Source organism: Mixophyes fleayi, chromosome 9, assembly GCF_038048845.1.
Source record: "Mixophyes fleayi isolate aMixFle1 chromosome 9, aMixFle1.hap1, whole genome shotgun sequence".
NCBI classification, from domain to species: domain Eukaryota; kingdom Metazoa; phylum Chordata; class Amphibia; order Anura; family Limnodynastidae; genus Mixophyes; species Mixophyes fleayi.
In genome coordinates, this window is record NC_134410.1 from 111,952,989 (window position 1) to 112,025,077 (window position 72,089).

The window sequence follows — 72,089 nt, forward strand, 5'->3', positions numbered from 1 at the left end:
AAAATTGTTGGGTCTTATTACTAACCAACAACCAGGATGGTCTTCATCGCAGCGTCATTCCAACCAGGGCCTGATTATCCAATAGGCTGACTAGGCTGCAGCCTAGGGCGCCAGGCTTTTGGCGGGGTGCAAAATTGTAACAGGGAGAGGTATAAGGGTTCTTAGAATACTGTTGATATATTTAATTTCATGTTTCCATTATTTGGCATATAACAACATTAATAATACAGTGGGCCTGATTCATTATGGAACGTAAGTCCCGCTGCGTTCCGTATTCTTGCGTAAAGTTGTTCTGCGCATGCGCACAAGCTGATTATACACCAGTGAACGCCAGTGCATACAATTCAATTTTGATAGCAAAGAACGTTTCCGACAGCCTATTATTTGAAGGGCGGAACTTGGAGGGGAAGCGGCGTATGCACGTAGTCAATGTACAGTAAGGGCGTGCCAAGGTTGAGCACACGCACATTCGTTCGATTCAAGCTCTGGGCATCACTCAGGTACACAATTTTTTTCCGTAGCGCTTGCACCAGCTACAGGGCAGGAGTAAGTGCCAATTGTACAAAACGAGAAATATGGTCGCACACAAACTTAGGACCAATCATCTACACAGAATAGATGGGGTACACTCTAGTTTGTACTTGGTCATAATCAAAAGGAGGATGAGAAAAATAGTAAATAGAGGCACTCCGGTCCCTAAAGAAAATAATACCAATTAAAACTAAATTTTATTGAAATCTTATTAAAACATCAAACGAAGCAGCGAAATATGGATAAAAGTGTAAGTTGTATATGTGGTGTATTTAAAATACAAGCATCCAGCAGTGGTAGATATTAGATATCACAAAGGCCAATTATGTTAAGTTGTATTGTATACATATAGGAACGTATCACAATCCAATTTAAGGTTCCACAATCCATTCTTAACATCAAGATAGTATCCAAAAACATTTGGATCTACCTACAGCCTATTATTTTTTTTTTTACTATAGGTCAATCCCTATGCAGTCCAACTATGAGAGGGGGAATGATATCTTACCCCTAAATACGTGTGAACATCTATGTATAGACATATAGTTCAAAGTGGGAATATTGGGGAATAAGAGACAAAAATTGTGTCACCATAATGTATAGATTATCGTGGGTAACACTTATTGTGCATTATCTATGAACGCTTATATATATAGTTTATTATGTTGATTCTTTTCTTGCTATACTGTCATAGTGTTCTGAAATGTGGTGTATCAAGGCTAAACAACAAAAAACATACGTTGTTTATAGCCACTTGGAAGGTGGATAGGTCGTGTGCTTGATGCACATGTATACCATTAAGGAGATACTATGAGATATCCTTCTCACCTATTGCATGTATCCCCACTCTAAAGTCTAATAAAATTGTGCAGTAGCGTCCTTTCCCACTATGACCCACTTCAATCACACATATTTTCTCATGTCAATAATATTAATCACTGCATCCAGAGTATGCCCATAATAATATGAGGGTAAATGAAATACCTCTAGCGCATATTTCAGGATATGCGGGACTGCTAGCCGCGGCATGCAATGCCGGGACCAGACACCACTGTCGGGTGCTCGTGACGTCACAAATGACATCACTAAGCCTCGACGTACGTTTCGCACTTTGCTTTCTTTTGTAAGTGCCAATTGATAGTGATGACAGTCGGGTATGCCTGCCAGAACATGTATTTGCAATTAAAAGCAACTATAAAAATGGCCATTGTTTACAGTAGGCATTTACAACATCCTGATAAATGTATTTCATATAAAAATAAAATGAAAAAAAACCAACTTTTAAACTTTTTTTCCAATGTAGTTTTATTAATGATTATATTATTAACAGGTGTTAATGTATTTAAATATTTTTTTTTGTACGTACTGATGGGACTATATTGCACATATGTATTGTGTGTATCCTGCCGTGTTGTGTCTGTCTACATACGGCAAGTATCGAATAGGCAGAGTGTACTTATACCCGTATCAGGAGCAAACGCAGGATTTGTAGAGGGGGGGTTTCCACACCACACCGCCAGTGGGCGTGACCGGCATGCATGGGGGCGTAGCTATAATTTTAGAAGTGCTTGGCTGCTCTCCAACTCTTCCTATCCCTTTAATATACATGGGCAATGCTGTGTGCACTACTGTTAGGTGCATGCAGCTCTCTCTTTTCAAGTAGAGCCGTGTAAAGCGGGAGCAGGGTCTAGCCACCTCAATTATACAGTGCCCCAGGCTTGGAGGGGGGTTTCAGGCTATAGGAAACTCCCCCTCGGTTTGCCTAAGCATATTCAACTGGAAACGTTTCTTTAGATCCACTTGTACTTGAACAAGTATAAGTGGATAAAGCTGGATGCCCGCCAAGGGTTAATAATTCCTTGACTTGGTTGTCCATATTAATTAACCAATGAGAAGAGATTTGGGGGACGGCCTGGGTTAGGGAGGTTTTATAAGCTTAGGCATTGGCTGGTTACGTTCTCTTTAACTGGAAATTTCCCCTGCCACCCAGTCTCTCATTGTGTTTGTCCCTGCTTTTGCTTGATATTTTAATCAATGGTTTTATTTACAGGTTGACCGTTGTGTGACGGAAAAACAGGCCAATCAGCGGCCACCAATGACACATTCGGGTGGCAGTAGAAAACCGCTATAAAAGGAAGGTTCATGTTACTAACACCCACCCCTAGGGGAGGGGGGCTCCACTGCCACGAGTGTCAGAGTATGTTTTTTGTTTGGTTGCCATAAATTCGCGCAGTAACGGCTGGTAGCCGATTGGTCAAGATTTTTATTGGCCACCGCTTTAATTGATTGATTTATTTTCAACAAATTTTGTGACTTTTCTTCGCCAAAACAAAACAAGTATCACGTGTCGTAATTTATTTGTTAGGTCAGAGAACACTCGCTAAAAAGCGATGGGGCAGGAAAAAGTAAAATATGGAATCGTCCGATAGGAGACTTAAATAATTTATAGGCATTCTTAATTTATAGCAAAAATCCAAAGCAATTAAAAATTAAATGAAAACACCTTTATTGTTCAGAAGCATGAATTCCAAAGTAGATTCCCAGAATGTGGGTTCCGGACTGAAACAGGTTAAGGTTTCCCCAGGTTGAGTTTAAACTGATAAAAGGAATGACCTTTAGCAGGTCAGGGCTGATATGACAATATTTAAACATTGACACTTCATAGGAAAGGACTGGCAAATTTTAGCAAAGGGGAAAGGGAGGGGGGAGCGGAACCCCACTCAGCAGTCTATTAGGAACATTTTAAAGAAAAAAAAGCAGGTGACCCAGACCAAGGTAGCCCACTATGGGGACCGACCCAGGCTGCACCCCTCCCCCCCCCCCCCCCCCCCAAGCTCCTGGTGCATCACCTGCCACATATGGCAGCAGATTGTTCAAAATATAGTGCTGATAACAATTCATCAGCTTTGAGGAAGACAGAATAGGGATAAGGAACTGATGGAATTTTAGGAATGCCTCATCACTCAAAAAGACAACCTTGTATTTAGGTGATTATATACAGCATCGAGCAACTTGTAGCTGTAACTCACTGGTCTTGTAAAGTTACTTGGCTTCAATGCCTGGACCTCTACAAGCTAATGTAGCTTAGAAACAAAACTACTACTTAACAATAAGAAAAAAAACGTCATGTCCCGCCATTGACAAGATTCCCCAAGTTTCACCAGCGATAGCTTCCCATGGAAAACATCATCATCATCATCATTTATTTATATAGCGCCACTAATTCCGCAGCGCTGTACAGAGAACTCACTCACATCAGTCCCTGCCCCCATTGGGGCTTACAGTCTAAATTCCCTAACATCATTGACTCAGGACCGCAATAACAAATGAAAATGAATGAAATAATACTTTACTCTTTCAATTCCCCAACGGTCAATATTTTTTAAAATACTTTTACTTTGTAATTTAAGGTGTAAAAATATAAAAAATTCATAGCAGTCACTTACTGCCATTTGTATGCCCTCCTTCGACTTTTACCAAATATTTTTGATGAATTAAATGAATTAAAGTTATCTGAACGCGGAGATCAATTTCTTCGAATCAATGCAGAATCCTTCAAAATATGAGTTGTGCCAGGTGATTTAAGGAGCGGCTTATATTGTCCTGTGATGGAAGCAACCTGCAAAATGTACCTATGTTTATACCCACAGGTAGAGAATAAAGAAGATTTGTTATTGACAAGGTATAAGATACATAAATATTGCCGAGTCTACTGCCATGGATGTGATCCTGTTCAATCCATGGGGAAATGAGCAGTAAAAGAATGAAAAAGTACAAATGCTCTAAGGGACCAGATCAGAGGTCATTTAGGTGCCCAGGGCAGGTGGCCCTGTATTTACACTTATGTGCCTATATCATACTTTCCAACTCTGGCAATTTCTTTCTGGGTGGTCTGGGGGGACAGATGGGCGGGGTTCAGAGAATAGTGTCATTGACCCCGCCCCTAAACTGACATCACATTTTTTGCATATGACACCAGGGGGTGGGGCCACGATTACGCGTGAATCACATCACTAAGCCCCATCCCCACCGTTTAACTTGCCTAACTTAGAGAGATCTTGAAGGTTGCCCTGCTCTCCCGGAAGTCCAGGAGGACTCCCAGAAATTCGGGAGTCTCCCGGACATTCTGGGAGAGTAGTCAACTATGGCCTATATGGACTGCCCAGCACACAGCAAGGGGCACACTTACTTACTGGTCTTTGGAGAAGTTTCTTCAAACTACATGTTCACTTAGGGGTGCGGACAGGTGGAAAAATCTTATTGTACAAAAAGTGTAAACTTCACGTGAAGGTTCAACCACCTTCTGTTTTTAGTAAAACCTCTTTCATTAAATAAATGACTTTACAGATTTTGTCCATGGTTGCCTTAACCTCATTAATGTCTTACATCCATCAGGAGAGTGAGGGGGTACCAGGACTGACCATATTATATGTCCCATGTTTGCGTCTTCTAAGGTTTTATTCACATGGGCAAAGTGTAGATAGAAATGACTCCTCTAAGTGCAACTAAACGGTGCAAATTACTATCCATTGTAAGTATAGAACAAGACCTGGGGGTCTATTTACTAAACTGCGGGTTTGGAAAAGTGGAGATGTTGCCTATAGCAACCAATCAGATTTTAGTTATCGTTTATTTAGTGCATTGTACAAAATGACAGCTAGAATCTGATTGGTTGCTATAGGCAACATCTCCACTTTTTCAAACCCGCAGTTTAGTAAATCTAGCCCCTGGAGTGAAATATATCAAGCGCTGAGTTTCAGGTGGGCTTGAAAAGTGGAGATGTTGCCTATAGCAACCACGAATGCAAAAAGAAAAAAAGAAAATATGTACAACTTGAGGCACTCGTAGACCAATAATTCAGTTCTATGAAATCTGCATTACTGCTTTATTAGTGTTCAATAAAATATTCTTATTAATATCTAATATGCTAGCAAAGTATTAACAAAGGAAATGAAATGTAACGACTATAAGTAAATAGTAACTGTTAAAAAAATCCGTTATTAATTTCTAACCATGCCACTGCTACCTTATATCATCTACTTAATTATAGATCCTCTAATGATGTTCATTCTAATTGTCAATTCCAATGCTACCACTCATATAGAACCATGGTTCTAGAGCATTAAACAGGGTATTACAGCTTGGATATGTTCTTTATTTATTACCCAATATCCAAGAATTGTAACGGCTATTGGGTATCAATGGGTTGAATCCACTTATACAACTTATTAATATCGTATAATGAAGATTATAAATTTTCAATAATAGATTATTAAGAGGAATGTCACCAGATGTACAGAATGTCACAATTTCAAATGATACCCTAGGAGAAAATATAGCTACTCTTAATGCTGTTCCTTTAACTGGTATTGCTACATCTTGATACACAGTAGCTAATAAAACACAACTATTTGTGTAGTAATAAAGTAATCTCCTTATTATTCTATATGTAGGATTACACAGCGATTGCTTAAGTATTAGGACACCTTGAAACTAGTAAAATAATTGTATTCACTGCTTAGTCTAGTTCAAGGTTCAATCTTTGAAGTAGTTGTGTATAATTAGCTACTGTGTATCAAGACGTAGCAACACCAATTAAAGGAACAGTATTATAATTAGCTATATTTTCTCCTAGGGTATCGTTAGAAATTGTGACATTCTCTAAATCTGGTGACATTCCTCTTAATAATCAATTATTGAAAATTTATAATCTTCATTATACGATATTAATAAATTGTATAAATGGATTCAACCCATTGATATCTAATAACTGTTAAAATTCTTGGATATTGGGTAATAAATAAAGATCATATACAAGCTGTAATATCCTGTTTAATGCTCCAGCACCATGATTCTATATGAGTGGTAGCATTGGAATTAATAATTAGAATGAGCATCATTAGAGGATCTATAATTAAGTACATGATATAAGGTAGCAGTGGCGTGGTTAGCAGTTAATAACTGATTTTTAACAATTTCTATTTACTTATGGTCGTTACATTTCATTTCCTTTTTTAATATTTCGCTAGCATGTTAGATATTAATAGGAATATTTTATTGAACACTAATCAAGCAGTAATGCAGATTTAATATAACTGAATTATTGATCTAGTGCCTCAAGTTGTACACATTTTATTTTTTATTTTTGCATTCGCAGTAAATTTTCTATATATGTTTCCCCCCCCCCATAATATTAATCATAGTGATTTCAATTTTTAAAACTGATAAGAAATTAAGGGTTTTTTTTCTTACTGAACCGTGTGGTATACAATCTTTGGCCTATAGCAACCAATCAGATTATAGCTATAATTTATTTAGTGCATTCTACAAAATAATAGCTAGAATCTGATTGGTTGCCCTACACAACTTCTCCACTTTTCAAACCCGCCGGAAACTCGCGGCTTGATACATTAACTTCCTAATCTCCTCTCTTCTTTTGCAGAGTGGAAATGACCCTGAATCCCCAATCCAGTAAGAAACACCTCTAGGAATGTGTCCTGTCCACCACTTATTTCATTTCAATAATCTCGATCACAAAACAAAATCTAATTTTGCATAAACTGCATCTGAGCCGTTTTACACGTCATAAAGAGATCCTTTTTATATTTTAAAGACTATGTAGCCTGTTTTATTTATTAATAATACCTTTCATATGACAATGCCTCCATAGACTTCTTCTTTCCCGGGCACATTGAACCGAATGACAGCGCAGAACTGTGTATAATTATCAGAGTCCTACATAGTCATTGCAGTATATTCTAATTACAATAATAATTCTAATTACAGAGCTGCTGGAGAGTCATTAAACTGAAGCAGTTTCATATTTATTTATTTTTACCAGTCTACTACAATCATTGCCGAAAAAAGTGGGTTATGTTTATTGCTTTTGTTTTCGGCAATAATTATAATAATTATTTACTGCCCAAAAAAAGACTTTGCCACCTGTTAATAATTGAGCACTTTCTCTGCTGTTCAGATATATTCAGAAGGGCCAGGAAATAATGCTGAGCAACTGTATTCGTGAGTAAAAGTTCTAAATAAATTCACGGAATGTTGGCACACTGGTTAGCATTGCTGCCTCAAAGCGCTGGGGCCATGGGTCTAATTTCAACCAGGGAGCCATCTGTGTGGAATTTGTATGATCTCTCCATCGGTATTCTCCGGGTACCCCGGTCCCCTCCCACAGTCCCAAAACGTACCAGTAGGCTAATTGGCTGCTGACAAAATTACCCGTGCATGTGTTGGTGTGGTAGAAAATATAGATTGTAAGCTCCCCTGGGCTAGGGACTGATTAAATGTTTTCTGTAGAGTGCTGAGTAATATATAGGAGCTAGCGTAATAGTAATAATAATAGGTAATTAAAGAATTGCCCCCGTGAGGGAGACATTCGCCAAATCTCCCCCAAACAATTGATGTAATAGTTCATCCACATAATGCACCAGTCTCTAGATGTGTTATTACACATCATCATCATTTATTTATATAGCGCCACTAATTCAGCAGCGCTGTACAGAGAACTCACTCACATCAGTCCCTGCCCCATAGGAGCTTACAGTCTAAATTCCCTAACATACACACACACACACACACACACACACAGACTAGAGTCAATTAGTTAGCAGCCAATAACCTACCAGCCAATAACCTACCAGTATGTTTTTGGAGTGTGGGAGAAAACCGGAGCACCTGGAGTAAACCCACGCAAACACGGGGAGAACATACAAACTCCTTATAGATAAGGCCATGGTCGGGAATTGAACTCATGACCCAGTGCTGTAAGGCAGAAGTGCTAACCACTGCGCCACCGTGCTGCCCATGACATACATGCACATACACATAAAAATATAATAACATTTCAGGGTCTATTTATTAAACGGTGTCAGTGACAATATAATACTGCTGCTATTTACTATGCCGGGGTTACCCAGAACACCCTGCTGCACAAAGTGCTTTAAGTGTCCAATGGCACACATGCGTAATGGATTCGAACCGGAAGGGATTCATACCACGCCATTCCGGCTTCAGTGGACCCCATAGAGACAGGTAAGGTATCCTGAGATGCCATTAGTTTGCACTGAAAAGCAATGCTCTGGGTACTGTGGTAAACCACTTAGCTTAATGCAAGAGAAATCAATGACTTCTCCTGCGTTAACCCCTTCACACATCGTGCGATGGTCATTCTCCAGAGAAAACAGCTGTATGTGGCCTAATAGGAACATTTAAGATCAGTATCAAAAGATGAACCTTCTCCTCGCCTCCTATAAATGTTTGTGGTAACCAACAGCAACCAATCAAATTCTGTCATTCTTCTAGTGCAGTTTAGAACATCAAGCTCCTGATTGGTTGGCGTGGGTTACCTCATTTTTTCCTCTGTGCACACGTTTTAAGAAAACTCCCCTTATGTCCTAGAACTCACAATCCTATACAGAGTAGATATTGAAGATAAAAAGGGGGAGGGTGTAAAAAAATGTTTAGGTTAAGCGTTTAAAAATAAGGCTGCCCCAAGACGTTGTAGCCACACCCAATGTTCCGGCTCACCTTTTGCTTGCCAGGCCTAGAGGACGGACTTTTTACCCCCTGTCTCGTTGGTCTTGTGCATTTCTCTGAGATAATCTTAAGATGGTATTAATATGAATATGTCATCGCTGACAATGTTAGTAATTAAGGTGCACTTTACTGGCACAAAATTAAAAAGGTGTGAACTATGAGGGACCAATGAAGTCTTTCTATCACTAATTAAGGGACATACATTTGGTACTTGCAACAAAAACAGTTGTACCCCTGCCTATAATAGAGGCGTACGATAGAACCCCAGTTGTCAAAAGAAGGAGAATAGCATTAGGACGCAGATCTTCATTCACAAACAAATTCCAAAAGGCACAAACAAACCTTATTACGTAACGGTGGATTAGGATAGGAAAACAGCCCGCCACTCACAAAAAACAAAGTGAAATATGGAAAACAGTTTTATTTATTTTTCTGCACTATAACACAGTCCTCGGGATATTTTTCATTGTAGAAAAAAAAAAACCATTCGGAAGAACACAGAAAGGCAGAGGATTTTTTTTTTGGCAGGTGTGATGATAAAAGCCACATGTCACTGAGACCCAAAGTCGTATACATGTATTATATTTTGAGTGGGGAGGGAGGAGGAGGTAAAAGCAATTCGAACATTGAGGGCTCTGCTGTCTGCAAGGAAATTACATCCTTAAACCTCACACACAAAACCCTGCAGCGAGCAGACCAAGAGGACTCAGTCACACTAAGGGGGGCAGCAGTGTGAGTGCCTCTTTACACAGAAGAATTAGAAGGCAAGAAGAAAGGGGGTTGAGGAAACTCCTCTGTAAGGAACAGTCACTTTGGAACTTAAAAAAAAAAAGTCACCTTTAAATTGTCCAGCTGAAAAGAAATCTTTATTGGAAACCACAGAAAAGCACAAGGTAAAGCAGAAACTTATTCTCTGTAGGTTAAAACTTGTTAAGGAATGTGCTTTGTGTCCTGACACATGATAATGTTGTGAGGTCCTTAGATGCACAATGTTTTTTTTTAAATGGAATTTAACAGAAGGTTATGAAAAATGGGCATTGTCTCTATTGTTTAAAAGTCCAATTCTCATTCTATGTGAAATTAAGTTCAATTCTGCTGTACTTCATATTTCTTTCATCATTTCGTGTTTCTAAGTGGCTGTTAGAATATATTTAATATTGTGAAGTTGGAAATTTATTACAAACATTTTTGGAGAAAAGTCTATAATGAATCTAGTTCAAGGAGTTTGATGCAGGGTATTTTTTGAGTTTGCATCATGGGCAGTATTACTGAATGGGCAGCAGAGCTAGTGGCAGAAACTTGTGGAGTGTATGAATGGGACAGCTGTAGAGAGGAGGACCAGCTAGTATAGATTCCGGTGACCGCTGGCAGAGAAGCCACAGGATTCCAGCGAGACGTGGACACAGCTTTCTGTTTGGAGGACAGATGCTGTAGAAATACCCGCATGATTCCATGCCAGTTGGTCTGAGACGGATAAGGTTAAGGAGATCATAATGCCAGGCAGGTTATATCGTCAGCAAATCTGATGCCGCTTTAGGCTTTGCTTAGCTAGCATTTGCCAAGTCATTGTGCAGACGAGGAAATGTTTCCTTTCCTTTGTTAGAGGTGGTGTTTATGGAGACCCGTTATACATTGTTCCTAAGATTGCTTTATAAAGCCACCCTCTGTCTTATAACTTTCTGATTCTTTTCTAAGTCATGTGATCTTTGATATCCTTATAATCTACAGTAAGGGGTACATTATAATACAACTGTCTTACCAACCAGCACTTCATCTACGAAGACAATATTACTATGACTATAGCTTAAAGTAAGTCTAAGCAGGGTTAGGTAAGATGTGGCTTTCCAGCTATAGATTGGCAGGGCATGCTGAAACCTGTAGTTCAAGCTGCCTAAGGCTGGTCTTAAGCGCAGAACAAAAACTGTAATAGTATGACACAATATATAATAGCATGATGTGCATCACACTAGGTCCCATATTTAATGTTGTATACAATGTTATATAAAGCAAATCTCTGGTAGAACTTCTTCGAAAGCTGGTCATCCAACACAACGCTACTATTGGATGGGTGTTGTGGCGTTAACGGCAAAGTTGAAGACAAACCACAAGCGTTTTGTAGACAGAAAACTGCTCAAACACCAAAATGTATAGTCCATAGCGTAGATCTCTGCCAAAAATATCTAAAATGTGTATCTGATGAGGTGGGGGGGGGGGGGGGGTAGCTATTTCCAAGCCAAATGATTTGTAATGTATTAAGAAGGTTTAAAAGGTTATTGATTAGGAATTATAATCTATTGGCATCATTACACAAGACCCGATTGGGGTCATTTCCAACAGCATGCCTCAAACTGGGAGGTCTGTGTTATCGGAGCCACCTCCCCCCGTTAGTAAGACCCTAACACCGTACATTGTTCATTTTAGCCCTATAACCACAGCCCAAAAAAACTGCCTGAAAACCACTAACAAAGAGAGCCAAAAATGTCAGTGGTGGACTGTCTGAGAAATCTTTAACTCAATATACATTTGGACTAGTAATAGGAGGATTTGATTCTTTAGCCAACAAGATGCTGCCTGAGACTCCAGCATTGACAGTAAGCCATAAAATATATAAGTAAAAGAGGCAGCAAGAAAAATGTAGTTTATGGTGAGGGCACCAGAGCTAAAGATAAGCAGTCTGTGGCTCGCTGCGGGACTACAACTCCCAGCATGCCTTGTCAAACAGAAAGCATCATTTACAAAGCTGTAAAGTTTGGGCAAACTGCACAAATGCTAGTTTGTGATGTTATGTGCTTACTTTTCCTAGTTCTGGGGTGCAAAAGTTTGCTCCTTCTAAAGGTAGTAGCTGGCTGGATAGGGGATTGCCTTCCAGCAAGCGGGCTTGACATTGGAATAAAGCTTGTGTTGCACCCACATGCAAAAATTTGATTTTATTCAGCTGATATGACTTTGAAGTGCCGTCTTTGCACTTTCCAGTATGTACACTTATACCTGGGCATCCAAAGCCTACATATGGTCACTTACACAGGAACTCTTAGTTATATGGTGAAAAATTGCACAAAACAACATGTACTCTTTGTTACCATATTTCATTGCCATTAAATAACCCATAGAGATAGACCAGTTATAGCCATACTTGCCGACTTTTCAAAGAAGCTGTCCAGGAGGGGGTCCGTTGAGGGTGTGTGGCTACGTGAATGGCATCATTAGGCCCCACCCCCTGTCAATTGTTGACAATTGCGTCCAATCGCAGACGGGGGCGTGCCCACGATGACCCGTTTAGTGCCGCCCCCACCCACTTCACCAACGAGGATAGCTAGATCCGGGAGGTTTGCCTGCTTTCTCGGGAGTCCGGGAGAACTCCCAAAAATTCGGGAGTCTCCCAGACATTCCGGGAGAGTAGGCAGCTATAGTTATAGCACGGTGATACAACATCCCTACAACTACTGCGACCTAGATACACAGAACCCATCAGAGGCAGGCAGCATTTGACCCTCCAGCGGTTGTGAAACTACAAGTCCCAGCATGTCAAGCCAGCCAGAGACACCCAGCTTTTCCTGCCAGCCAGGACATCCTACCTATACTCTATAGTATAGTATTACACACAATTATAGTTGGTAATGGATGGTGTATAGAGCATTCCACATGTCTCATCCTCCTGGGGAAGAGTAGATAGATGCCAGACAGGCATTTATGATGAGTACGGATGTCACGGTTGAGCAAACAGACGTATGGAATATCTTTTCCAGTCATACATCATCTGCTAAGGTTAAATGTAGGGCACATGTGAGTCTTCTCCGTGATGTGTTCAGATAATTAATGAGCTAATTTTGTCTTTATGGGACAAAAACTGATAAACGTATGAAGCCTACTAATCGTTGTACCTCCCTTCATGGTCATCACCAACATTTATTTATATAGAGCCACCAAATTCCGTAGCGCTTTACAATTGGCAACAAACACATGAACAAAACAATGCTGGGTAATACAGATAGACAGAGTAGTAAAGGTCCCCGATCACAAGTATACAGCAGGGATGGGACCATGATTATGTGAAGCTGGATCCGGAAGGGTGGTCTACTCAGAGAGGACTCCCCAAAATGCGGGCAAGTATGGTATGAGGATTGGCAAATTCTGATAATTATACCTCCCAATATTTTTCTCAAGGGGGAGACAAAACAATGTTCCCTGGGGAACACGACCAACACTCCCGAAACTCTGACTCCCAATATCCCAACTGTCTATGCGTTTTATGTCTATAAGTATCGTGCATGTGGTACCCACAAAGCTGCTCATGGTGAGCGGGCACATACATCCCGATGTTCGAGTGGGGACAAACTTGATAACCTGGAGGGCAGTCGGAGAGTCCATTCAAAATGGGACTGTCCTGGCTAAACTGGGACAGTTGGGAGGTAAAGTTGTCAAAGCCTGGAAAAAAGTAAGTTAAGAAAAGTAAGGAAGATCTACACAGCTTTATACAGCCAGAAGGGCCTGAGACGCTCAGCAGTATTATACCCATACTTGACTTGCCTCATAGTTGTGTCCACCATTCATATCATGCCTCCTAGAAGTACACCCCCAATTCACATTGTGCCACATAGTAGTATACCCAATTCATAGCATGCCACACAGTTGTGTCCCCAATTCAGATTATGACTTATAGTTGTACCCGCAAATCATATCATGCCCCATAGTGGAGCTCCAGTTAATATTATGTCAAATATTTGTGCCCACAATTCATAACATACCACATAATAGAGCCATCAGTTCATATTATTCCATAGTAATGCCCCAGTACATCTTATGCCACACATAAGTGCCACAATTCCTATTATGATACACATAAGTGTCCCCAATTCACATTATGCCTCACATAAGTACCCTCAATTCACATTATGCCATCCATAATTGTCCCCAATTAATATAATGCCTCATTAGGCAGCTGTGTGTGCGACTCACCTCATGAGTCAATGGTGCCCGGGAGAAACTGCTACGCATGCCCAGCTGTTCAGTTTCAGCCGGCCCTGCGTGCCAGACTACAGAGCGTGGCACCCATGCTGGGGGTTGCCTACCCTTGATATAAATACATACCCTTATATAGAGAGAATTCTTTTAAAAAATATTGTGTTATTATGAGGAGACATCTGTGGTAACCCTTAGCAACCAGTCAGATATTTGCTTTTGTTTACTGAACTGCAAATGACAGAATCTGACTAGTTGTACGTAGGGCTATGTGTCATTGTCAATCAATCAATCAATCTCTTTACCAGCCAAACAGAGCAGCATGAAATAATTAGGCAATTCAATAAATATGATGTCGATCCTTAAACATGACGACATAGAAGGATGAGAGGTGCTAATTTCTGGGAGCAGCCCTTGTTTGACAGAGCTGTCTCTGGATGCATCCTTTGTACATACCACACAGAGCTGTCTGTGGTGTCACAGATGAACATTGGTGGTAGCTGTCATCTTGCTGGGGATGGGTAATTGAGGTAGGGTCAACCTCTACAAAAACAGAGAGGACCAACAAGCAAAAGACAGACACAAGGAAAGAGACACCATAGAAGTATACACAAGTGGAAGAGGTGCGACCAGACCAGAAAACAAGAGGAGAGGGGGCGCTGTTAGTGAGAACTTACAATCTAATGGGAAGCTAATGGCTTAAAAAATATTATTGTTCTTGTTAATTTAAACCTTTAAATATACATTGTATTCAATATCTACAAAGAATGGTTGGAGACTACAAGAATCCGGCAGATATTTTAAAAGGTGGAGTGAAGTTGTAGACTAAACAAAGGATCATGTGGAATGTACAGTATGGTCCCATTTATGTAACTATAGAAGCAGAAATACGGCCAGAATTGGTTGTACATGAAAGGAGTTGCAGAGACCTTATACAATGACTTTCAAACCTGCAGTTTTATCATTTCAAATCTAGGATCATCTATTATTTTCTGCTGCACCAGAATACACCGTATTTATAGGTAGCATTTAGGATATGCTATGGCGTGGCAGATATATTGATTTGAAATATCTAACGTGTCATTCTATAGATAAGGTTTTACTTTAAGCTTTAACCCTATTGGTCTGCTGTGCTGCGGTCACGTACTTGCTGTTGTGTGGTACCCCACTCGCTGCCGCCCCCTCCTCTTCTGGTTCGTCTATGACGTGGGTGTGGCATTGGCGACCAGGGGGTCACCTGAATTCTCTGGAGTTTAAACACAGATACAATGGAGTGAACTCTAGTGGCGGTTCAGTGCACACTTTATATTGGGCGCCATGCAGGGGCAGGCTGGGGGGCAGGGGGTATCTGCCTTGGGTTGGTTCACTGGGCCACCTGCATTTTTTCCTTTAAAATGTTCCTAAGAGGCTGCTGAGTTGAGTTTTGCACACAGATTTTGCACCTCGTCTACTTGACCAGAGACTCTCTTCCGTGCCCACCATCCTTTACATCAGGGATACTCTTCCCCAATCGCCACACTGCTGCCTTCAGCACTCCCCTCTCTATAGGGCTTTCTCCATACAGATATATAATGTCCCAATATCCAGGGACTGCCATTCTCATACATCCCATATTCCAGGGACCGTTATAGTGACCATACTGGGACTGGTCACTCTCTCCTGCTGTACAAAGTTATCAAACTGCTTCTACTATATCCATCCCAGTATCCAGGGATTCTCATACTACAATCTAACATCAGCTTCTCTCCTTGTGCTACCACCAATGTAACCCGTAAAACATGTCCCACATGCCGAGAGCATCCATTCAGCAACTTGTCCAATTTTATTTAGGTGACTTTTACTGGTTGGAGACTCTAGTTATCGGGGCTCTCTCCCTCCCGCTTTTGCCAGACAATGTTCTCCCTTGGCTACCAGCAAACACTCACACCTTTCTGGTGCTTCTTATTTGGGATCCTTTCCCTTGAACAATTCCCTGGCTCCTAACGGACTTTTCTGGGGTACCCCTAATAGTGGGGATTTCCCTGCTGTGGGGCCTCTCTCCTGTGGGTCCTGTAACTTTGGGACCTCTAGTCCCCCTTAGCAGGGTCATAACTGGTACCCTCGCAACTTCCGCCACGCACCCTCCTCTCTCTGTAATGTGGCTTATCCTGGGTATTTCTTTTATAATGTGGTGTAGCCCTTGTGGCTACTGCACAGCACCGGTCCCCAGAACGCTGGGGACCCCCGGAGCCTCCTCTCCTGTCTGGGTGCCTGGCAAGATGGCGCTGTTCACTAAGTGGGGGAACCAGAGTCTTTATAGACTCTGTTCCCTCAGGTGAACCGTACATAGCGGCTGATGCTTCAGGGACCTATCGGGAGAAAGGCATCTCGTCTGTAACATGACATTCATGATTCTGGCATTGATGTTTAGTTTTCAAGTGATGTATTACCCTAATGGTGACATCTGGGCTAATGGGACTTTAACATAGTTGTCAAATTGTCTACATCCTGATCTGCAGAAAGGGGAAGTCCCCTATATAGGAAAATAAATATTTAATCACCTAATTATATAGGTGTTGATTTGTTATAAATGACCAGAAGAAAGTCCTCATTGCATAATTAGGATTAAATGGACCTGACACTTACACATACCAGAGATCAGGTACAAAGCATAAGGTTTTGGAAGCGTAGTGAGAAATCAGCTTTGCTCCAACCATGCACCTTGCAAATAGTGCGTCTGCATTTGCACCAGAGCGTTAGTTTGCGGATGGTGACGTTCTGGAGGAGCTGGTTTGCACAGGTCGTCGGGAGGATGTTCTTTGCAAAGTTTGGTGCTATGCAAAAAAAGAGATTTCATTTTGCAGAGCAAGATTATCCAAACCAGATAAGAGGGTTCATTGTTAGTGTCTTTCCTTGCTGTGCAGAGGGGCGAATGGGCATTTTCACTATGCAATAAAGACTTGAATTTTGCTCCAGCTCTGGCAGTATTCACCTATCCTTTTTTTATTATTTTGCACTTCTGCGGAGAAGTGCTGACACAAGTAATGGATACAGTCCTACTGTCCCTTCTCTCTCATGGTTACTTTAAGCCAGGCCTGTCCAACCTGCGGCCCTCCAGGTGTTGTGAAACTACAAGCCCCAGCATGCTTTGCCGGTAGACAACCAGTTGATAGCTGGAAGGGCATGCTGGGACTTGTAGTTTCACAACACCTGGAGGGCCCCAGGTTGGACAGGCCTGCTTTAAGCCATAGCTGCCTACTCTCCCAGAATGTCCGGGAGACTCACGAATTTTTGGGAGTTCTCCTGAACTCCCAGGAGAGCAGGGCAACCTCCCGCAGCCTGTCCTCTTCATTGGTGGAGTGGGTGGGGGTGGAGCTAAATGTGTTATCCCGGCCCCACCCCCTGCTGCGATAGGCCGAAATTGGCAATGTTTTACAGGGGCGAGGCAATCCGCCGTGTTCCCACGCCGCCATGACAGAGTGCTAAAGTTGGCAAGTATGCTTTACAAAAACCAAAAAGTTTAATTTAATCTAAATTGGGTGGAGGTTGGACACGGATGTGAGGTTTGCACATTTGCGCAGTGCGTCTCTGGTGATTTTTGTACAGATGGCGTACTTCCAGGTTGCAGAGTCATCTTTCAAGACATTTTAAAACCCCTGCGGCGCCCCCCCACAAACACACAGAGCGCCATCCGTTGATATGAATTATATATGAAGCCGCTGACTTCTGCACCTTCATGTCAATGTTACACGGGGAATGTGGCGCTGGGTGTGATGTCACAGCTAAACGTCTCGCTTACAGTCCCAGGAGAAGAGAATGTCACCCCCACCTTTCGCCTAGGAAGTTAAAACAGTGTGGGTGGGGTCACAACACGAGGGAAGGTGGGGGGGAGGCAGATAACCCATACTTGCCAAATTCTTCTTCCGGGAGGTCCAGGGGGCAGGTGGGCGTGTGGGGTGGGGTTCTGAGGTTCGGATCATTTGGCCCCACCCCTAAGCTGTCATTATCAGTTTAGCCTATACCAGCAGGGGGCGGGGCCACAATGATGCGTGAATCATGTCACTAAGCCCCGCCCCTTCCATTAAATTTAATGAACTGCCAAGGATCCGGGAGGTTGCCCTGCTTTCCTGGGAGTCCAAGAGGACTCCCAGAAATTAGGGAGTCTCCCGAATATTCTGGGAGAGTAGGCAACTATGAGAAAACACTGTTGAATAAAACCTTTTCAGAAAAAAATGGCTAATTGGATAAAAGGTTTGCGCCCAAAACTAAATATTATTATTAACATTATTATTCAAACTCTCTGCTGGAACGTAAGTTTGATAAGAGGACAGAAGTTAGTAAGATAAACACTGGGTTATGGAGACTGCCAGTTAAACACATAAAAAGAACAGATATACGCTGTAGGGGATACATATTTCCTACCATACAGTACATTGCACTGAATGCTAATTACATGACATATTTATGTTCTCCCAGTAGTGATAAGTCTGCCAAAAACATGGTCAAAACTACCCAGGAAATGATAATTGCTATGAAATACTTGCAAGGTAAAAACTTCTTGCAATGTGTTGGAATGTGTCAAACTGTAAATACCAATATCATCACATACATTCAGTCTGTCTGGCTCCAAATGTCCTTTTATGGCTGTAATGTAAAACTGAGCGTGACTCCCAAACCTGAGCGCAGATAAGAGGTATTTGGTTGTTATAAAATAAACAAAAAAGAAAAAGAATATTTGTTCTTCTGGTATTTAAACATTTTTTTTTTTTTGCATTTGTGGGAACACAAAATTCTTTAAAAACTACCAACATCGAAAAATGTTGCTTGTTTCTGGCTCTTAAGTGTTCCTTATGGATGTGTCAGCTATCAGCAGGATAATGATTGATCGATCTGGAAACAGACTCCCGCTTCCCCGCATATGACTCATGGCAGAAGAATGCAGAAACTAGTGTGCTTCAAGACGTAAAGGTTTACCATACTGCTTAACAGCAGCCTTGGAGCTGGAATTAAAACTATGTTCATCCGTTGGGATGAGCAAGGGGGGGGGGCAAATTTTGCCTCTTTACAAATTGATGGACTACACCATTCCTGATCCTGTGGACAGTATGGGGGCAGCATTGTGGCTCAGTGGTTAGCACTTCTGCCTTACAGCACTGGGGTCATGAGTCTAATTCCAGACCATGGCCTTATCTGTGTGGAGTTTGTATGTTCTTCCTGTGTTTGTGTGAGTTTCCTCCAGGTGCTCCGGTTTCCTCCCACACTCCAAAAAAAAAACATACTAGTAGGTTAATTGGCTGCTATCAAGTTGACCCTAGTCTGTCTGTGTGTGTGTGTGTATGTGTTAGGGAATTTAGACTGTAAGCTCCAATGGGGCTGGGACTTATGTGAGTGAGTTCTCTGTACAGCGCTGCGGAATCAGTGGCGCTATATAAATAAATAAATGATGATGAAGATGACGAACAAGGAACTGAGTTTAGGGAGAAGGAGAGCTATTTATGAAATGTGAATACTAATTATTTCATGTATCAGTTGTTTGTAAGGAAATAAGTTGATTTATTAAATGTGAATGCTATTAGTTTAAAGTCAGGACAGATTGGGGGGAAATATGACTATTAAAAGTAAGTTGCTTAGCACTGATAGTGTGTGGGGCAGCAAGGCGGCACAGAGGTTAGCAATGCTGCCTCACAGAGGTTAGCAATGCTGCCTCACAGCTCGATTCCTAGCCATGGCTTTATCTGTGGGGAGTTTGTATGTTCTCCCTGTGTCCCTGATAGCAGCCAAATAACCTACTCAATCAATAGCCCCCAAACAATCTGAGCATTCAGTTTATAGTCCCATCACCACAGCTTAAATTAATAGACTCCACCATAAGTAAATAGTCCAACCATCAAATAGATAGTCCCTACCTTTATCCCACCAATAAATTAATAGCTCCCACCCACTATTAAATGGTCAGCCCCCCCCTCTCACCCCTCCAATAAATGAATAGCTCATGTCCAAACCTACATAATAAAAGTCACCCACCTCCCCCCATAGTTAAATTTAAAAACTCCTTGCCCCACACTTACATTAAAAGCCCCCTTTTCCACCAAACCCTTCCCCACTTACCTTCTCCCACTCGGCACTGTATCTTGCTGCCGGAGCTGGTTGTTGTCTTGTGCTGCCTGCACAGATGGGACCATACTTGCCACCTTTGACAGCTAGATCTCTGGGAGGGGAGGTCTCGCTACTGCATACTTGGGGTGTGGCCACGCGACTCACGTCTTTTGGCCCTGCCCCTTTACTAATTTTGGCATATTGCAGCAGGGGCGGGATCAGGAAGCAGTGATCAGCCCCGCCCCCTATCCCCCCCACCCCCACTTTACTAACAAAGTTGGTAGAATGCAGGATGTTTTCCTGCTCTCCCAGGAGTCCGGGAGAACTCCCAAAAATTTTGGAGTCTCCCAGACATTCCGGAACAGTAGGCAACTATGCATGAGGCATTTTGTTAGCGAGTGGCGGGCACACTCTGGGGCACAGAAGGGCAGACACACACTGTGGTGGAACTGAGGGGCGGGCTCACACAGGGGGGAAAGAGGTGAAAAAGAGATTTGGGCCATCCGCACCTGCGTGCTGTAAAGTGGCTGGTTCCGGGGAGAGCCCAGAAATCAGAAAACATAACGTGACCGGTCTGTGTCCTGGACCACCCAGACTGGACTACTGTCTCCGTGTACCTTGGAGAACTACAATCCCCAACATGCCATGTTTTCTGTGAGATTAACATATGTTTTCGCATTTTAAGTACTCCTTTTCAATAAATATTAGGAATTGTATTATGCAGTTTGTCATTGCTGAAAAACAGGGACATTTCCAGGAACAAATATTTTAAATTTGGCACTGTCCTTGGAAATAAGGGAACTATACCGACAATGTTTCTGCTTTCTGCCATTTACAGTGAAGTCCTTAGCAGCCAATAGAATTTGATTAAATCCGAAAGGAAGTCTGATTGGGAGTGCATTGGGAATAATAAGGAAAATTAGACCTGTAATAGGTAGCAGTGTCTGTGATTCCATACAGAGGGAAATCGTACTTGACAATTTTTAAGACCTGACCTCCGGTAGATCCCCGGAGGACGGGTCATGTGACAAGTGTAGTGGGGAGGGGTAGCCCCCCCCCCTATTATAAAGAACCCCGAAATTTGTGACATTGAATGCTTGGGGGAAGGCTTAACGGTGCAATTGCATCATTATGCCTCGCCTCCACAAGTGTCCGGGAGGTTGGCTACTCTCCCGGGAGTCCAGGAGGACTCCCCGAAATTCGGGAGTTTCCCGGAAATACCGGGAGAGTAGGCAAGTATGAGGGAACTCTTATGCATTTGTCCACAGAGAGAACATATAAACTACACAAATCAAACCTATGACCCCAATGTTGTGAGACGGCAATGCCAACCACTGCTCTACCATGCTGTACCCCTGGTGGAACAATCACTAATGGGCCCACATTTCAGCTTTTGAACCTCATTGCTGGTACACTGTCTATACTGTGGATAGGAGCTCTTATATACTGTTCCTCAGATATTCACTGCAGTCATTCAAAACTACAGTTACCCTTTCCTGCTTTAAAGACGTTGATTAATTTATTTGAAGTCTTTCAACTATAAAGCAGCAGAAAAAAAAATAACAATGTTTGCAAATAATTGTATTATATTTTTTTTTTTAGCATAAAACGGTGTACCCAGCTGTTCTGATATTTGCAGGCAGCAAATAACAATAAAATAGATTCTAGAACTCCCTTCACTAACATTTATTTATGTTAGCTGAACATCTGAGTATGAATGAACTGTTGAAAGACAAAAATCCACCCCCACTGGATTCAGCCTGAATAAATAGGCACTCATAATATAGGCTATATGTAACATACACAGCCAAATATATGGTAATGCACAATCCAACATCTCACTGATTCAATTTGTATAAAACTTGAGGTCGCTATTTTATTAGTGTTGCTAAGCAACAAGGCATTACCCCTCACTTTTGATCATGTGTAATAGGCAAATATGTACACATATGCGGATAGAAAGGAAACATGCTTTTATGGTTTACTATTTGCAGAGGATTGAAGGCGTCTGTAAACAGCATTTATTTCATACTTGTCTACTTTCTTCAGCTCCTTTCCGGGAGCCAGCCAGTGGAGGGGGGCGTGAGGGGGCGGGGTGTCCAAAATCGCGTCATTTCGGGCCCGTCCCCTGTGACATCATGAATTGCGTCATTTGACAGCGGGGGGCACTTCCTAGTGAAGTGGGCAGAATTTGGGAGATTGCCACACTCGCCCGGGAGTCCGGGAGACTCTCGCAAAATGCGGGAGGCTCCCGGACATTCCGGGAGAGTTGGCAAGTATGATTTATTTTATGATAATGGTCAGTGAGACATTTTAAGATTTCATCTGCTGCCTCGCTCAGGAAGGCACCAGTCACCCTTCATGGTGGCAGCAAATCTTTGGCTAATGCTTAACTGCCTAAACAACAGCAGCTGTTTTAATACATGGCCAAATAAATACTTTTACATTCATGTACAAGCTATTCCTATATACACAAAACTATCCCGACACATTAAACTAGGATTACTTATCGTGCAGCTCTATAACATAAAGACCCCTTAGTAGAAATTAGTTGACATATAATGCCAAGAATATAACAGATTACATTTTTGGGGCTTGGCTCATGAATTGAGATAAAACATGTTGTGGGAGTTTTGTAATAAGCAAAGCAGAGCTAAAACAAAAACCATATGTGCAAGGGTCTTGTGTATAATGTCACCCAATAGAGAAAATTCTAAAACAGAATCAGTAGAGATAATCGAGTCCTAGGGGGTAAATTTATGAAAAAGTGGAGATGTTGCCTATAGCAACCAATCAGATTCCAGCTATCATTTAGATAGTACATTCTACAAAATGACAGCTAGAATCTGATTGGTTGCTATAGGCAACTTCTACACTTTACCAAACCCGCAGCTTGATAAATTTACCCCTACTCTTAGCAATCTAGTAGATAAGATTTTAGCTAAAACGTGGCATATATAGCCACTTAGGTAAGCGATATCATGGATATGTTGTTTCGGGAACATTAGAACCACCCAGAAAAAAAACAAATATATGTTTTTGTATTTCTGGAAAGAGATACAAGCTTGAACCATACAGCTGAATACTTAAAGGGCGACATTGCCTGATTTAGTAAAAGTGGCCATTTGTGGGCTCTTTTCGCTGCACTTTTCAAATCGGCTATTTTCAAAATGCATATTCGCCAGAAAAAGTCCTCTAAGTCTCTATTTTGAGAGCCCTCCCATATGACAAATCACCACCCTGATTTTTTGAATGATCTGAATACAAATCGCCAAATTATCTAAGCTGCGGTTTCCTGAAACATCTGGTCAAAGTGCCATCAAACAAGTAGAAAAGCGCCAAAATAAAAGAGCTGGTAGTTAGACGTGAGATTGCTAAAACCACAGAAGATTGGCCTGGAAGGGCCTATGATGCATATAAAAAGGACACACACCTCTATGCAATTATGGCATACTTGCCAACTTTCTAAAGTTGGCTTCCGGGAGCCTGACGGGGGAGGTGGGCGTGATGGGGGCGTGGCTCCAAAATTTGCATCATTTTGGACCCGCTCCCGTGACGTAATGACACAAATGCGTCATTTTGAACCAGGGGGCGGGGCAAAAAAAGTCGCGATACCCAGAGAATCGCGGCGTTTTGGACCTAATTCTGCCCACTTCGCAGATCCGGGAGACTGCCACACTCTCCCGGGAGTCCGGGAGACTCTCGCAAAATGCGGGAGTCTCCCGGACATTCCGGGAGAGTTGGCAAGTATGAACTATGGGTGGGGCGACATGGCAATCGTAGGGGATGCGCTGATTTATTTTTCCAGATGTCTGTTTTGCCAACCTGATTACCCCTCTCTACACCTCCCTCAACTTCTCCTCACCACTTTCACTCTCTCATCTCACCCTCTTCATACCAAACACACCCTCTTTACCACACAAAACATCTAACACCATACTCTACTGGAATATCTGGGACACTCCCGAACTTTGGTTAGCTCAGCCTTTCCACTGAATCCCGTCCACTTTCTAGTGATTGCCTCAATGACGTTATTTGGTGCCTGTTGCTTCTTTTTGGACCTACGCCCATTGTGAGAAGACACGATCCTGGCACTTTCACTCTCTCTTCTCACCCTCTCCATAGGAAATACACCGAGGCCCGATCTACGAATTCAAATTAATGGTACATGTTCTATCATGACAAGTATTAAACTGAGCTTGGGATGAGGGTCTCAATGTATTTTCCAGTGACCTTGGGGAGAAGTGTTTCCTGGTTATTGCAATTACTTGGGAGTATAAATCTTGCTGTGTATATTAATTAATGATCCAGAGTGGAACGTTGGTTGTTTCAGTGGGTGATCGGGCACAAACACAGGATGCGGAGTGGGGGCTCATTGCTTGAGTACCACCCAGGACCCATGGAGTAATGTCTGTTTATCTCACTTCCCTGTCATACAAGACCTCAGCTTCCCCCCTGTCTGTGTTCTGCCCCCTCTGTGCAGCCTGCCCAGAAAAACACATGAGGTAAGGGCTAAGGAAACCTTCCTGCTGGAATCACGTTATTTCCAATGTTTAACACTTTCCATGCCAATACAGCACGCCCAGGCTCTGTCTAGTTTTCCTATAGCCCTTTTATAACCTGCAATCTCTCCTAAAGCCCTACACTACACTACTCTAGTCTTCCATGTTACTACCCTTCCAAAATGTCAATATACCACGCACTCATCCATATCTAAATAAGCATACACATGATAACTGATGAATTGCATTATGATAGGATCAACTGGGCAGTATGCGGACAATCCCGTCTGGCTTTACAGGAGCCTGTTAATGTGTGATCATACAGGTTTGTAGTCGTCATCTACCTAGCAGATTTATCAACATGCCGATAGTCATCCAATTAGTTGCTTTGGGGTCATAGAACTACAAGTACCAGCATGCCAGGGCATCCAAGTCTATCAGACCTCCTCCTAACTACCGTGTCCCGGCTCTCTCCCCCAGTTAGTACCACCCTGTTTGTGTCTCCCCCTTCCCTTTAGGATGTAAGCTCTCAGGAGCAGGGCCCTCTTTCCTTGTGTGCTCCTTCTACTATTCCATCACCCTCTGTACCTCTTGACCTGCTTCCCTAGCCCTGTTTTCTTTAGCTTCGACCTACTTCTCGTTGATTTCTACCATCCCTTTCACTAATTGTCCCAGAAATAATTTGATTTGCTTTACCTTGTTACCTGTGTTTGTATATATTTTTGTTCTTTCTGTATCATGTTGTGTCTTGGGGCTCTGTTTTCTGTATTTGTAATGTACGGCGCTGTGGACCCTTTGTGGCGCCTTATAAATTAAAGATAATAATAATAATAATCCAGGGACTGCTGGGACTTATAGTGACCGGAACTATAGTGCCACATAAAAACTACTCTTATTATAAGAAGACAGAGACACTGTGATAAAATATTTTATTTAAAAAAAAAAATCACTCACCCCAATCCCAAGTTCACCAATTTATTATTCACCTAAATCCACAGGGATCCTGGTTTTTCTTGCAGATTTTAAGCCAAAGAGAGGGGGGGGGGGGGGAACCATATGGAGGGCGGTGACTTGCACTTGGCTGAGCTCCGATTGGCCAGAGTGGGAGAAAGATGCTCTGATTGGTGGGATCTAGTCACAATGACCTTCACTGTATCCATTAGGTTTTATCAATGAACCTCATTGTATCAGTAATTAGGCAAATCTTCTACATCAGATTGATATACTGTATATCACAGGCTACATATAATTGAGCAGAATACTATATATGAAATAGTTGGATTTTTTTACGTAACTAGATAAGCGAACCACCTCTGCTTCCTATGTTGTCTTGTTAGGTGGGAGGCGCTTCTCTGACACAGCGGACATAGTGGAGGTCATTTGGTCCGAAATCACTGCTATTTTGATTTGTAAACCTAGGCCATAACCTAGACATGTGTCTGTAAGTTGAGGTACACAGCACAACCAGAGAGAATGTTGTGCCGCTCCTCTGAACTTCAGTAGGATTGCCAGACTTGCTTTCCACAAATGCATTGTGCTGATTGGTGGATTGATACTCAGGGGCAGGACAAACTGATATTCGGACAACTCAAATGACCGTAGTCTCAACTTTTTGACCTGTATCCGTGCTTGCCGACTTTAAAAATTTCCCTTCCAGGAGATCCCGGATGTGGGGGGGGAAGGGGGTGGGTGACAAGTGCAGGAGGGGGCCCGCCCCTGATATGAAATACCGAAATTCACGGCATTGCTGGGGTGGAGGCTTGAGGACGAGAACCACATCATTAAGCCCCGCCTACCTAGGAGGAAGCTTACGGGAGAGCGTGTCTGTATCACATCCCATTAAAACACTGTCCTAAATAAGTGGGAGGGTGTCAGCAGTTTGTTAGGGAATGGGGAGTTAATAATATACTATATTTTTACCTTAATGATTCATAAATGAAAGTTCCAATTTTGAGTCATGGCACTTTCTTTTTATGGGCAGCACGGTGGCTTAGTGGTTAGCACTTCTGCCTCACAGCACTGGAGTTCTGAGTTCAATTCCTGACCATGGCCTTATCTGTGTGGAGTTTGTATGTTCTCCCCATGTTTGCGTGGGTTTCCTCTGGGTGCTCCGGTTTCCTCCCACATTTCAAAAACATACTAGTAGGTTAATTGGCTGCTATCAAACTTGACCCTAGTCTCTCTCTCTCTCCCCCCTCCGTCTGTGTGTTTGTATGTTAGGGAATTTAGACTGTAAGCCCCAATGGGGCAGGGACTGATGTGAGTGAGTTCTCTGTACAACGCTGCGGAATCAGTGGCGCTATATAAATAAATGGTGATGATGATGATGGTGATAAGTTTTAATGGTTCTTTAAAAAACATAAAAGCAAAGTGAGTTTGGTAGGAACGGTCTGTAGGTTTCCTATGGCCTCTTTGTCGGTCTATACATTCCCAAGCAGACCACTCTCGCTTATGTAGCATCAGTACTGAAACTGTGACACATGATGCAATAAATAGCAAAATATGTGATTGCTGCATACTGCTAATTTCTTCCCCTCTGAACTTGTATGCCTCTGGTCAGTAATGCCTAATTATTCTAACTACGCAAACAAGTGTTCCTAAATTATAGTGTGCGTTCCGAGACAACTAAAGAACTATGCTCGATATGTAACTGTTCTCTAGCCATATTGCTCCTATAATTGTGAAGTCAGCAGCTGGCCGCAAGCTATAATTTTGCGCCTATTTTTGATGGACATTCAGATACAGAACGGTTATTTAAAGCAAGGGTCACACCACAGAATTTAGACCTATTATTCCCTTATGTCTTGCTTTTATTTATAGGGAAAAATATTCTGTACTCTTTCTTGAGGTCTGTGATGTCCATTTTGAAAACTGTAGTAGAAAAAGCATGTGTGGTTTTTATGGCATTGACCCGTGTCAGAAAGGCGCCACATATTTTCCACGCTCCCCTGCTGGACATGTGGCAACTGCATCAAAACCACAGAAGAAAAAACAGTTTTCACGCACTGATGCCGTTCTTAGCCAGGGCTGGTCCAAATGGCTTTCAACCGGCAATCCTGCCGAGTTATTTATGTCTCTGCTTCCTCAGGCTGACAACCTGTGGAAACTTAGGAGCTGAGGCACTGGCTGAGGTAAGTTCCTCACAAATCACAGGGATTGTGGATATGAGAGTCCCACTGTTCTACAACAAAATGGCTTCCTCCACAGTGTGTAGGTGAGGGGTACCATTAGGAATGTACTGAAAAACACAGAATATTTAGGATGCAGCCATTTTTAGGAGGTTGTATACGACTGTATTTTACACAGTGAAAGTCTAGTAAAACAAATATGAAAAATAAAATGTAAAGCACAAACGAAACTACCACTTGAGCATATTTTATATAACCGACTGATTAAAATATTCTTTTTTTTTTAAGGATATCCCTGGAATAATGAAAGCCTTACTCCTTTTGTGTGCCTGTGTGATCCTCTGCAATGCTCTGCCTTTTGAACAGCGAGGATTCTGGGACTTTTCCATGGACGATGGATTAGCGATGATGAAAGATGAGGCCGCTGAGGATGGTTCAGGTTTTCCTATAAGTCCTAACGTCTCGATTTCCGAAGACAAGCCAGAGAGGCCACCCATGCCTGGGTTTGACATATGTCCATTTGGGTGTCAGTGCCATTTGCGTGTGGTACAGTGCTCTGACCTGGGTGAGTCTATATCTCCAAACACTGATCATTTATGTAGCCAAGAACAAATGAATACTTTATTTCCCATATATTTTATTATTGACAAACAGGCACTGTTCTTCCAATGGTAATGAATATCAAAGAGAACCTAGGCAAGCCAATACATGACAACAGTATTTCACAAACACCCTCCAGTGCTCTTTCGACATGACTTCCTGCAGTGTTAGTTGTATTCAAGGAAGATTTGTAAGTCTTGTACATTATTATAATAGAGGCATATTTTAAGTACAAACAGATGAAAACAGTTACATGACTAAGTGGTACCTTTCCTATTTCTTTTTAAACGTTGAATTCATGAATTTATTGAATAACGTAATCAGTGCTGTGTTATGTAAATGGTTATTATAACTTCATGTTATAATCTGGAGGGTTTCAGAGACACATGGGCAGTAGAGTGGTTGAAGGTGGTCAACAGGGAACAGCTCTGTACTAGCAGACAGAGGTAATATACCGCAACAGAGGCTATGCTGTACAGGAAGAGGCTGAGAGACATAGGGGTGTATTTATTAATATGCATCGATTAGGCTGATTTTGTTCTACCTATAAAATGTTTCCGTGTCGTGATACTGAGATGGAGCGATAAGTGTTAATCATAGTTGCCTATTCTCCCGGAATGTCCGGGAGACTCCCGAATTTCTGGGAGTCTTCCCGGACTCCCGGGAGCGCAGGCAATTCTCCCTGATCCTGGCCGACTGTGTAAACGAAACAGAGGGGGCGGGGCCTAGTGACGTCATGGAGAGCCCTGTCCTCTGTGTTTATTGGTCCAGAGTAGTGAGGTCCGTTTTGGGGGCAGGGGTAATGACGCAATTCTTCGAGCCCCGCCCCCACACACCCACCTGCAGCCCGGACCTCCCGGGAATCATCTTGCCCATGTTGGCAAGTAAGGTGTTAATTTACCGCTTCCGCGAGCCGGTCTAGTTGCCTACTCTGCCGGGATGTCCTAGAGACTCCCACATTTCTCCCGGCACAGCAATGCACCAAACAGCATCTCCCAGGGCCGTAATGACGCGATTCGTACGGCCACACCCCCTAAATTGGCACTAGAATCTGCGCAGGGAGTCCTAAATTATGGCTTGTATGGTCTGAAGGGATATGCACACATCAAACTGATGGCTAGAAAAAACTAAATAGATAACTGTAAAGAAAAATAAAATAGAATAAAATTTGTAAAAATAATATACATTTTTTTTTTCAATACTGACCATATCTAAGGCATGCTTTATTCATAGCATAAAGCAATATTTTCATTCATTTTCTCCTGTCATCGCCACCCTGAGATGGCGGTAAAATAGCAACTATTGCGGCGGTACATACACCGCGACAATGTTTGTTCAACAGGCAAATTCTATCACCAGTAGGATCTACCGACTAGCTATCTTCGACAGTGATCCTTTGACGGGTAGGGCTTTTCGCCTTATGATAAATATGCCCCATATTCCTGATAAGTGAACAGACAGTTTGAACACGTGTAAAGGTCTCCGTGACGAAGAACAAAAAGGCAAATTTACAGGCAGGAAAAAATAAGTTAGAGAAGTGTTTTGTAAAGTTTGGAACCAGCTGGAAGGTATTAAAAACAAGTGTCAGCTGAAAATTGTTAATCGGGTCAGCAGAGCAGTACTAAGTTAGAGTTAGTTAGCAGTTCACACCTAGAGCCCTGCCAACCAGTTTCACTGGCACACGGGACATGAAGATACAGCAACAATGCAAATGATCCTTGTTTAGATTTTCAGTAAGATGTGAATCACAGAAGTGCTTCAAATTACCGCCACTTCCACTTAAAAGCCACTAAGCATGTGCTAATAAAATAAAGCATTATAGCTATATCCTAGTATAAATTAAAGAATATATTATAACTAGCTGAAGTACCCTGGTTTAAATCTTCAAGTTATGAAGTTATCAATGAGTTGGATGTAAGTGCCAACCTTTTAAAAATATTTAGCAGCTTAGCGGATCTTCCAACGCACCCATGAGGTGGCTGCCAAGTGTCGTCTTTGTTTGTATATTAAATGTCATCCAAATCCATGCAGTGGAAGGTCCAGAAAAGGTTCCCCCGGGTCAAGGTTCTGGCCAGCGTACACCAACAGGAGGTCCACCCTTCCTGAAACCTGGACAGGATCCAACTGGACCACCTTGCGTTGGTTTCATCCCAATCGGTGCAGGAGTGTCCGAATGTAGGCTCAGAACAGGCTCCCCGGGTCAAAGTTCTGCCCACCGTACACCAACGGGAGGTCCATCCGGGACCCTAACCACTCCTTAAACCTGGCCAGGATCCATCTGGACCACCACGCGTTGGTTTCATCCCAATCGGTGCAGGAGTGTCCAAATGTAGGCTCAGAACAGGCTCCCCGGGTCAAAGTTCTGCCCACCGTACACCAACGGGAGGTCCATCCGGGACCCTAACCCCTCCTTAAACCTGACCAGGATCCATCTGGACCACCACGCGTTGGTTTCATCCCAATCGGATAGACGAGCAAACAAACAAACAAACAGACCAATGATTTTTATATATAAGATAACTATATTTTATTTTAGGATGGTTACTGCTCAATTTAATTACAGCAGTTATTGGAATATGCTACATGGTCTGTAGAGTTGCATAAATGTTATTCTTAAACATTTAAGACGGTAATTACTTTTATTTACATTAGCTGGTGTTGCATATAAAGCAATTTTGAGTCATGTAGCACACAAATACTTGATAGCTTATTTGTACACTGAAATTTAAAGTTGATATTTGTGTGTTACATGAAAAAACAGTCAGTATTTAACTTATGTGCAAAAGAGAAAACTAGTTTGCACCCCTTGCATTGTAACATGGTTTTGTCCAGGACACTGAAATAAGATACTTCTTAATTTAAGATCCTTTAAAAAAATCAGGCCCATGGTCCTGATTTCCTACCTTCCAATCAGTTGTAAATGACCTACAGTATATTCCTGTTTGGCTCTTCAGCCTTAAGCTGGGTACACACTACAGAAATTTCGACCAACTTTTTATGCTGAGCGATTTTACATGCGACCGATGGTCCGATCGCTCGGTCCATGGACTGCATACACACTAGCCTTGTTTAGGACAATAAAGGGAAGAGCGGACGTCCCTTTAGCGACTTTTTACAGCCATGTTGTCGTGAGCAATTACTGTAATTTCGTACTCACTGTTGTGGATCGGTCGGAAGTTTATACACACTACACAGCGGAAACGAGATTGGAACGAAAATATTAAACGGTACGACCAACCAAATGAGGCGACAATCGCCCATTTGGGCAGACTTTCGACCATCGTTGTCACTGCACACATTGACCCGACTTTTGAACGAGCGGTCGTATGTCGGCTGTTTGAGCCGATTATAAAACATTGTAGTGTGTACCCAGCTTTAGCAAGTCTTGCAATTACAATGACAATTAAGATACATTTTGTGCATAACGTCTGCACAATCCTATTTAAATATGCCGTCTTTCAGAGCTACGTTTGCACGTAAGGTACTGCAGTTGCATCGCCTAAAATCCACATTTGCACTTTTTATCTATGTGCAGCTGGACTGCAGTGGGAAGCTGAACCATTTTATAGGAATAAACATCCAGTCATATGTACATAGTCAGGATTTTATTACACTAAAGCATTTCCCGGCCTTAAGGGACAGCTGCTTTACTATCTAGACAGGCAGAGGTATACCTTTGCGTTGATTCCTTGGATCAGATAAAACCTTCAGACAACTGGTGCTCGGGGTCCCATTAGAATGCATCTTCCTTCACTGTGGAGACGAAACAGTCGCTGATTTATGGTATCGGAATGTTTATGGTAGTTATGATTGGCTGGTGAGAGAATGGAATGTTAAAATGCTCTAACTAAAAAAGGCCTTTCCTGCCTAATGGCCCCTTGGCAATAAGCTAACAATGATGCCTGATTATAATGAAGCCTTCCAGAGTTAGTTAGTAAAGGAGATCATGCGGTTTGCATTACGTACAGGAAAGAATAAAAAATTAGCTGGAGCTGAGCTGGAGAATAACCAGAGTATAGGTGAACTGAGCAGAGAATTGAGAATATCGTTCATCACCCACCCTTCATCATTTATTTATATAGCGCCACAGATACCGCAGCGCTGCCCATGCTACGCTTGGTTGGAACAGCCTTTCAGCATGGATGGGATATGTTATAGCTCAATAAATGTTATTTCATGAGATGCGGCCGCCGGTAAACATCGGCAATTTTGAATCTGGGGGGCGGCCGGCCGGCCGTAAACATCGGTGATTCTGAGCGGCCCGGGGGGCCGATGCCCCCCTGCCCCCCGGCCCAGCCCGTCCCTGCTTACCACATACTTGTTTCAATTTTGGACCTCCCTTTTGGGGGATCCTGGGGTGGAGGACCGAATGGCAAGTACAGGGGCTGTGACGATGCACGTCTCCCACTGGGCAATTTTCGCTGTGCGGTTCGCATAACTACACAGCGGTGGGCGGGGCCTTGATCACATGACACTTTGCATCATCACTTCAGTAAAGATGTGGGCGGGATCTGGGAGGGTGGCCTACTCGCCCTGTAGAATTAACTGAAATTCGGGAGTCCTCCACACATTCCGGAAGAGTAGACAAGTATGACTTACCATTTTCACTTCTATACTGCCCCTCATTTCACCAACACTGGAGCCCATACTTGGAGCCAGTGTCTCACGATAGTATGCGGGACCTATCATTCCTTTCAATTAATAGGGCATACAGAGCAGGGGGGCAGCGGGCACCTGGGCCGCTCAGTCTAGCGGCTGTTCGGCCCGGCCGCCTCCCCCCGTCCCCCGCCGTGGATGCAGTAATTTGTTTTTTGTCACCGGCGGCCGCGTCAGCGCACAGGCGGCCGCATCGCGTGTCATGTGATGCGGCCGCCTGTGTGCCTCCCGGGCTGATACCTCCCAGCCCGCGCCTGATACAAAGGAACTGAAGATAGTTTTAAGTAGTATACACACTGTATGCTGGAAATACAAAATATTACACAATATACACTTATTAGAATACTTTCTCAAGACAATCAGGGCAAATATAGTATCTTTCCATTTTGTGTGTACACGCTAATGGGGCCCTGGGACCAACTGGTAGACTACAGTACTGGGCAGTCCAAAATGAAGTCCTGACCTGAAAAACTGTAGAAATCTGCGCTAATTTTTCCTCTCACCTCTACGGACATTTCGGAGACACTTCACGGCTAATAGAATTCCGCCCCAAATATTACAATTTTGCTTAACATCATTTTAATCCCAGCAGTACAAGGAATATTACAGACACATGTACCCAAAAAAATGTGACCTACCTAAAATCCCAATCCTTCCTTCCGGAAATGATTGTGATTTTAGATATTCACATTTATACCGTCTCTTCCTTTTCCTATTCTGGCAGTTCTGTGCTACAGCCTTTGGAATGCTTGGCAAATAAGAGACAGATTCAGCAGTCATCATAGTTGTTTAAAAATCAATCTTGCAAATGTTACCTTGGGATGGACAGAAGTTGTTGTTCTTCTGATGGTTTGACACCAGAGAAGTGGATTTATGGTAGGTCCGCTTTAATAAATATATTGATGTAAAAGGGCCAAGTTGTACTTATCTCTTTTAATTTACATCAAGGGGAAGTCTTGGGCTGTGCAGGATCCCTCAGGGAGTGACTGTGGAATGTCTTCTCCTAAAGTTGTTTGTAGAATCCATCTGAGATCAGGGGGGCTTCCTCTTGACATGATGCATGGCAGGGGATCTGCCAATTGACAGCTCATCAAACATTTGCAGAGTTTACAGAGACGGCCAAAGTACATACAAGTTGTGGATTTTATTTTATTTTTTTCTAAACCAGTTGAATTTTTTTTTTTTTCCCTGTGAAAATGTCATAGTACTTAATCTCATTTTTTTTTCCAAATGTTTATCGTCTTGCATATATTCCGCCTACACTTCCACGTCTCAGAGGATGTGTTTTAAGTAGAAAGCAATAACCGCATCAATTTGGAAACATCTTATTTTATAAACAACCTTACAATAAAAAAGACACTTTTTTCCCTCTACCAGCATTATATAGTATTTTCCTCTCTTACCCTGGTCGCGGTGCTGTTGCTTGGTAACCTAAAAAGATTACAGTGCATAGACTCAATCAGAAACAAATTACCTATATTAATAAAACAGTAATGTATCATTTGTGATATTTTTCTCCGGCACATAAATGCATGCAACTGGGGAATAGATATATTGTTTCTCCTAACTGAACTGAGAGGTTGCTAGATTTATTCTCTACTAGCCAAAGAAAAGAGGCCCTTATCTGTGGCTACTATGAACATTGAACATAAGTGGTACATTTACACTCCTGGGAGTATATTTACTAAACTTCGGGTTTGAAAAAGTGGAGATGTTGCCAATAGCAACCAATCGAGTTTCTAGCTGTCGTTTATTTAGTACATTCTACAAAATGACATCTAGAATCTGATTGGTTGCTATAGGCAACATCTCCACTTTTTCAAACTCGCAGTTTAGTAAATATACCCCCTGCTCTCAGTTATTAACTGTGCGTCCAGAGGCCTATTAGGGCCGGGGGTAGGCCGGCCGGCTGCCCCCCCAGATGCAAAAAACAGTTTCTCCCCCCGCGGCCGCATCCGATGTCATCAGATGTAATATGATGCGGCCGCCTGTGTGCCCCCCGGCCATCCCTCTCCCTGCCCGCGCCTGTGTGCGTCCATACAAATCACTAACAAAAAAGTATTTCTGAAGGGAGATTTATTAAAACTTCTGAAAAGGGAAAGTGGAGGTGTTGCCCATAGCAACCCATCAGGTTCTAGCTATCATTTCTCTAATATATTCTAGAATGTGGTGGGTTGCTATGGGCAACACCTCCACTTTTCCTGGTCCTTAAAGGGAATGCCACACTCTAGGACCACTGCTGTTAGCCAGAACTTAGGGACATACTCTGGCTCATAAGATAGTGGGGATTTGGAGGGATAATAGTATTTTTTAAAAAGTAGACATCACCTTAAATTGTTCCACACCAAATTCTCCCATTTTCCACATATGTAAGCCATTGACTGCTTTATTTGGTTCTCTCTCTCTGTAATTTTTATAGAAACTCTATAAACTACACATTGAATTTTGTGTCTGCAGCTCCAGTCAGCCATGAAGCTAGTAGGGCTGATTGACAACCCATTTAGTAAAATTGAAGTGAAATATGTGGGACCCTGTCCAGGAAACCAGCTGCAGTGCAGCAGATTACACGCTCACGCAGCTGTTTTATACTTTCCCCAAACACTGTCATTACCTGCTGATTACAAATTCTCAGCGCCCTGTATAATCATTTCCAACGTGGGCTAGGCAGCGCAGAAGGAGGACACTGTCAATGTGGTAATACAAACCAAAGGGGATGATGTGTGGGCCAAGGGAGGAGAAGCAGAGCGCGGAAAAGAAAAACTCCACGGAGGATATAGCGCCCTCTGGGGCGCTCTGGGCCTGAGTCATTAAGGAGAGCATACATGAGGGCGTGGCTATAATTTTAGACAGTGCTTGGCTGTTCTCCAACTCTTCCTATCCCCATAATATACATGGGCAATGCTGTGTGCACGACTGTTAGGTGCACGCAGCTCTCCCTTTTCAAGCAGAGCCGTGTGAAGCAGGGGCAGGGTCCAGCCACCTCAATTATACAGTGCTCCAGGCTTCGAGGGGGGTTTCCAGACACCCCCCTCGGTTTGTCTATGTACAGATAAGTGTCTCTTTGATTAAATGTATTGTTTAACGTATTACCAAGGTTAAGGCTAATGCGCGGCCCTTGGAAGTGAGAGGGCTGCCCCATGTGGCCTTTGATTGTACCAGGTTGCCTATCACTGCTCTAAGTTCTTCTCTCTATCCAAAAAGTAACCAGCAGGTATAACTTCCATCGTAGAAAAGTAGGCATCCTTCAGGGTCTTGCTGGAGGCGGGCCTTAATGACGCGATTGACATCAAGAAGCCCCACCCCCGCTATATAGTGCTGTACACTTGTCACCTGACCTCACCTCAGGGATCTCCCAGAGGGGAGGTTTTAAAAGTGGGCAAGTATGGTTTATCATCGTATTCAATATCTACTTCCACACCTCCTAACATTTGAAAAATAACTTTCTCTGGAGTCAGCATGCAGAGACCTTGGCAGATTTTCAGTTGCAATTCATCAAAACACGAAGTTATCAACAAAAAAACTAAAGAATGTCCTATGTTATTATTTTGGGATCCAAACATATTGTTGGAGTCAAGAGAGGATTTTATACAGATCAATTTATGAGCCACAAAAGCATGAATCCCTTGTATAAATATATCTTGTTTTAAGGTTAGTTCATACTTGCCAACTTTTCCTCGTTGGCTTCAGGGAGATGCCGTGGTAGGTGGGCGTGCAGGGGCGGGGCTTGATGAATTGCATCTTTTGGCCCCGCCCCCTAAATGATTGTCACAATTACAGCAGAGGCGGGATTAAAATTACGCAATATTTGCGTCATTAAGCCCCCCACTTATCTATTGTGGGGACGAGAACCGGGAGGTTGCCCTGCTCTCCCTGGAGGTCTCCCAGAAATGCAGGAGTTTCCAGGACATTCCGGGAGAGTAGGCAACTGTGCATTAAAGAAAAGCAGCTAATGAATCTCTAGAGACTGAACTGTCTTTTACATTTCTGTCTCCTTTACTGAAGTCATGTTGTCATACCTGTCAATCTTTCATTAAATCTTGGTCTCCATGAAAATGGCCACCTCCATAGGCATCAATACATGGACATAGGACACAATTTCTGGACTGTGTCATCATGCCACAGATGGTGAACTCAACTACGTCTTGTACTGGCTCAGCATCAGGGAGAATGCCAGACTCTTCAGGGAGTGAGGGAGATCACCCCTATTTCAGGGAGTCTCCCTGACATTCAGGGAGAGTTGGAAAGTAAGGGTTAGTTTGACTAGAGTATAATCACCTTTTGTTACCAATCATCTCCTGTTTGACTGTGTTTCCTGTTTCGGGAGGCTTCAGAACAATCTGCAGCCGATCGTAGCATCAGAATGTTCATAGCAGCACAGTGTATTTCAGGAAATGAGTGTACTGATCTTGAGGGAGACTGGGACCCGCCCACAAGTGTTATTAAGTTAGTGAGAATGAGGATTTATGTGTTTGGAGCAGTATCATGATGTGAGAAGTGGGATACAGACAAGCAGAGCATTATACCTCTAAATTACATGAGATCCTTGCACCCAGCTTGTTAAGTTCTGCATGACACATATATGTCCTTTATATTCTCTTTAAAATGTCCACAAATGGCGTAAATGCATAGTTGCAATGGGAACTACGTCTTAATATTAAAATAAAGGTATAGCAGGTTCCTTTAAAACACATTGGTTTGCCTGAGACCTTTTTAGATTCAATGATATTTTGAATGCTGCTAAGAATTCCAGGCCAAATCTGCTTTATACAATTTCATGCACTTGCAGAAAGATTTTCAGTTAGATGTGCTAGTTCTTAAATTTTTGGTAAGAAGTCTTTGGGCATGACTCTGAGTCATTAAGGAAAGTAAGACAAAAAAAGGAGTAAATATTCTCTGGGACAAACCATGTTACGATGCGAGGGGTGCAAATTAGTTTATTATTTTGTACATAATTTAAATACTGGGGGCTAAATTTACTAAGCTGCGGGTTTGAAAAAGTGGGGATATTGCTTATAGCAACCAATCAGATTCTAGCTGTCATTTTGTAGAATGCACTAAATAAATGAAAGCTAGAATCTGATTGGTTGCTATAGGCAACATCCCCACTTTTTGAAACCCGCAGCTTAGTAAATCTAGCCCTGGGTGTTTTTTCATGTAGCACACAAATACTTGATAGCTTTATTTTTACACTGAAATTTAAAGTTGATCTAGTACATGTCATACTCCAACTATGGGGGGTATTCAATTGTCCGCGGGATCGAGCGCGGAAAAACTATTACTGAAAATACGGTAATCTCTCGCTGCGAGCTGAAATCCAGCGAGTAAATTACCGTATTAAAGGTTTTTCCGCGCAGGATTACCGTTATTACGGACCACGGGATTTTCAGCAATCTCGCGGACAATTCAATATGCCTCTATAAATCTGTCCCCACGTTTTAAATTTACCTCCCCTCCAATGCAACATGGTTTTGCCCAGATGCAAACTTACTCCTTTTTTATGCTTTGCTCTCCTTAATGACTTAGGCCCTTTGAATCTATGTGATTTATATAACTGACTGATCTATCTATATATATATATAAGAGGAGAAGTTTGTTTATCTTCCACAGCTCTCTAGGTAAAGCTGCCAATTTTGACATAGTTATTTAGTATCGAAAAAAATAACCTATTAGACCACACAGCTACAATGCAACAATGCGACAGAGTGAGAAATATTGAAAACCTTATTTTTTGCTTGTAAACAATTGTTTGACCGCTGGAAGGAAATCTCGCCACAACACGGCGTAACGACAACGCGACAAAGCAACAAATCTTATTTTCTAAATAGCAGTTTTTGTCTATTTACCAAATAATTTGCTAATATATAAAAACTGCTTCACATTACAAATCGGACCCTGCTAGTATATGTGTGTATATAGTGTTTTGGAAGAAAGGTTTCCCGAGAGATCTCCTTCTCTTAGAACACGGGCAACTAGCGGTCACTAAGCATATTTTTGATCTTTTATGTATGTATTATCCTTTATTTATCTAGTGCCTACATATCTGCAGTGCAGGGAATATTTAATCATTCCCATCAGTTCTCAGTTCCTGCCTCATTGGACTCATGCCCGAAGCTTACTTGTTGCCGGGAAGACATTGCCAGTCTCGTTTGTTCACTTGGATCCACATCCACTCTGACTCATTTACATGTCTATAAGCCAAGCCTATCCCTAAACCAAAATTTAGACCAATGGACGGTTAATCATGTATTAACAGCAGCCCATTGTCTGGTTACTGCTCACTGGTACGATCCAGACGCCTTCCCTGGTCCATTTAATTAGACGAACACTCTTTGTTAACCAGAGCGCTGCTGGCTGCTACAAGAACAGTGGGCCTGATTCATTAAGGATCTTAACTTAAGAAGCTTCTTATTTCAGTCTCCTGGACAAAACCATGTTACAATGCAAGGGGTGCAAATTAGTATTCTGTTTTGCACATAAGTTAAATACTGCCTGTTTTTTCATGTAGCACACAAATATCAACTTTAAATGTCAGTGTACAAATAAGCTATCAAGTATTTGTGCTGCATGAAAAAACAGTCAGTATTAAACTTATGTGCAAAACAGAATGCTAATTTGCACCCCTTGCATTGTAACATGGTTTTGTCCAGGAGACTGAAAAAGAAGTTTCTTAAGTTAAGATCCTTAATGAATCAGGCCCAGTATGTGTATTTATAGCACCATAGAATGCTTTGGGGGTATGTGATGATTATGTATCTTGTTGGGTCTAAACATTGCTGCAACATTTGCTGAATATTGTGAGGAAAAAGTGACTCTTGCCATGGGGGTTTTTCCTTCCCCGTTTCTATACCCCGACACTTTTCTTAATTGTTCTAATTATATGAAAGATGATCTTTCATTTATTTGTTATTAATACAAAGTTATAAAAACAGACACAAAAAAAGAGAGTACCGCAATACTATATATTAACATGGCATGGGGTGATTCATATTAATTTTATTGTAATAATTTATTATCTGCAGCTCAAAAAGTTTTGCAAGATCAGTGGTGGGAAACATGACACTTATTACAGGTCTCACAGTTGGCCAATGGTCCAACATTGCACATTATCGTTTAGAGAACCAATAGGTCACATTATGACATAAGAGCAGACATAAGAGCAGTAGCATGAGGTGTTCATATAACCCAGTTAGCATGTGAACCTTTGGTTACCTTCTAAAGCTGTTGAGAAGACCATACAATTATGGACTAACTGGTTAGATTGTGAAGCACCATGGTCAACTTGTGGAACCAAGTAAGAGCAACGAGAGCAACTGGGCATAGTCAGGAGGTCCTAAGTTGCCCACAACTACATTAGATCAATGGCATTAAATCTAGTATGTTTTAGTCCCACCTTCCAAACCACAATGATCACACACAACAAATGATGCAGATGAACCGCAGCACGGTGGCTAAATGGTTAGCACTTCTGCCTCACAGCGCTGGGGTCATGAGTTCAATTCCCAACCATGGCCTTATCTGCGTGGAGTTTGCATGTTCTCCCGTGTTTGCGTGGGTTTCTTCCAGGTGCTCCGGTTTCCTCCCACACTCCAAAGACATACTGATAGGTTAATTGGCTGCTGTCAAAATTGACCCTAGTCTCTCTCTCTCTCTCTCTCTCTCTGTCTGTGTGTCTGTGTGTATGTTAGGGAATTTAGACTGTAAGCTCCAATGGGGCAGTGACTGATGTTAGTGAGTTCTCTGTACAGTGCTGCGGAATCAGTGGCGTTATATATAAATAAATGATGATGATGATGATGAACCGGGACCATGATAGGTGGAAATTGAAACTCTTGGGTTGAATAGTCTGGTGATATCTTCACCCAACAAAGCCGCTACTGGCACAGAGAGCTAAGTGTGTTTTGACGAAAGCAAAACTAGAAAGTAACAGTTAGAATCTGATTGGTTGCTGTGCTTGATATATTTGGTCACAGTGCACCATGATACAGTATTAAATAAGACTTTAGTGCACCATAGAGTAACAGCAAGTCTGGAAAAACACACTAAATCCTCAGGTATCTGGTATAAAGAACGTGTTTAGGTTGGATTTAAGCACAGTTACACTGGGGTGTTATTCTTCCTCGGTAGTCCAGGCAAATAGCACGGCTAACGATGTTTGCCCTTAGCAGAGTCAATCTTTATCCACCAGGAACTTAGTGTATGCCTAGGGATGGAAACCAGTTCTTAATGATACAGTCATTGAAGCAGTGTTTGTTTCTGTTTTAGGTCTGACAAGTGTGCCCAAGAGCATTCCAAAGGACACCACCCTCCTGGATCTACAGAACAACAAAATATTCGAAATAAAAAAAGACGATTTCAAGGGACTCACCAGCTTATATGTGAGGAACGGCTTAATTTTACTGTTATATTCTGTAGTAGCAGCAGAGTGTTCATGGGGTCCAGCTATTAGCAAAATATATATATATATATATATATATATATATATATATATATATATATATATATATATATATATATACACAAGTTGACCCGTGCATGATACTCATGCATTCTAGTCAAATCAAGCTACTTAAGGTGTTAAAAAGGTTCTTGTCATGCATTTGGGCCATAGCCCAGGCCTCAACCACCAACCACTCCCCACTGTCACTTCTCCTTCAAGAAATATATATATATTTTTTTTAAAATCTTTATAAACACTTTTAACAATTAACAAATTAAATTAACAAATTAAAAACATCTTAGTATACCAAATTTCAGCCCTTTCTGAATTTTTTTTTCCACACACACTAAGAATTTAGTAGGTCAGTGTATAACTCCGCCCAGCAGGTGGCGCTGCAGCTTGGTTTTATTTTTTCCACACACACACAGACAGACTAACACACGCCACTAGACATTTATATTATAGATGGATATATATATATATATATATATATATATATATGTATATATACACAGAAAAACATGCAATATTATGTATGTAACATTGCATTTATAAGTTACACTGATGGGGTCTTAATAGTAATACAGTAATTGGACACCTTTAAGTGAGTTCTGTACAGCGCTGCGGAATTAGTGGCGCTATATAAATAACTGATGATGATGAATAAGAGGCAGTCTTAGGGTGTTATATTCTTTTCCTACTAGCACTAGTACAAATTTAGAAGCGCCCAGGCCTTTACTAGCGCTTTTATTGCAGATGCAGCGTTATTCAATCTCATTGCGTACAGTGAGTCCTCTAAGTGAAAAGGTCTGCAGAAATATACTGTATTTCAATTGGAGAGAGTTTCTATTCAGCGTTTTGGTCAAAGGTCCAAAATGCTGCTGTCAGCGTTTTAAAAACTTTGCGAGTGACTATTGCACTGTACTTTCCATTATACTCATAGAAATTAATTATTTAAATTTGGTGCCATTAGATGCTTTAAACGTGGTTTTAAAAACACATCTGTGACCCCCACCCTTAGAGATGACCAGTTACCAGGCTGAAATTTGTCTTCAAATTTTAATTTATATATAGTACAGGGTTAACGCTTTTTGAACGTTCTCCTTCCCCATAGCAGTCTGTGAGTAGAATGTCACTGAGTGAAGTTACTCCTGGCTGGTCTAGAGGGTGAGGAAAGGACGGCGGGGCACAGCCTAGTTTAGAAATTAGGATACTGGACACAATCATTTTGGGGCATGCTTTGGGGCAAAAAGTTGGGGATAGAAGATTTTTTTAAAAAAATAGTCACTCTGTACTTTACCTGTTAGCCTGCACATGCTAATACTGTCATCAGGCATTTCGTTATGTCTATGTCTCCCTGTTTCACCTTGTCCACCACTGTATTGACTTCACACTACTTGTTCCTGGGAAATAGGCCAGGATCTCTCCAAAGATTGTTCCAAGATAATAAGATAGTGTTAGGACATTAGAGGAGGTTTATGTCACAACGACATAACCATAAGGAGATAAAAGACCTTTGCATCTAATTAAATTATCTTATATGTTTTCAATTAATTCAGGCCCTGGTTTTAGTAAACAACAAAATCTCCAAAATTAACGAGAAAGCCTTCGAGCCACTGCAAAAGCTGCACAAGTTGTACATCTCGAAAAACAGCCTTGAAGAGATCCCCAAGAGTCTTCCCAAGTCCTTGGTGGAACTGCGTATTCATGAAAACAATATCAAGAAGATTCCTAAGGATGTTTTCAATGGACTCAAAAGCATGAACTGCATTGGTAAGTCTATATATTGTGCCATTATACATAGGTGGTCAGTGGTACACCCATCGGCAGATTCACTTTAAATGGACTTAAAACTGAAGATAATGCAATTATCAAGTTATTTCTGCTGCTTTCCGGTGGAAAAATAAGCATATATTAAATTTGTCTGAAACATTTTTACTTATGGGCTGTAGATGTCAATGGACATGCATCAATCCGGTTTAAAAAGATAGATGTCTGAGCTTTTACATCACCCATCCTTTCCTATTAGCTAAACAGAAATAGCAGGATGCCTGTTCTAGTTTTTTTTACATTGTTGCAACAATGTTGCAGCTCTCTGTAAAACATTTAACCCATATTGCTACAGACAAGTAGAAAGTGAATACATATTTGCAGAGGACATTAACAAGTAAAGTGGGCCTGTCTTCTAACGGTAATTCTACCTAATGCTATTTAGTTGGAATAAGGTTAGATCCTCACCAGAGGATCATCTCTCCTAATTGGGTGGGCTTTATTTAAACTGCTTGGGGTGTTGTCAAAGCCCCTCCCCTTTGTGCTTCCCACATGGCTGGATGACGTATGCGGCCCCCTTAACATGGAGACTTGGCAGTGAGATAGACACCATCTGCTAAATACTGTATCTAGTCAATGATTAGAGACAGGATAGCAGTTAATTTTGCAAAGTACATGATTTCGGCGTGTTCCGCACATTAAACCAAAAGAGGACATTCTCCACAAATAATAAAAAATGAATTTTGTTACACATAGGCCAAGGCCAGACAATATCTAATTAGGTGCCATGGGCCGGTGTCGCAGCACAGTGCTCTCACAGCCTATAACGGACGTGGAGGAGCAGCAGCCTTCTGTGGAACCACAGGCAGCACTGACTGACATCCGCCTCCTCTGCCTGCCTAGGCTCCCCGTTATTCTTCTAGTGGCCCGAGGTGTTGCGAGAACCTTTACAGAAACTACTGAAAAAATGCAGTAGAGTAATGATAGTCCCAGTGGTTACAGAAGGGAGAAGAAGAAACCAATCATTAACCAGGAGCTGATTAAGGTTTCAGGCCGCCATAGGCTAATAAACTCATCTTACACGCTATACTAATATGTGGTAGGTAAAAAACCGAACTCATACATAATTTCAAATCCGGCTTCCTTCACCTCTCCCCACCAATGTTTATGTTTGCGTGTTTTCAAACTCATCCGCTGATTTAGTTTTCATTAAAATCAGAACTGTATAGCAAAAAGGAGGCACAATTTTGCACCTGAAAAAATCTTGAGCCCCCAAAAAGCCTTACACCCTAGGCTGCAGTCTATTGGATTATCAGACCACCATTTTTTACTTACTCTAAATTATTCTGCTCTCTCTAGAAATGGGAGGAAACCCTCTGCAGAATGGAGGTATTGAAGCTGGGGCTTTCGACGGCTTGAAACTGAATTACCTGCGGATTTCAGAAGCTAAATTGTCCGGCATCCCTAAAGGTAACCAGGGATATAGTTTTTGACGTCTTGCAATTTGTTAAGTGAGCTTGAGCAGGGGGAGGATAGTCAGCATCTTGTATCAATAAATCATCTCTTTATGTTCATATGTATGTGTCATCATAAACCAGCCACAATCAAGACAAACACACATTCAAAAGATGTGGTATTATTGATACAAGCTGTCAGCTGGAAGATATTACAATAGCTTGTCTATGCAGTTATTCAGCAGCATCTATGCCTCCATTGCCCATCACCGTGTCCAGCTACAAACATAACACTGACATCATCCCCCGGCTGCTGAAGAATCGGGAATTATTGCTGCAGTCGCCGGTTGGCTGCTATATACCTGAGTGACCGCCTGTGTGACGGCTTAGAGCACCAGGTACCTTAGGCCTCATGCTCACTGGCTCTTTTGCGTTAGATCTAGTAAACAGACAATGCAATGCTTTTGACATGCGTTTCGTACGCGTTTATGTGTAGTTCATAGATGAGGATACAAATTGCTCTAGCTAAACACATGGGAAAAAGTCTTGTATAAATGCCCGTTAGTAGCAAGATTAGTGGAATTTTTCAATTATGGTGACATGCTCTGACATTGAGTAACAAGCTTAAAAAATAAACTTAAATGCACATAAAAAGGAAAATGAGTATGGTCTTGATCAGGGACAGGCTGGGCAGGGGGACAGGGGGCCATCCGCCTCCGGGCCAGTCCCTTAGTGGGCTACCGTGAGCTGGGTCACTGGGCTAGAATTCCTATGTATCCTGAATTGAGCACAAAGTAAGTAGGAGACTAGGGGCTAGATTTACTAAGCTGCGGGTTTGAAAAAGTGGGGAAGTTGCCTATAGCAACCAATCAGATTCTAGCTGTCATTTTGTAGAAAGCACTAAAGAAATGCTAGCTAGTATCTGATTGGTTGCTATAGGCAACATCCCCACTTTTTCAAACCCGCAGCTTAGTAAATCTAGCCCTAGGTGTGGGCTGCAAAATGCATACACTAAGTGCCAGGAAAGCAGCCTTGCAAACACATTTTGTGTACCCCTAAGTTAAAAAGGATTTTTATTTTATTTTTTACGTTTTAAACGGGAAGACTACATTCCCCTGTTTAAAAAATATGGGATGAAGTTTAAATATAGTATTTTGAATATTTTTGACTGCAATATTAATCCTTTACCCTTTTTTTTTATGGGAATGAAGAGCCACTGTTTTAACTCTCCTCCTCCAAGATCACCCATTAATATTTATTTTAAAAATAAACTACTAGGATTTTTCAGGGCAAACCCCCTCCCCTAGTCTGCCCACCTCAGTGGGTCAGATGGTTGTCAACATGAATCATTATTGTGTGAGCTGCAGAACTCATCCTATTTAGCCTAATGTTACAGACTGCACTATATCTAAAAATACAGGCACCTTTCAGTGGGGAGGACAGATTAATGGGCTGTACTGGTTCATGTAAACTAGACTAGTCCTGATAGCTGGTTAGCCACTGTTTGTCTACCCTTGATGCAAAATAGTTCAGTTGCTCAGAGTATACAATATTTTATATTTAACATAAGGAGGATACCGGTATTACATTGTACTATAATGTGTACTGTATATAGATATTCATAGAAACATAGAATTTGACAGCAGATAAGAACTGCTTGACCCATCTAGTCTGCCCATTTTTTAACCTATGGTAACCTCAAACCCAGTTTGATCCTTAGTTCTTGGTAAGGCTACCCTTATGTCTATCCCAAGCATGTTTAAACTGCTCTACTCTATGATAATAAGCCCATGTCTATGCAGATATTAAACAGGGTCAGAACCCTGAAAGACAATTAACCCTACTATTAGGATCTAATAAACATCTATTGTGGTTATCAACCCCCCGTATTGATACAGTTAACATAACGAGGTAGGACAGCAGGTACTGCCATTTTTAATCCCTTCTTTTGCACATGTATCACTGTGACTATTGTTTTTAAATATTTAGCTACTTGTGGCACCTTAGCCATTTTAGGAACATCTTTTAATTTTTCCAATAAAGTATTTTGTTTCAATCATTATTATATCAATCAATGAGTGCCCCTAGTGTCCATGTTTTTCCCTTTCTTTGCTTTTTGTCACATTTCTACTGGACAATTTTGTTTTCTGCTCTATGATAATAAAGCATTTCAAGAAACTAACGGAATGTCCTGCCTCCCAACTTTTTAAGTTTAGGAAAACGTGTGTATGAGAAGGAGGCATGGTCAAGAGTCACTGAGTATCTAGAGGTTCCGGAAGCGCTGGGTCACCCCGCCAGCCCACGTCCCTAAAAACATCCCTTTAATGTCATGTAGAGCAGGAGTGAATAGGACATGTTTCCCAAACTTCTTCCCCAGCAGTACAGAGCCCTCAAATCAGCACTGTTCCACCTAAATGGGCTCAGTTTAGAGGTATGGAACTTATAAAAATGAGGAACAATCTCGTCAAGGAGACAAAATTCTCCAGCTAATCCAGCAGATCTTTGCTATTCACACAGTGGAGTTTTTTTCTCACCCATGTGTTTCCATTGCCAGGTCTCCCAAGCAGTCTTAACGAGCTCCACCTCGATCACAACAAGATCCAGGCAGTTGAAATGGGAGATTTTAGCCAGTATCCCAACTTATACAGGTAAGTAACATACATCACAAAATGGACACAAAGGACAAAGGACAATGAACATCTATTGAAGAATAACATACCCCCCTCTCCACCAGTTGTGGCCCTATAATTTGTGGTTATTGTTTTCTGAGATGGTGTAGTGGCCTTAGATTGAGGCCATATAATGGGTGTCCTACCTGCGCTCCTATGGGATGGGATTGAGGCCATGACTACTTGGAAACTCCCCTCCACTATAAATTGACCTTATGTTTTCCTTCAAATGTGCTGCTCGTTTGACCTTTATTTATGTATTTTTTTGCGCCCCTGGAGAGTCGTGACAGAAGAGGGGGGGCATTTAAACACAACCCCAGTACAGTTACGGTTATGTTCACGTAAATACAGACAGATGCAGACCTGCAAAAACACGCAGCTACACCTGACAGTAGGCGTTTCACTTGCGGGTGCCTGAGGGCTGGTGCAAATATGGAGTGCTTTTAAAAAAAAAATGTTAACAAAATAATTGCCCCTCCGCAAAGTGTTGCCAGGATTCATAGCCTAGAGTGGCAGTTGAAAAATCGGGCAGGGGGGCTGGAGTTAACAAAGTGAGCCCGCCACTACCAGCAGTAGGCTATGATAGGATGGACTGGTGACATTATAACAGAGAAACCCGCAGCATGAGGTCCCCCAAACCTGTTCAGCATGGGGCCTGGCCAACCTGTGGCTCTCCAGATGTTGTGAAACTACAAGCCCCAGCATAATTTGTTAGTAGATAGTCAGTTGATAGCTGGCAGGGCATGCTGGGACTTGTAGTTTCACAACACCTGGAGAGCCACAGGTTGACTAGGCCTGCCCAAGACGAGTCAGGCGAGCAAAAATATATATATATATATATATATATATATATATATATATATGTAAATGTATATGTATATACATACCTATATTATAATGACTGAAACTTAAATTGGCCTGTCTGTTGACAATAGATGATTAGACGAGCTGATTGTCCTCATGCATAATATAGTAGAAATGGTAATTTAAATACTGATGCTGATTTCTTTTTTTTGTATTACTTTGTCATAAAATAGCTTCTGATTTATTATACAGAAAAATGTACCCCATGTAGCCTGGTACTTTCATACGGTGACTCAACTCCTCTGTAACTTCTAATATCTTTATATTTCACAGTAGGGGCTACATTATCCCATATGTATTTGCTCATACTTCTCATCTGATGAATGTCTGTTTGTAATTTTTTAGGTTAGGACTCGGATACAATACTATCAGGAATGTAGAAAATGGCAGCCTCTCCTCCCTGCCTATCCTGAGGGAGCTCCATCTGGACAATAACAAGCTCTCCAAGGTGCCCCCAGGACTGCCAGATTTGAAATTCCTACAAGTGAGTAGAAAACAACAACTATTTATTCTACATTGTCTGGTAAATAAAGATGGTAGTTTCTTGGATGTCTCTTTATGACAAAAACTTGTACTACTGTTAGGTGCACGCAGCTCTCCCTTTTCGAGCAGAGCCGTGTGAAGCGGGACATACCTCCCAACTGTCGTTACAGTCAGCACAATGTCCTCACTGAGTGTGTCAGAACAGTTGGCAGACTGTCCTGCTCTGTCCTTCCTGTTCTTGCTGCTTTCACTACTTCTTGCGCTACTCGTGTCCTAAGCTCAGTTCTTGCTTGTCTGGATCCTGGATTGTTGGGTCCCTGTTTGTTAAAAAAGACAAATACATGATATATAAATCCCAGCAAGGAGTGAACACAGTAGGCCTCCCTCCGCCAAAGCAGCCCGATATTTAATCAAAAGCACCCATGTTTAATAATTAGGCCTCCCAACAACCAACCCATTTCCCCCCAAACAACATTAAATTAATAGTATTTACATTTAATAAATAAACCTATTTCCTCCCAAACACTAAATAATTAGCATTCACTTTTAAGAAATAGCTCTCCCCAAACTCAGCCACACATTCAATTAATAGCACCCAAACCACCACAGCATTAAATGAATAGTCCCATTATCTCACCCTTAATAGGCCTGCCATAACCCCACTATTAAATTAAATATCCCCAACCTTCACCTCACAAATAAATTAAAAGCCCCCACTCTCAACCGACTATGAAATCAATATTTCACACCCATCTACATCACATAAAAGACTCCCCCTACCCTTACATTAAAATCCCTTTCCCCCCTCACATGTATATAAAAAGCCCCTCCAAGCATATTGTACTTATACCTTACATCCCCCCACTTACAGTAAAAGCACATGATAACACCCCCCCACACACACACACAAACACACACACATTCACAAACTTACCATCTTCATCAGGGCCATCTTAACAACATTATGGACTCCCGGGCAAAGCAGTGCATCGGGGCCCCTACAATATATATGAGAGAGAGGGGAGAGAGGGGGACTTGCTCAGTGACCCCTGAAGGTTTTTTTTGCAGGTTTTTTCTTTTGCAGGATTATTTATTCTAATTAAGAGCCCTGCCTATGGGGCTCCCTTGCCCGTGGGGCCCCCGGGCACCTGCCCATCGTGCCCAATGGAAAAGATGGCCCTGATTTTTATCTTTTGCTGTGTCTTGTGTCCTCCTGCTGCACACATGAGACATGCAGGCAGTGGAAAGGGGCGGGGACACAGCAGGAGAGAGGGGCGGGGACACACAGCAGAGGGGGAGATGGGCGGGGACACACAGCAGAGGGGGAGAGGGCCGGGGAAACACAGCAGAGTGGTAGAGGGGCGGGGACACACAGCAGAGGGGGTAGAGGGGCGGGGACACACAGCAGATGAGATAGAGGGGCGGGGACACACAGCAGATGAGATAGAGGGGCGGGGACACAGCAGAGGTGGGAGAGGGGCAGGGACACACAGCAGAGGTGGTAGAGGGGCAGGGACACTCAGCAGAGGGGGGAGAGGGGCGGGGACACTCAGAAGAGGGGGGAGAGGGGCGGGGACACTCAGCAGAGGGGGGAGAGGGGTGGGGACACACAGCAGAGGGGGGAGAGGTTTGGGGACACACAGCAGGGGAGAGGTTCGGGGACACAAAGCAGGAGAGAGGGGACTGGGGACACACAGCAGAAGAGAGAGGGGCGGGGACACACAGCAGGAGAGAGGGGACCGGGGACACACAGCAGGAGAGAGGGGAACGGGTACACACAGCAGGAGAGAGAGGGGCGGGGACACACAGCAGGGGAGAGGGGCGGGGACATACAGCAGGAGAGAGAGGGCCGGGGACACACAGCAGGGGAGAGAGGGCAGGGACACACAGGGGAGAGGGGCGGAGACACACAGCAGGAGAGAGAAGGCCGGGGACACACAGCAGGAGAGAGGGGCGGGGACACACAGCAGGGGAGAGGGGCAGGGGGCAGAGCAGGATAGAGAGGGCCGGGGACACACAGCAGGGGAGAGAGGGCAGGGACACACAGGGGAGAGGGGCGGGGACACACAGCAGGAGAGAGAAGGCCGGGGACACACAGCAGGAGAGAGGGCCGGGGACACACAGCAGGAGAGAGAGGGCCGGGGACACACAGCAGGAGAGAGAGAGCCGGGGACACACAGCAGAAGAGAGAGGGCCGAGGACACACAGCAGAAGAGAGAGGAGTGGGGACACACAGCAGAAGAGAGAGGGGCGGGGACACACAGCAGAAGAGAGAGGGGCGGGGACACACAGCAGGGGAGAGAGGGGTGGGGACACACAGCAGGAGAGAGAGGGGTGGGGACACACAGCAGGAGAGAGAGGGACGGGGACACACAGCAGGGGAGAGAGGGGCGGGGACACACAGCAGGGGAGAGGGGGGCGGGGGGGCAGAGCAGGAGAGAGACGGGCGGGGACACACAGCAGGAGAAAGAGGGATGGGGACACACAGCAGGGGAGAGAAGGCCGGGGACACACAGCAGAAGAGAGAGGAGTGGGGACACACAGCAGAAGAGAGAGGGGCGGGGACACACAGCAGAAGAGAGAGGGGCGGGGACACACAGCAGGGGAGAGAGGGGTGGGGACACACAGCAGGAGAGAGAGGGGTGGGGACACACAGCAGGAGAGAGAGGGACGGGGACACACAGCAGGAGAGAGAGGGCCGGGGACACACAGCAGGGGAGAGAGGGGTGGGGACACACAGCAGGAGAGAGAGGGGTGGGGACACACAGCAGGAGAGAGAGGGACGGGGACACACAGCAGGAGAGAGAGGGCCGGGGACACACAGCAGGGGAGAGAGGGGCGGGGGGGCAGAGCAGGAGAGAGACGGGCGGGGACACACAGCAGGAGAAAGAGGGATGGGGACACACAGCAGGGGAGAGAAGGCCGGGGACACACAGCAGGAGAGAGGGCCGGGGACACACAGCAGGAGAGAGAGGGCCGGGGACACACAGCAGGGGAGAGAGGGGCGGGGGGGGCAGAGCAGGAGAGAGACGGGCGGGGACACACAGCAGGAGAAAGAGGGATGGGGACACACAGCAGGGGAGAGAAGGCCGGGGACACACAGCAGGAGAGAGGGCCGGGGACACACAGCAGGAGAGAGAGGGCCGGGGACACACAGCAGGAGAGAGAGAGCCGGGGACACACAGCAGAAGAGAGAGGGCCGAGGACACACAGCAGAAGAGAGAGGAGTGGGGACACACAGCAGAAGAGAGAGGGGCGGGGACACACAGCAGAAGAGAGAGGGGCGGGGACACACAGCAGAAGAGAGAGGGGCGGGGACACACAGCAGGGGAGAGAGGGGTGGGGACACACAGCAGGAGAGAGAGGGGTGGGGACACACAGCAGGAGAGAGAGGGACGGGGACACACAGCAGGAGAGAGAGGGACGGGGACACACAGCAGGGGAGAGAGGGGCGGGGACACACAGCAGGGGAGAGGGGCCGGGGACACACAGCAGGAGAGAGAGGGCCGGGGACACACAGCAGGGGAGAGAGGGGCGGGGGGGCAGAGCAGGAGAGAGACGGGCGGGGACACACAGCAGGAGAAAGAGGGATGGGGACACACAGCAGGGGAGAGGGGTGGGGACACACAGCAGGAGAGAGAGGAGTGGGGACACACAGCAGAAGAGAGAGGGGCGGGGACACACAGCAGAAGAGAGAGGGGCGGGGACACACAGCAGAAGAGAGAGGAGTGGGGACACACAGCAGAAGAGAGAGGGGCGGGGACACACAGCAGAAGAGAGAGGGGCGGGGACACACAGCAGGGGAGAGAGGGGTGGGGACACACAGCAGGAGAGAGAGGGGTGGGGACACACAGCAGGAGAGAGAGGGACGGGGACACACAGCAGGAGAGAGAGGGACGGGGACACACAGCAGGGGAGAGAGGGGCGGGGACACACAGCAGGGGAGAGGGGCCGGGGACACACAGCAGGAGAGAGAGGGCCGGGGACACACAGCAGGGGAGAGAGGGGCGGGGGGGCAGAGCAGGAGAGAGACGGGCGGGGACACACAGCAGGAGAAAGAGGGATGGGGACACACAGCAGGGGAGAGGGGTGGGGACACACAGCAGGAGAGAGAGGCGCGGGGACACACAGCAGGGGAGAGGGGCAGGGACACACAGCAGGAGAGAGAGGGCCGGGGACACCTAGCAGGGGAGAGAGGGGCGGGGGGGCAGAGCAGGAGAGAGAGGGGCGGGGGGGCAGAGCAGGAGAGAGAGGGGCGGGGACACATAGCAGGAGAGAGGGGCGTAGACACACAGCAGGATAGAGAGGGGTGGGGACACACAGCAGGAGAGAGAGGGGTGGGGACACACAGCAGGAGAGAGAGGGTGGGGACACACAGCAGGAGAGAGGGGTGGGGACACACAGCAGGAGAGAGGGGTGGGGACACACAGCAGGGGAGAGGGGCGGGGACACACAGCAGGGGAGAGGGGCGGGGACACACAGCAGGAGAGAGAGGGGCGGGGACACACAGCAGGGGAGAGGGGCGGGGACACACAGCAGGGGAGAGGGGCAGGGGACACACAGCAGGAGAGAGAGGGCCGGGGACACACAGCAGGAGAGAGAGGGCCGGGGACACACAGCAGGAGAGAGAGGGCCGGGGACACACAGCAGGGGAGAGAGGGGCGGGGGGGCAGAGCAGGAGAGAGAGGGGCGGGGACACATAGCAGGAGAGAGGGGCGTAGACACACAGCAGAAGAGAGAGGGGCGGGGACACACAGCAGGAGAGAGAGGGGCGGGGACACACAGCAGGAGAGAGAGGGGTGGGGACACACAGCAGGAGAGAGAGGGGTGGGGACACACAGCAGGAGAGAGAGGGGTGGGGACACACAGCAGGGGAGAGGGGCGGGGACACACAGCAGGGCAGAGGGGCCGGGGACACACAGCAGGGGAGAGGGGACCGGGGACACACAGCAGGGGAGAGGGCACGGGACACACAGCAGGGGCGAGGGGACCGGGGACACACAGCAGGAGAGAGATGGCTTAGAACAGAGCAGACAGAAACGATCTGCACACAAGCTGCAGAGTGGCTGGTCCTGGGGGCAGGGTCCAGCCACCTCAAGCAAACAGTGCCCCAGCCTGGAGGTAGGGCTTTCCAGGCACTAGGAAAACCCCCTGGGTTTGCCTGTGACTAATACGCTTAGTACATCGCACCGCAGTGATGCCTCTGCTTTCCAGCGAATTGATAGGCTGCATCCTCATGAACTAGTTAGTTCACTCCACAAAATGGCTGCACCTATGTGTGCCCAAAACATGCACATTTTTGGGTTGGAACATTTGAGTTTAAAAAAAAATCAATGCTTCAATGCTGGAAGTAGAGACAAAAAAATGACTAAGTGACAAAGACAGGATTGTGGAAAAACACAGGTTACTTTCTGATATTTATGTGTGAAAGGCAGCGGGTTGTGCTCACAAGATAAATTTGACACTTTCAAATGGAGATGAACTTTACCTCCACGTTTGTGGCGGTTGTGGAGCTGCCATTTATTGGTTTCCTGCAAAGTTGCAGATTGCAGACAACATCTTTTACAGCGTCTGAACACCGTGCATTGCAATTAGCAAAGGTCAAAAATGTGAGCGCTGAGTTGTCTGTACCAGGGGGGGATGCAGACTGTAGTGGTGCTGAGAGGCTGGAGAATCTGAGGGAAAATCTGTCAAATTACAGTCAAAAGGAGAGACTAACATATCTGTGTACCGTGTAATGTACTGTGGGTTATACAGTCTAATGCTTGTTTTTAATACATACACATACATACAGTAGTCACAGTGTATGTGGTGGTACGGCCTTCACTGTAAAACTATCAAATTCCATTAATTTACAATTTCTATACAGCCACCATTAGATTTCAATACCACCCTTCAACAAAAATTAATAGGAGGAAGTTTGCTCCTGGACAAACCATGTTTCAATAAAAGGGGTGCAACTTAGTTTATAATTTTGCACATAAGTTAAATACTGGCTGTTGTTTCTTGTAGCACACAAATACCTGATAGTTTTATCTTTACATATATATATATATAAATCTGTCCCCACATTTTAAATTAACCTCCCCCTCCAATGCAACATGGTATTGCCCAGGTGGAAAGTTACTCATTTTTTATGCTTTGCTCTCCTTAATGCATACTTGCCAACTTTTCCTCGTTGGCTTCAGGGAGATTCCAGGGGAGGTGGGCATGCAGGGGCGGGGCTTGATGTATCACATCATTTTGGCCCTGCCCTCTAAATGATTGTCACAATTTTGGCCACTTATCTATTGCGGGCGCGAGAACCGGGAGGTTGCCCTGCTCTCCCGGGAGCCCGGGAGGTCTCCTAGAAATGGACGAGTCACCCAGATATTCCGTGAGAGTAGGCAGCTATGTGTTAAAGAAAAGCAGCTAATAATTCTCTAGAGACTGAAGTGTCTTTTACATTTCTGTCTCCATTACTGAAGTCATGTTGTCTTACCTGTCAGTCTGTGATTAAATCTTGGTCTCCATGAAAATGGCCACCTCCATAGGCATCAATACATGGACATAGGATACAATTTCTGAACTGTGTCATCTGACATTCTCCCTGATGCTGAGCCAGTACAAGACGTGGATGGCGAAGCCAACCACGTCTTTTCCTGGCATACAAGTGTATATATGTACAGACATATACAAATGTCTTATGTGGAAAATGTAATGTTCTGGAATTTGTTTTAACTGTGTGTTGGAATAAAAGTTTGATGATCCTCAATATATATATACATATTTTTTTTTCATTTATCTTGACCAGGTTGTGTACTTACACTCCAACAACATCACCCAGATCGGAGTGAATGACTTCTGCCCAACCGGATTTGGAGTGAAACGCGCTTACTACAACGGAATCAGTCTCTTCAATAACCCAGTCCCCTACTGGGAGGTGCAGCCCGCCACATTCCGCTGCGTTACCGACCGCTTGGCCATTCAGTTTGGAAATTATAGGAAGTAAAGCTGGGGAGGGGGGAAAGTTAACAAAACGACCAAAGAAAGTCACTGAGCGAGAGAGGATGACACGAAGAGAACAGAAGAATTCAACCAGAGTAATAAAAATTAAATAAAAAATAAAATAAAAAAAATGAACCAATGATACGCCACCACACAGTGTGTAAAGCAGTAACTAAATCCTACGCTTTAGGCAATTTTCCTGTCCTGCCTAAATTCTGGCACAGCTGTATAAATAACCAGAATGGAATTCCAGGTAGGCAGTAGCTGAACAAAGCCTGTATAGCCACAATGCTGTAAACACTTACTGATAAACATATTAGCGGACCTGTAGCCCACCAGCTGGTACTGAAGTACAGCTCCCCAGCCTGCTTCCCGGCTGAGCAAGCAACAGGATGCCTACCCTTGATTTATAGTACTGAAAGTGCATAAAAGATGTAACACATGTGCTAACACAGTAACCAGACACTATTTCCCTTGTTGAGCAGCAAACATTAAGAAACTTGGCTGTCGGTGGCCTTAGAGCACTCAAAGAGTTAAACGCCTTTTACATATAGTCAGGCAAGTAATATATTGGCGATTTATAAACAGCTTAACAGGTTAACCTTTGCATATTGTCATTAAGTATCTTGTACAGTACCTTTTCTATGCAATTATGATACCTGGTATTTTTTTTTTCTTGTATCCAGCACACACTAGAATTCCTTATAAAAGATGGGACCAGTGTGGGGTATTGGTAAATTACTTGACACTTTAGAATAAAATTTACCACCCCACAGAAAACCTCTTCCTTCCTTTTTTTCCACTTTTTATTAATTATTCTAATGCTCGCCAATGGCACAAAAAAAAAAACTTCCCATGCTTTGCAGTGCAAGGCGCTGCAGGCCCCCCTTTTGGCCGTGAAAGAGTTAAACTCCGGTCGCGGTACAGTGCACAGCATTAACTCCTTAACTGCCAGTTTGGCGGTAAAGGGGATTAAGAAGCCTGCAATAATGGCACAGCACTTTACTTATCCCTAATTCATGCAGGATCATGCAAACGACATTATAAGCAGCATGCAAAAATTAGTGAGCTTTCTTTTAATTGTGTGTCTTTGTACATTGCTTCCACGACGAGTCAAGTGGGGTAACATTGCCACCTAGAGGAATCAAACGGTGTTGCTCCGAAGCAGGGTGCTCGCACAACAGAAGAGTACAGATGAAATGTAAAACGCTTAAGATATTTTAATATACCTGTTTTTTGTAACCACCAAGTACAGTATCAAAAATGTGTTTGTTTTGTTTTCTTTTGCATACAAAAACACAGTGTTGATGAATAAATGTCTTTGTTTTTGGGTTTTTTTGTAGATATATAAAAGCAATAAAATTAGTGGTGGATACATTTGTACAATTTTAGGAATTTGTTCTACAGTTTAATCATATTCACCAAGAACTGAACATTTTTTTTTACAATCAAATTATGAAATATTAAAATATTGCCCCTTCTGCCTTTATATGTTTCATTTCTAAACACTAAAAACATAAGTCGAATGTATGAATCTTGTTTCATATAGAAGTGAGTTTGAAACTGCATCAGTGTGTTAGGGGCCTCACGGCGAAGGCAAAACTATGGTAGCAGGGCAGGACGGGGCGGGATAGCTTCAAAGGGCCCCCAGCTGAGAGGTGGCCAGGCACCTTCCCTGTTAAAGCCCCATTTGTATATGTATTTTTTTCATTGTTGGGTGGTGATGGCTGCACCTAGCCCAATAGTCCATCATGTACATGGGGCCCCTACAATTCTAATGCTGCAGCTAGACTTTTCTTCCTCTCTCACCGCTTCACATCTGCCTCCCCTCTCTGCCAAACCTTACACTGGCTCCCCTTCATCTACAGAATCCTCTTTAAACTCCTCACTCTCACATACAAGACCCTCTCCAACTCTACTGCTCCCTCCATCTACATACATACTTCTTCCCGCCCTCTCCGGTTGGTCAATGACTTTCGCCTTACCTCCCCTCTGGCAACCACATCTCACTCTCTTATCCAAGATTTCTCGCATGCTGCCCCCCACCACTGTAATAATCTCCCTTGTCCTATCAGACTATCCCCTAACCTGTAAAGTTTCAAACGTCACTGAAAACCCAACTGTTTAGAAAAGCTTACCAGCCCTCCACTTAACCATGTCACCATGTAGTTTACCTCACACTCTTTCATCCTCCATCTCTTGCTTCTTGCCCTCAGATCCCCTTACATTGGCTCACCCCCATGTGTCAATAGTTTGTCTGCCCCTTTCCCTTTAGATTGTAAGCTTTTCCCTCCTATTCTTATTCCTTTGCTCACCAGCTACACTGCGCACCTCCTCCTTGCCCTCTCTGCCCATTGACTCCACTCTTCCATTGTCTTTGCATCTCTTTCAATGGCTCTAAACCTGTCAGTTGCGCCAACGCTGAAGGGCACAGGTTACAGCCTGCGCTGTATATACCCCTTGCACCCCAGTAGTAGTGTAGAGTCAAAGTGTTATTTGTTTACTGTATTGTACTGTTATACCGTGTACTGTCTTGCTGTTAGCCCTCTGCACTGTGTTGCGGCCTTCATGTGGCACCCTATTAATGAATAATAATAATAATAGTTCTGCCCCTTCTCGCAGGGCTCTTGGGTGACCCTGCTCCTTTCACACTTTCTCAGTCCTCGGCTCGCTGCTTGCCTCCATTCCCCTCCTCACATTATGACACTGCCCCATCCTATGCTGCCCTGTCCTCACTAACAATCACACAGGTCACTGCTTCCCCGAAGATCAGCACAGCCATCTCCTAAAATAATCTGTGCTGCTGTGAGCCTTCCAATGATCTGATTGGCTACAGCATGTCCCATCCCCGTCCACGTCAAATCTGGGACATACAGACGGTCAGAAGAAGATAGAATACAATAGATGCTCAGACCCTTATCCAAATGAACCTTAAAAACTGTACACCATCTTTTGATTTTGACCTGTCTCTTGATACCATAATATATATACAGAGATCAATGAAAAAAGTGATGACGCGATTGATTGACAACAACCTTACAGTTTCAGAAGAATGAGATTTGTAATATTTCAATGTCATGGTAGCTGGGTGACAAACTGTATCTTTAATTTTTTACTACTAATATAACGTAAATGTTACACCAACAAAGTGTCTTAACCAGGTTGTACACACTTCCTGCTGCAAACACAGAATCCTGTTTTTGACATTTTTGGGGTCAGTGATAGAACTTTGAAAAAAAAAAAAAAAAGGTTTTAGTGCTTTAGAGAGGTGTTTCTTAAACCCCTAACAGAGCAGGTTTTCCAGATCTCCTTGCTGGAGCACAGGTGTATTCATTACTGACTGACACATTGTTACAGATCCACAGGTGGTATAATTATTTCCCTTGTCACCTGGAAAACCTGCACTGTTAGGGATCCTGAGGTCTGGGTTTGAGAAACACTTCGTTAAAGGGCAGCATATGATTGGCTCTGAGTGCCGGTGATCGGTGTTTACAGAAAAGTGGGCCGACAGACAGAGAGAGAGAGAGACTGGGGTCTATTTTGATAGCAGCCAATTAACCTACCAGTATGTTTTTGGAGTATGGGAGGAAACCGAAACACCCGGAGGAAACCCACGCAAACACAGTGAGAACGTACAAACCCCACACAGATAAGGCCATGGTCGGGAAGGGAACTCATGACCCCAGTGCTGTGATGCAGAAGTGTTAACCACTGAGCCACCATGCTGCCCCCAGCCGTGCTCCAGGGGGACTCTAGTTCCTCATCTGTCCCTCAAGAAACTCAAGACATACCATCAAGTGGCACAGTAAGTAAACACACGGTCATAAATGCTTAAAATATTTATTAACATATTGGTCAAAATGAGTACTTCAATATAACATGCATTATAACATGTCATCCTGCCATGAGCACCTTCACCATTAAATCATTGTCAATACTCCTCCCTGTTTAGCTTGGCCATTTCACCAGCATTTCTCATTTGAGAAGATTGCAGTGGTGTCAACCCCACCACTTCCTCAACATAATCTATACTATGCTCCAAAGTACAAACTGCACTCTGAAGGACACAACAAGCCATCACCACCTGGTCTATTAATCACGGCGATGATTAATGGCAGTGTGAAAGATCCTGAATCTGTCACTTAATATACCAAATGCATTCTCCACTACTTGCCTTGCTCTTGATAATCTGTATTTGAATATTCTCCTTTCTAGTGTGAGTGCTTTTTGCGGCAAAGGCTTTAAAATACTAACTTGGGGCCTGATTCATTAAGGATCTTAACTTGAGAAACTTCTTATTTCAGTCTCCTGGATAAAACCATGTTACAATGCAAGAGGTCAAATTAGTATTCTTTTTTGCACATAAGTTAAATACTGACTGTTTTTTCATGTAGCACACAAATATCAACTTTAAATTTCAGTGTACAAATAAGCTATCAAGTATTTGTGTGCAGGATTAAAGAAATCCTGAAAACAGGAACCTTTGCTAGCTCTTGAGGACTGAGTTTGAGTACCTCTGCCTTGAGGGTAACTTTATTGTCAATACACAGAAAGAACACAACATTTTGTGGACGGTCTCTCTTTTTCTAAAGTGTTAAAATACATCACTTACAAATGCTGTATAAACCTTTCACTTGCCTGGAGGCCTAGATCAATCTGATTTCCAATAAAAAGTACGTTATAGCAACCAATCAGATTCTAGCTGTCATGTTGCAGAATGCACTAAATAAATGAAAGCTAGAATATGATTGGTTGCTATAGGCAACATCTCCACTTTTCCAAACCCACAGTTTAGTTCATCCAGCCCCTGATCTCTTGATAATGCTTATAAACCGACATATTTCAATGTTGCATTTTGGTAAGAATACAGCATAAAATGATTTTCAAGCCATCCTACTTCCTATTGAGGTATGAAGATTCCATTTAACCCCTAAAGTTTCATCATATTCTAGAACCCCATGGTATGTTTTTGAACAATTTAATTTTGCACTAGTTACTGTTAAATTAAATGTTAATGAACTCCTGGCCTGTGTTCCAACACAACATATTGTTTGAGGGGAATAAAATTTTAGGCTTAGTGGTAACTTACGCAAAAGAAAATGCTGTTCTTGAAAACCACAATCTGGCTGGTTAATTATTTTCAGAGAGAATTCACTTCTTTAACTATAATGTTTAAACACAGTAATACCATCCTCTGATTTTATTCATCTTGTTGTAGATCTGATGTGGTGAAACGGCGCCGCAGATTTTGCAGTCCACACCGCAGGTATTGCAGTCCTCCCCTGTGTGGCCCTTATTTTGCAGAATACAATATCTCACACCGTTCATTAACAGCCCCCAACCCTCTTTTTACCCCGTAACACCTCTAAATCATCCAGACAATAATGCATTTCCATGTTTTATTATATTCCTATGTTGAAACAATAGAGGTTAAATTGATTCATTGACCTTTGTATAAAGTCAGAGCGGAACAGACAGCTCTTTTAGTGAAAATGGTTACCTATCACTGTTTCAGATTGACATTTGGCCAAAAGTCATTTAAAACACAGCGAAGGAGGAAACGCATCGGAAGAAATGGTTCTCTTACATTGTTTTCACTCAGCAACATGTCCTTATATCTCACTTTCACCTGGGTAAAGTATTTCCTAGGAGGAAACTCTGCATTGCTCTAGGGTCTTTCAGAGGAAGCATTATATTTGGAGAAGATTACATTCTGTGGATGCAGCCCAACATTCCACCAGATTCCTGACATCTGCTCTTTCGCTCATCTTTTGAATGAGAGAGTAGATGTCAAGATGTCTACAATTGATTACTTTCTCATATTACATCCCTTGTACCTTGTAGTACCGTGTCATGAAACTGATGTCAATTTTCGGAGATCTCAGCCTTTACAGTTTTGTATGTTGGAAGGGTTGGCACTAACCGGTTCTGACATCAAGAGATCTATATTGATATATACTCATTTAAGGCAAGTTAAAAAGTGAATGTTCTCCCTCTCTTTCTACCTGAACACATGCCTCAGTACTTGTCTTCTGACTTTTCATGAAACCTTAGTCAACTATAACTAATAACTGTCCCTCTCTCACTAAGTTACTAATGTTCTGCTCTATATCTACCCGAGTAGTCCTCTCCAATTTTTCAGTACTTGAAAGCCCCTCTTGTATCTCAGAGTCACCCTGGACTCTCTCTATAGAGAACCTTCCCAGTTGTTTCTTTCCACCTCCCTCTATGGGTGATTGCCTCACACACCCTCTGCGTAAGAGGTCTTCTTCTCCCTGTGAGAATCACTTTTGATGTCTCTACCTAGGAGCTTACCACTCCCTCTTGGTGAAGCTGAGAGCTACCCTCCCACCGTCTCTCTACAACATCACTTCCGCTTTTTACGCTTGCCTCCTCTCAATCTGAGCCTAGCTCCTCTTCTCTCCGAATCTAGCCTCTACATGAATCCTGTCAAACTAAGCTCACAACCCATTCATGGACACCTGGGAACAGGCTAGCAAGATCTCCACCTTTAGCAGCCCCTTCCCTTGCTCACCAGGTGTTCACTAGTAGGACAAACAAGAACCCAGAATCAGAACTAGCAAGCTGAGGGCCCTGAAGCAAGGTGGAGGGAACCGGGGCCCGACCCTCTGAATCTCTTATCACCCCGGGGAACGGCATGTGGCGCACAAATGGTAGTTCCGCTACTGCAAGAAGAGCCAACAAAAAGATACACAATCACAATCCAAAAGAGCGGTCAAAGTCCAAGGCAAAAGGTTAGAGAGAGCAGCAAACATGCAGGGTCGTATTACAGAGTCAATACCAATAAAACCAATGTAGAAGGTCTACTCAGATATCAGAACTAAATTTAGAAGTGGCAGCAAATGTTAGTGAATTTGACAGTTTTACAATAAAGGCAGCATATGTTCATTTGTACCTGGATGCAGTACACTACATAACCATACCTGGCACCAATGCCCAATTAAATGCACACTATTAGGAATGGGCACACTGGCACGTTCACAAGTACTGTATTTGTCATTTATATTGTCCCTTGTAGGAGGACAAGATCTCCTCAATGGTTGTCAACAATTATTTAGTGGACACCTGAATAAAATCTATGCAATTACTCCACCTCTGTCTGACTGTTATGTACATTATGGGGCAGATTCAATTAAGAGTATTTAAGCCATTACCCTACAGTAAAAGGGGATGGGGGTTAATTATTACATTAATAATGGCACCATGATTTATTTATTAAATAGGAGACACATATTAAATAATATTAAAGGGGGACATATTAATTAAATAAATAATGTGGGAGACGTAAATTAAATAAATACTAGAGGACCAGGAACAATGCTAAGTAGCACAGGCCATTCAGGAAGGGGAGCGAGGGCTTTTTTCAGTTTATTTCTTATTTATCACATGCTGTCAGGCAAGATAGTGCAAACTGCAGCATTTTCCACTATCCCGCTTGCCAGAACCACCTCTTTTTTGGGGCGTTATTTTCCAGCACGTTTTCTGCCATGCATCATTTTTGCGTCTTCTATTTTGATTACGTTAAAAATCAGGATGACGATTTTCAACGTGGAGCTTTGTAGTAATGTGATTTTTTTGGGTGACTTTCATTGGTTTGACCATTAGTAAATTGTGCGCTTTTGAAACTACCAAATAAACCCAACATAAAACAGCAATTTTAGAAAGCCGCCCTTTTGTAAATGGATTAGTTTCAAATACTTAATACAGAATATAAGAAAGTTAAATGGCACTTCCAGGTAGTGGGTCATATGACCCGTCCGTCGGGGCGGGTGTTTTGAATGGCCTTCACTATTTAGACCATACTTGGCAACTCTCCCGGAATGTCCGGGAGACTCCCGAAATCCGGGTCGGTTTCCTGGACTCCCGGGAGAGCTGGTAATTTTGGCCCCGCCCTTCTCATCAAACCATCATTTTCAATGTGGGGGGGGGGGCAAATGATGAAATTGATCGTGCCCTGCTCCCTCCCGCCCTCTAGTCACGCCCCCTGTCTGGGATCTCCCGGACTTCAGTGCCTGAAAGTAGGCATGTATGACTTAGACACCATACTGACACTCAGCCTGCGTCAGTGCAACGTTGTTGCTGTGCGTCTGACTCCCTTCCTTGCTGAACCCTGTTATTGTACCCTACTCCCTGTGAGTGCGTGTCTGCTGGATTCCCTGTGTACCGTTCTCTGCCTGCATAACCCATACTCCTGAAATTCGGGTCATTCTCCCGGACTCCCGGGAGAGCTGGCATTTCTCCCGCATCCCGAAATTAACTTGCTAAAATGACGCAATTCACAGGGAATCGCGTCATTTTGGCCCCGCGAAAAATCGGCATTTTACTCAAGGGCGCCTTGAATCGCGTCATTTTGCCCCCGCCCCCTCCTGCCCTCTAGCCACGCCCCTCTCCCGGACGTTGGCAAGTATGGTATGACCTTGAGCTGGGATTGACACAGGGGCCTTCGGAATTGTAACACCAGTATAACAATTTGGACTGCATAAAAAAAAATTGTTTGGGTCTCATATTCTTATTGTCAGTTTCCATTAATGTTTCCATGCAGGACACAGAAATGCAAACTGCTGCCAACAAAGTTTCCTAGTATTTTGTGGGACTGATATAACTATTCTCACTGATAAAGTCAGCAAGCAAATTCTATAAATATCCCACTATACTGTATAATACTATGTAATATTTAACATTACCGCAAATATTATATTACTTAGTAATATTTGTAGAACAATATCGGCTTTTACAATGGAAGATTTAACGTTCTTGTACCTTTTAAACAAATAGAAAATATAAACACACAATTTTTTAACTTTCATTTTTGTTCAGAACTTCATATTACGGCCAAGGTACAGTTATTAATAGTACAATTGCACCAGGCAACAAAAGACATTGTACATAGTTAAATAAAAGAACTGTAGACAGTCATTTTTATTTGGAATGTACTTTCTGCATATTTGAAAAAGAAAGTATGTTCCTTCCCTTACCCCCTTGAAAATGTTACATTGCTTTAACAGAATGGAACAGGGGATTCAAATTTTAGTCCATAAGTACAATCATAGAATGAAAAAATAATAGCTACAAAAAAAATATATATATCTTTCGGTAAGGGAGAACTGTCACTAGAATGTAACCATAGGTCCAAGAAAAAATATATTGCCAAAGACGATTTCATCACGTTGGGTAATGAGATGGTCTAGAGACCGTCAGTACAACATTGCCTGCATTTGTAATGGTTTAGAAACATTTGAATCTCTACAATGTCTCCAGTACTTTGGATCTTTTACCTCCATGAGTTCCATTGGCAGGACAAACACCGGACATCCTTGCCTTGCACCCTCTCCATACTCAAGATATCCAAGTAGAGACCTGTCAATATAATAAAAATAAAAGATCCTGCAACCCATATTTGACAAAAAACCACAGAGTGGGTGATTTATATTCAAATTAAAATTAGTATTGACCGAACCACGTCAGTGATTTGCCCGACCCTTTGTATAAGAGGCTATCTAACTACAAATGTTTTTCCAGGTATCAACTTTGCACCAAGTAGATGGATTTGCTCCTAATGCTGAATCGGCTTCTTATCCTGGTCTATCCTATAGGCAGATTTGTGTGGTGGAAAACACCCTGATATCTTATTAGCCAATTGATGTTAAGCTGTAAAGGTTTCAACACTGAAGTCATCTTATATAGCGTCCAGGGTTGAACTCAGATCCCTTCCGACCCCGATTCTACCTTTGTCATCAGTTAGTATCATATCCCGTAGCTGATTATAGGATTCTATGGAGAGGTCAAAGGTGTGCATATACTGTATTTACAAAGGTAATCCATACTTGCCAACTCTCCCGGAATGTCCGGGAGACTCCCAAAATTCAGGTAGGTCACCCAGACTCCCGGGAGAGAAGGCAAGCATCCCGCATTCTGCAACTTGCTCATCAAAATGATGCGATTCGCAGTGAATCGCATCATTTTTGCCCCGCCCCCGCAACAAAACCACATTTTGTCGAGGGGGGGCGGAGCCAAAATGACGCACTTGACCACGTCAGGCCCCTCCCGCCCTCCAACCACGCCCCCTGCCCCGGAATCTCCTGGAATTAATTTTTCACAGGTTGGCAAGTATGAGGTAATCCAGTCCAATCTGTAGAGATACAACTAATATACATCATTCCAAGTCTGTGATGGACTCACGAGGAGCAAAATAGAACCTATTGTGGAACAGAATCATTGCTCCATTGTGAGTCAGTGTAGGGGGAGGGGGGGGGGGGGGTGTGGGGTGAGACAAGAATATTTACTATGATGGCTTTGGTTCCAAGAAAATAATTTTGCAATCTACTCATAAGTATATCAGGATACTTACTTATATAATCATTAAATTCTTTCCTGCTCTTGTAGGACAAGTTAAATTTATTTAAGGTATTGGATATTATGACTATAACATAGCAGGAAATAACAAAGTTTCATAGAATACATTAGACTCTTCTTGTAGTGCAGAACGAGGACACTGGAATGTATACCTGAGCATACAAATATTTCATAGACATCATGAAAATGACGTGTTATATAACAGAACAATCAAATGGTAATCATACATCAGGCTTCACATCCTAAACAAATCTCTCCTACAGGAATGAATATGTAATGATATCTGCCACTCATTTTCTCCCAATGTAACACTGTAAACAATATTGTTTTTTTCTGTCCTGTGAAAAGGATGTACAGTATGTTATTGAAATGCTAAGGAAAGTTATTACCAATGCAGTATAAAATATCAAATCTCCCAAATAAGTAAATAATCATTTCCATGGTTATTTAATGTCTCTCCTGTGGTGTCCTAGATTTAATTATGAACCAACATTGATACCATCGAGAGCAATCCGAACTCCTATTTCTATTCCTGGTGTTTAGACCCTTCCCCGGGAACCAACCACTGATCATCATCATCATCATCATTTATTTATATAGCGACAACATATTCCGTAGCGATGACCTGTGCCGTGGCTCAGTCATCCGTTCCTCCTACTTTGACCCAATCCCTTGTCTCTAGTCCTTTCCACCTCTAACCCCGTCCTTCCTCTCTTCTCTCCTTTCCGCACCACCCTCCTCTCTGCTCTGTAAATGTGGCTGGTACAGAAAGTGCCCAGCTTCCAATGATCGGTAAGAGGGTTATTAATGTAATGTGGCAATAGTGGTGGTATTAATATTGTGTGGGAGAGGGTATTCCTGGGTGGGTATTAATGTAATGTGGCACCAGTGGTGGTATTAATATTGTGTGGGAGAGGGTATTCCTGGGTGGGTATTAATGTAAATCCCGTCTTGGTGCATGCGCAGAGCGATATTATGCAAGATGCTACAAGCAAATGGACTTGAATCAGCCCCAGACTCTTCATCATCTCCCTTGAGTCCAGTCTCGGATTTCTCTGATTTGTATAAAAGTACCACCTTGTACGTTTATATAATTGCAGAATCACTCATGAAATCTTACAGCCATATAAATAACAGCAGGGAGCGTATTATTCTTAATATAAGGTCTCCTCCTTCTGTAAAATATATGGATATTGGGAGTCTCCTATTAGTCCCATAACTTATAACAACACAATGGAATTATTTACATTATAATTATTAGTGTCCTGTGTTATTATGTCAATTGATGCCACAATGTTTGATCTAATTGATGTGTAATCTAATTAAATATGTTAAATATACCATTCTTTAATTCTTTCACTGTCCCGATTTAGCAAGAAAGGGATCAGTGGGTATTATGTTTTACTAAGTCCACCAGCATTATCCTGTTCTGTAATGCTTTAATAAATGTACCACGTGGCTTTTTCCCCAATCAGGGGGTAAATGTATCATACCCCAGTTTCTGCAAATCCCGCGAGTTCGGCGAGATGACAACTAAAATTTAAAGCGGCGCTGCTTTGTAAAGGGAAACTTGACTTTACAAGGCAATGCCGCTTTAAATTTTAGCTGTCATCTCGCCGAACTCGCGGGAGTTGAAGAAACCGGGGTATGATACATTTACCTACCCCCAGGTGTGTTTCACTCTAACTTATCCACGACTTGGGTGGGGCTTTTCCAAGTTGACTTTTGGTAGGAATTGGGAAGATATTACTGCCCTGAAGACCATCAACAAGAATTGGGTGGACTTGGTCTTCCAGTTCCACTTTTGATAAAAAAAAAATGATATTAATTAATTTTTTAATTTGTTTTAAATGTAAAGAGATATATATATATAATTTCATATATTTTATGAAAAAAATGTTAGTAATAAAGCATTTCTTGCCCAGTTGCAAAACCGCTGAGATAGTGCTATTAGGACAGCGGTTGTATTTATACCACCATTGTCCAAGTAAATTGGCCCTGCCGGTTATACCCAGTGATAGCTTCCACCGGTCTGGGGTTTTTACTGGGGAAAGATTTTTTTCTCCCTTTCTTAAATGGCCCCCAGATTCTCTTTATTTGAATTGGTAGCGATAAGGGAGCAATTAGCAATGGCATGCTATGTTCATTAATTAACTACATTATTTTCAAGCAATAGGTACAAGCTAACAGGATGTGCCAGTTCAAATACCTTGAATGTATGGAAAATTTTATATAAATTAATTTGCATATTAAAAGGTGAGGCTTCCAAGGGCTGATACCTCATCAGCTAGTTTTTCTATATATTGAAATAAACATGTTTGCAATTTGCAGCTTTAAGGCAGTTGTTGATTCTAACAAAATAGCCAGAAAAAGGTACAGAAAACACTTGAGATGGGAAGTGAAAAACACAAATAATTCCATAGGCGTAAAAGATAACTTTAGTGCAATTCAGTCAATCAGTGAATAACTAACTTTGCTGAACACAGTCAATTAAGCGGCATAAATGAGGATCCGAGCAAAGACTGTGTATTATTATGACTAATCATCGTTAAACAGACTGGGTTTTGATGAGGGCATAATGACTGCAAGCCATTCATTACTGTTTGCAAATGAGAACTTGGAAAGACAAAAACTATATACCTTGAAATAGAGCGGAAAGAGTGGTTATATCAAAAACAAGCCTAGTAAAGTGATAAAAAACAGACCCACTTCAAAAAATATTATTACTATTACTATTTATAAGGGCTATATGCCACACCATGTGATGGTAAGTGACCTCTCAGTGTCATTATTGTAATATGTATCCCCAATTTTTCTGTGTAGAATTAATCAGTGGCATCATACACAAGGAAAAAAAGGCTGCATAAAGACAAGATATGAACTGAAGATATGAACTGTGAACTATGTGAATATGATTATGTCAAGTGTGACATAGATTCGCATAACAGTGCACCTAGTTTAAAGGTGTGATTTAAACTTACATGTTTTGTAGTGGTTTAGAGGAATCCTTTTCTACAGCTGATAGGGTGTATCTGCAGGGAGACCAATGAAACAGAACACCTGCAAAGAGCTCATTTTAGAAGGCAAAGTGGGAGTATCACCTGTCCATCAAGCTAGGGCAGCGGGAGGAGTTTAACGTATTTAAACTTGTCTTTTTCGCTTGTACAGTGTGACCGATGCCAGATGGTGGCCGGTGTCTAGCCAGTTGGTCTCTGTCTATTTAGTATTAGGGTCACAAGAAAGTGTGTGGGGCTTTATGTTGTTAGTTACTTTGTCATCCTGACAATAAAGTAAAGTAACCAAGCAAGAAGTTATTTGCGTGTGCATCACCAGAAAGGTGCCCGTGCCACACAAGGTACTATGGCAGTAGAACAATGTTATATAGAGTTTAGTTTACTAGTAACCATCATTACACCCCTTCCACCCTTCCCTTCAGAAATTTCATAATACAGCCGAAAATACATTCCAGCCTTTAAGGTCAGGGATACCTTGAAGTGTGATTGATAATGAAGGATTTATATAGTTCCTTTTATATAATTTGATATAAATGTATTTAATGTATACTGAAAACACATTTACATAGTTGCTACATGGATCATATTATTTCTGCAGTACTTAGCAGATGATAACAATAGATGAGCATGCACACACTGATTACTGTAGGGCCAATATGGACTCTGTATCTGCAATGGAAAGCAATTACGAAACAAATAATATTTTGAGATTAATGACTGGGATTGAAATTTGATCGTAGGATAATAGGCATGGTCGATACAGTAAGTAAAACAATCTCACTATGGTGTTTAAAAGTTACCTGGAGGTGAAGGTGGTGCTGGTGTTTGCCTATTTGCGGATTAATTGCCTGAATTAAGTAAAAGGAAGGAAAAAAGGGGAAGTAGTGGACAAAGGGGTGTGGAAACTGAGGCAGGCTCCAGGGGCACCGGCAGGCCTGGGGCAGATGAGCGTATTTTTTAGGGACAACCCTCAAATGTCAACAGATGAATGTAAGAACAGATGTGTGTGGACTACTAAAGCAGGTCTAAGTCCGCTGGTGGGGGGGTGAGGGGTTGGGGAGTTGATTAGTTTTAGTACTGCCATAGGCTATAGATCTGGTTAAATTTATGGTTATTGTTGTTCAAGTAAGCAAAAAGTTTATCCATAGTTGTGTGTCATAGTTTAATATGCACCAGCTGTAAGGAGAGGCTCCATGTTTTTCCAGTGGCTAGCAATTAGGCATCTGGCCACGGTGAGATTCTAAACAGACAAATTGTCAGAGGATTTATCTGGACACTTAAATAAGAGTGGTTATGTTTTTACAGAATTTGGTGATTTTAGGACATTCCACCAGATGTGGAAGAAGGATGCAAGTTCACCACATTCTCTCTGACGCCGTGGGGAAGCCTAAAATCTTTTGAAGTCTGGCTGGTACTAAGTATCACCTATGGTAAATGTTATAAGGGTTTTCTTTAATGTAAGTTGATATGGAAGATTTTAACACTCACTGATAGCTGACCATGTGTCCTCATCTGGAGGTCTGCCCAAATCTGTTTCCAATTTTGAGTTGTGGTTTGGAGTTTATTAGCAAGTTATAAAGGGCCAAGATTGAGGTGATGCAACTTTTTTTTAACTTATTAATCTCCAAAGCAGTGGACACTGTTGATGTGAGATGGATTGGTGATATTCCTGTAAGTGACTCTACATTATTAGTGGCTCTTGATGAGGAGTGGTTATATATCTCAATACCTGTTATTTCCTGACCACTAGAGTTTTTTGGGATAATAATGTTCTTATGGTCGAGCTTTTGGAATTTGTTTTGTTTTTTTGGAAAATAACTATTTGGATTATATGGAAGAGTTTTAGGCATAGACTCAGGGCACGGCAATGGGTGCCACTTGTGTTCCAACCTAGGTATGTCTCCAACTGAACTATTGGGAGCAACAGAGAGTGTTTGGAGGTGGGGATGTGTGTACCATAGAATCATGCATGGCCCATTGGATCAGTTTCATTGATGTTATCTTGTGGTATCTTAGGATGTGGGAGTTTGTGGACTGCCCAACTGTGAATCAAATTAATTTGAAATTGACTTGTGATGTTCGTTTAAAAAAAGGTCACCTAGCACATGATTTTTATGCGTGTGAATATTCAAATACAAATATTTTCAAGAATAATAGGGCTAAAAGGACAAATCTAGAGCCTCTATCATTTAAACAAAAAAAATATTCATCTGATAGTTATATTAGATTTATATGATAATCGGTCTCATTGGCCACATTTCAGCCATTCTTAGTAAATTTTGTTACAGAAAGAAGACTTTAAATATGTGTTGGATATATATTCCAAAATGACTACAAGACATTCTAAACATTTTAAGGATATTCTAGTAATGAGTCATTTTACATAAGGTTAGGGAGTGGTTGGCTTGGTGCCTTAAGGAGGCAGGTTGGTTGCTTACCATTTCACAATTGTCAGGCATGAATATATATTCAGGGAACAAGTGGATTTCCAGACCTGAAAGGAACCAAGAATGATTTAATTGAGTCTTTCATAAACTGTAGAAATCGGTGATGTGATACATCAGTTTCACCTTAGCTGTCCATGTATCTATGTGCGCAAAGCCAAAAACTCAGAAGGAGAATACTGGAACTCTTAGGATATTACAAATAATAATCCTAGCTCTTCTATGACCAGACATGTTCATATTATTCATTGGTGCCAGGGGGGGTCCCAATGGAGTCATGGTATAGAAGTAATCCATCCGGGCTCGCACAGTGGATTCCATAGGATTTTTCATCAGTGTGGGTCAAAATAGATCCATTTGCTTGAAGGTTTGGGTCATTAAGAATTTAATGAACAGTTGAAATTATTGACTTTCCTCATGGCTTTATCTTTTGCTCACTTGCTGATTTTGAATCATATCTGATGATCATAGGCCAGGTGATTGCTTTACTGTAGACTAGTTGCCGGGACATGCTGTTATCATCACCATCATCATCATTTATTATATAGCGCCACTAATTCCACAGCACTGAACAGAGAACTCACTCACATCAGTC

General features: G+C 42.9%; 1 protein-coding gene across 1 annotated transcript; it reads left to right on the forward strand.

Moving 5' to 3' along the window:
* The first annotated feature begins 9,662 nt into the window (after positions 1–9,662).
* On the forward strand, positions 9,663–57,143 carry BGN (biglycan). Its single transcript, XM_075184950.1, has 8 exons — positions 9,663–9,971; positions 28,031–28,307; positions 41,261–41,373; positions 42,995–43,208; positions 44,565–44,675; positions 47,214–47,307; positions 48,538–48,676; positions 55,469–57,143. Exons 2-8 carry the CDS (start codon positions 28,046–28,048, stop codon positions 55,664–55,666), a joined length of 1,131 nt encoding a protein of 376 aa, XP_075041051.1. The 5' UTR covers positions 9,663–9,971; positions 28,031–28,045; the 3' UTR covers positions 55,667–57,143.
* The last annotated feature ends 14,946 nt before the right edge of the window (positions 57,144–72,089 follow it).

What these genes read in the sequence shown, in the direction of transcription:
- BGN (XM_075184950.1), top strand. Translation starts at nt 28,046, where the DNA reads ATGAAAGCCTTACTCCTTTTGTGTGCCTGTGTGATCCTCTGCAATGCT. An exon ending in GGTACAGTGCTCTGACCTGG is followed by an intron (nt 28,308 to 41,260) that starts GTGAGTCTATAT and finishes TTTCTGTTTTAG; the next exon opens with GTCTGACAAGTGTGCCCAAG. An exon ending in AGGGACTCACCAGCTTATAT is followed by an intron (nt 41,374 to 42,994) that starts GTGAGGAACGGC and finishes CAATTAATTCAG; the next exon opens with GCCCTGGTTTTAGTAAACAA.